Raw genomic sequence first — 72,089 nt, 5'->3', positions numbered from 1 at the left:
TTATCCGATTTTTGATGAAATTTCTGGCATTTTGCTCAGTGAATTCTACTCTATTTATTGAGCTATAAATACTTTCAGCCCGGACCATCCCTTTAAGGAAAAATGTGCAGCGTGAAAAGCGACTCTAGACATGCCAGACGAAGGATAAGATGAAGACAAGGATCTCAGTGTGTTCAAGAATCTACCCAGTGATCGGATGACCGTAGATATGAAGTAACCATGAGTGTATTTTATCCCTCAAATTGCCAGTGAATTTCAGTCACTATTTGATATAAACCATCGTATCTGATTGGCTCAGAACAAAAAAAAAATCATTGCAAGTCACTTACAAGATGCTTCTTGAAATGCTACCCCAGTTATCTGATCACAAAGAACATCAACTCCCGAGGATCATATTGCACAAGATTGTTGAACAGCGACAGAAATGCTGCCCATTTCTTCTTATTCAGATTTGGGGTGGTGCTTGGGCCTCTTGGCCTTTTTTAATGATATGAATTCAATCTTGAACTTATATAAGTTCCTAGTTTGCTTAACTAACTAACAACAATAAATCTGCATTTGCTCTATAGCAGCATGGACCTACTCCATGCTAGCAGTAACAGTAACCATTCCATCATTCTGGGGTAAAATTGACACTACTGTATCTACGACAGACACGGAACAGAAGTTACAGAACAGACCCCCCCCCCTCCTCCCTCCATTACCAACGAATAGATAAGCCTTACTGTCTACTAGTCCTCCTTGATGAACACATGAAGGAAATAATGAATGATTAATCCCATTTCCGATTGATATAAACAAACAAGTCTTGTCTCCATCATGCCTGACCAGGTTCTAGATTTCTGGTATTCTTCAAGAAGCAGCATGACCTTGGTAACACATTCACGTTATATCGTCTCTTCCTTCCCAATACAACCAATCAGAAATAGGGACAAACATAATAAAATTTCATCATTGTCCTTTTTGGGATCAAATTTTCAAAACTTACTTATCAGGTTCACTGTAATAGTAATTCCGATTATTTCAAGTGCAATATTTTCCACTTGAAGCAATTCTGGTTTTGTCGATTTTTTATTGGTTCTTTGGTCTGTTCATTTCAATGTTCCTTTCTATTTTTCAATTCATAATTGTTTGATTAACTACAACAATCAGTACATCAGGCTCCAATTTAAGATTTTCATTTAGACTTACTGATTGTATAGGGACCTAAATTGTAATGTTGTATGTCAAGTTGTCAACTGATTACAGTTGCAGCACTACTACATTCTTTACAGGTATACACGGATAACAGATTTAGGAGATACAATATGCCCCATATCATAAAAATAACAGCTCAATACAAAATCTGACAATTCTAAACACTCACGAGCCGTATTAAAGAAGAAAGAGTTGAGAAAGAGTTAATAAGGCATGCAAACAAATTAATTATCGCATTTATATACCAATAGGGACCATGCATATATGCATTATCGGCATGGTTGTATAATTTTTAGTCGTATTTTCGGTTAAAATCAACATTAAAAAGCAGAGAGCCATTTCTATTGCACTACAACAATGGAAAAGCAAGCATAGCGTAGACCACAAACGTACGCTCCTATTATTGCTTCGTCAGGTGTAATAATACGTGGGGAAGAACTTTCATTTCGACCAGAATTGACGTTTGTCTTCCAATAGACTCGGAACTGAGTCGGAAACATTTTTTCAGAGACCATCCAATTCCAATATTTCTCTCTCTCTAGCCTTTGGCTTGTAATAAAACAGACCATGTAGACGTAGACATCGACCCGGAGAGAAAATTCATTTGGTAAAATCATGGAATTCGTATATTTATTATATGAACATTTGCTGTGATCATTTCGTTGCGTGGCGCAGTAAACAATGACAAACATGATGAATAAGGAGACATTATGAAGGTACTCAGGGTACTCAGATCTGCAAATACGAAACATTACGCATGTCTGAATCTAATGTCAATGATCAATATTGAATATCATCATCATACTTTCTTACTAACCTGTTAACATGAGGGACCGATGTATCAGCTACAGACGATGACAGCTCGTTGTCATTGCTACTCGGACTCGAAACGGACGTCGAAAGCATTGACCTAAGATGATGTCGAACGTGGAGGAAGATCTTGATGTAGCAGACGATGATGATGACGAGAGGGATGGGATAGATTCCGAGTGCCTGGAGGATATCATAGTAGTTTGAATATCGATGTTTAGATTGTTGACTGCAGGTACTGTATTTCTCGTTATAACCGAGTTGACCGAGACCAACGAACCCGGGGATGACACAGAGAGCAAAGGGTATGATCCATGTTAGAGTGATCCAGATAGCAAGGTTACGAAGTTTGAAGATGGCTTGGTAGCTTTGAAGGCGTTTTGTGATGAGGATGTATCGATTCAATGCAATAGAGGCTAAGGTATATGTGCTGCACCCTACACAGGTGAATAGAATCCCTGCAGCGGCACTACAAACCCATTCAGCCAGTGGCCATCCTTCTGTGCTAAGCAGCGCAACGGCATTCCATGGAAGGATTAACGATGTTAGGAGGTCGGCGACTGCAAGATTCACAACGAAAACGTTCGTAATCGTCCGGAGTTTTCTTGAGAACACAACAGCGAGAATGACGAGTGAATTACCGGCGGTGCCCAGGATAGAAGCGAGGATGAACATCGTAGCTACGATAGCACGTTGGGTGTAATCCGTGAATCGAAACCATTCACCTTCACCAGAACCCACCGTACTGACCGGCGAGGTGGCCATTGCCATTCCGCTCGATGTTAGCAAATCAGGGGGATAGGCCGTTGAATTTTCCATGGTTATCCTCTTTTAGCTCAAAGCGAAATACTGAAGAAGATTTCGACCTGCTATTCAAAGTCTATATTCTCGGCTTTTCTCGCAACATAATCCAAGAAGGGAATAAAATAAATATCAGTATATCTTCATCAATAATCACTTAAGATCACGTTCAGACAAAAATGAAAAAAAAAAAAAGAAAACCCAGTGAACATAGTCAGCAATTCAGTTGTTAGAGTAAGAATCGAATCTCTGATGAATGCTCAGCTTCGGTAGCATCAAACAAACTCAGCCAGACAGATGACAAACGACAGTAAATGTGCAGACCATTAGGCTTCTCTAATGTTTCACCTCTATCCTTGACCCCCTCAGTTTCGGGGCAAAAGCACCCCTCCCTCTCGTTAACGAGATTGCAGACGACACACTAAATGATGGAAATGCCTCAGGGTTGGAGGTTTAAGACTGATAATCCTTTCTTTAACCGTGTTACGTCATATCTGACAGTCAAAGCTCCTTGGCTGGTGAGTGAGTGGATAAAAACTCTTTTCACACACTGAATACCAACTTCCGAACTAAATTATCTTGTGAAATGATGAAGTGAAAGTTGAAATCAAGAGCACTCGGTATCTAACCCAATGTAGAGAACAGATTGGGCCTGGCCACATCCACAGTTTTATCAAAAGTTACAGCAAAAATTCCACTTGACAGAATGGAGTCTGGTTACGATATTGATGATGATGACACCATTATGAAACTATTCCACATGTGTCCGGTTACAAGCCAGGGATTTCAGTTCCTTTCGCTTACAAACAAAATCCGTTTCTAGCTCGAGAAACTGGAAGAAATGAAGAGCGTATCAAGGGAAATAAAACCCGGAGAGACAAACTGGAGTTACATTTCTCGGTTCAGAAGAGGGCCTAGCTCGCTACCATCGATCACTCGGCATGGAAGCATATGAAGGCCGTCTGGTATGATACTAAACTCACAGTCTCACACTATCCACACTCCACCCCAACCAACAAAGAGAGCGCGATCACCACTTGCGTGACGTCACATTCACCAGGAGCGAATCGCATGCTGGCATGCGAGGGGCTTACCCTCAATTTACACAAGTGCTCCGTCGATAGGAAATGCAAATAAATCTCATCATTTAATGCCACGTTAACCAGACTGTGGTCGTTACAATTGTGCGGTCTGTACTTAGTTGTTTAATACATGCAGAATACTATTAAATTCATAATGGACTTACCGAATCAAATTAACCTCCGCCAATCCCGATTGCTTTCGAAGGATTAGGAAGCTCATAATAGTACAAAAAATGACAATTCTAACATCATGACCTATCATATTACATTCCTTCTTAATTTTACACAGGGCTTAAGTTATGCAAACATCGACAATTGATTACCTTCAGAAGGGGTGCGAATTTGCACCTATGCGACAGATGCATTTGGTATTTTACACCTTCGACCCAAAGGTGACTCCTTAAACTTTGCGCCTGAATCCCACATGTACTGCTTAACTTTTGTCGTGATAATGGATAATACCATGGACCCTGCTATATTGAAATGAAAGTGATTTCTACTCTGACAATCTAAATTCCAAGTCCATGAGTGTTTGCATTATTATTTTATTCAATAAAGATACCAGACCGGCAGATGTTTAAGGTCGCATTTTCACTGGATAAAATAATGCAAACAGTGTATTGAGTGGGCGATTGTGGGAATTCAAACAGTCCTCTACACACTTGCTTTACACTCGCCTCATTTCTCCTGTGAGAAAAGCCAAAAAACCACAAACGTATACAACCTGTCAAACCTTTTGTAAACTATTCATGCAAAAATACTAAATTGAATATCTGTCTCCCTTTCTCCCGTACTGAGCAAATAGAAAATGAAATGCAGGTAAGATTTATTGCATATCGGTCAGGGTTGATAGATAATACATAGTTTGTGAATTTAACCTCTGAAAAGAGCCAAATTCTTTTACTTTATGGTCATTTTTATTCACAACAAAAGAAAACATCCTCGCCCCATTTCATGCATCAACTTAATCTATCATTATTACAGTCTATATCATCGGCGTAATGATAATTCATATCGTTTTGAGTGACTTTTCACATTTTACTTTTTACTACAAAATATGCCTGACGTTTATTTGTCACGGAACATGTCCCGATAATTATTGACCATTCCATTATTATGGAAATTATTTCCACAAAGCGAATATCTGATATTGGTCATCAGATCAGACGAACATAGGTAACCTGTATGCACTCAGTCTCATTCGATCACATGTACTATAGGTGTAGGTATGTTAGGCCAAGAACTTATGATAATAAAAGGCTTTAAATTTATTTTGTGATATACGATATGATTGTTACAATATATTGTATCAGTCATGAATATGATTCATGTTTCATGTATATTCATTACGGAAATAAAATAGTATTCGACACAAAGCAAAAAAAACATTCACAGACTTCTCTGTCGCATATCGTGTAAGCAGATAGCAGCATATAATTATAATGATCTATATTTAAGAGTAATGATACAGAAAAGAAATAACTAGCATTAAATGTTGGCTACTTTTAGCAATCTGCTTGTGAATAAATTTCCTAGATAACGGGTATCTTTCTTCCTGTTTGTAATGAAGTGTATACATAAACAAACTTTTGGCTTCCTCTCTTTCCCTATCGCCACTTGCATGTGGATTTCTGTCGATTATGTCAACCATTTCATCTCTTTCAAAATGTTCAAGAATCACAGTAACCATTCCTTTTCTGTCTCTTCATAACTACAAATGTCTTTTATTCCTACAAATGAAATGAGACGCAGACAGATATAGGTTGCTAATAATCAGTGTATACAAAACACGATTGAACATGTTGAATAAGCTGACCTATAATACAGGATTGGAATGTTTGTGGAACCTGCCTCTAGTTGTATCACAAATGGAATTGAATACGCAATAACAATATTATATTATGATAAAGTTAATAGAATTACAATCTGTGTGTTTCGGCCTATAATTATTCGCCGAGGTCTGTGTTTTCTTGAACCAATTTTATTTTCCAAAAGATGCCGCGTACCATTTGGGCTTGTTTGTCTCGGGTACTCTCAATAGTACATGTAATCTAATAATCATTAGGATGATACAATACTGTTATATTCACATTTGGTCTCTTCCAGCAGGTCTGATATTTAAAAAAACTCTTATTTTCAAATAAAACAGCCTCACACCTGTGACCTGATATATTTCAGGTCTGAAATTGGGATCTTATTTTGAACCCACATCCGTAAAGCAGGGGGGTGGAGAGGGCTTGCCATGCAATTGTTAACTTAAAACCTAACTTATGTTTAAAAAATCAGTAACTGAACGTGCGTCAGAAGATTCGTTTGCTTATATATTTTTATGATCCTTATGATAGTGCACTAGTATAAGCTCCAAACGGCAATCTTTATAAGGGGGTGTACTTTATTTAGAACAATTATGCTGGTGGGTAAATCAATGTAACTTTGCAGTTTGCTTCTACGTGCACTTTTAAAGGTTTTGAAGTGTTCCGTTATAGTAGCTCCATGCCATGGTTATATCATATAGCTCTATGGTTATATCAACTTTGTACAGATTGTCTAAAAACATAGCTCTCTGAATATAATGCATGCGAACATGTCAAAGATGTAGTTTGGCACTGCCACATGCATACAAGAAAGAGGTTCATTTTGGTGTGAGAAACGGTGCCGTGGACTATTCATGCGCCTGACCATACAGTGGAACTTAGGGGTTCGATTCTCGGCATGGCCCGGAGCTTCAAACTCCGTGCCCGGAGCAAAGTATTTTATCCACATCCATTATTGATACCAAAGTATGCACGTTTTAAATCAAATGAAAGGCTGAAAACACATTCATTGACATCTACCCTTTTAAACGATATTCGAATGTAATCACATTACTGATCATTTACCAAAGCTTTAGATTCTTGCGATGCCTCGCTTGCTTGTTACAATGGCTACCGTGTATCTAAAACACCGGAACACACCCCGGGATAAAATAAATAATTTTTACATCACCCGATTACAATAGACTTCTTTGATGATAATCTTTATAACTTTGTCACAGATTATCCCCGTACTGAACAAGTTATCAAATAAAGATATACCTAGAACAGATCTTCAGTAAGATCAAGTTTGACCAATTCCTATAAATCGATTTATACGTCTGTCTAAGGTAACCATGTGATAATATTTATATGAAACCATGCACCCTTTATAATTCTTATCAAAAAAACAATTCATCGTTGAAAACTAGCTGATGTATTTCTCAACAAAAAAGAAAATTACAAGAAGATAGTTGCATGTATCACATGAAGATAAGGTGTGAGCGGGTTTCGAGTCAGATAAACTTATGATGTTATTCATGAGAACTGCAGAAAAAAAAACGTTTATCTGTATATGACATAAACAATCTTAACCAAACCACTCATCCCTTTATTTTTACGGATTATTCACCCACACACAGAATGTGAATTGCTTTACAAACCGACCGTCTTCGCCGTGTCATGCATGAATCACCATATATCTACATTTCATTGAATTTTTCCTCCAAGATGTTATTCATTAAATATTTGATCCAATAATAGATAACAGCCTGTCTAGACCAACATGTGATTTTACACTGAATGCAATCCTCTTATTTGTTGCTGCATTGCACATATGGAAATTCAAATTTGTATCATTTTTTTTCTGAGCCGCATTGGCCTGAATATTGATGACAAACAATCTCCTTTCCTCAGAGTTCTACACATTACAACAAAAACTTCAGTAAAGAAAATTCCTTCTTTAATAATTTTTTACACTAACACTTCTTTCCAGCTGATGTAGGCCTGCTGTCAACTATCATGACTATAATGGCTTTGTGCCACTGTATAGTTTCCTGAGTACAATAGCTCTACGGTACAATCATGGACAGAGTCCAGAATACAATTATCATATGCAATTCAAATGCATACATGTTTTGTGAGAATATGGTAATTAATTCCGATAGATTGCATTGCTTTGTATATGAATTATTAGGTTTATGATACCCCCTCCAAATCTGTATAACATTTTTCGAGCCTGCACGTACCCACCAACTAACTCTGAGAGCAGAGCCCCATGGGATCAACTGAAACTCTTCTCAAAACACAGATATGAATGCAAAGCATTTGAGAAAACAAGACGAAAACTGACAACAACATGACGGTGAGACCGTGGGAGCCGACCAACGTTGCCTTGGAAACGCTTCAACTTGAGCATCGTCTGCACTTTCTTCTCTTTCTCTTTTTTTTCTATCTTCAAGTGGGGTAGCCACCTTGAGACCTGGTGAAAGAATGTGGTTTTCAACACAGGTGAGAAGTTGATGAAAATACTTTGAAGGTATGATAATCTGGATTTAGTGAAGGGTCTTTATGGTCTTTGGTGAGACGTCCTTGAAGGACTTACATTTTGTTAAAGAAAAAGAAAAACCTTAAGAGTTACGTCGACAATCCGTATTAACACCGGATTAAACAGGCAGCGTATAGAGATTTAGATTAGGACCGCTTTCAATCTAAAGCCTTTCGTTTCTTTATTATCATTAAGACAGTTATATTCAATGTATAACGGTCGATTTGTTTGCCTTGCTCAGATTCAGCGACAGGTTTAAAGAAAGCTGAGGTGACTTTTCAACGTGATTCTGTCGTAAGATTGTTTTCAGCATCATAAAAATTTAACCGTCTGAATAGTGAATACGTCAGGAAAATGAAACCCTCGGAGTAACCTGTGGAAAAGCAGAAAATCAAAGAATCAAGATGAACGAAAATTTTAGTGAAATTGGACAAGTAATAAGAAATTTATGAGCGATTGAATGTCAAGATCAGTAACCAAATAACGACTAATGCTGTCCTCCCATTGGTAATCAATGTTGTAGTGCCTTGATGCTCGGCCTTGGCCTTATGGCGCCTTAAGGCCTGCTTTTTCAAAGCCTTGGCCTTGAGTGGGCCTTGGCATTGAGGATTTTGAGCCTTGAAATTTCAAGGCATTTTCGAGCCTTTTTCAAGGCATTTTGTATTTTCACTTTCATTGGTTTTTATATGAGTAATTATAAATGTTTCAATTGTTCTGTGTATTTAATGACACTACTGGTCAATACTATACCAGTCAGCAGTAGCAGGAGCAGCAGCAGTAATAAGTGTACTAGCAGTGCCATCAATTGCTATTACCACCATTATCAAGAATTATCATCACATATGTAACAAAGAAAACAGCAGTGATGAAAAATAACATTTATTGGTAATGTGTTGTCATGATTAATGATGATAGCGACAATATTGATAATAATGGTAATAATGATAGTAATAATAATTATGATAAAGATTATAGTGATTTGATCACAGGAATAATTCTGACAGATCTGACTTCAATTTTTACAATTTTCATACTTTAAAACTTGCTAACTCTAAAGAATAATAACAAGGTTGATTTCTATTTCTTTAGGATTTTCCTTGTATTGTTATTTTTTTTTTTTTGGGGGGGGGCCAACAAGAATGTTGTAAGTCTTAATGATATTCTGAAAAGATTTGGTAAACTTGAACACAATCTTCAATTTTGTCATATCCATATGGGCTATGTCAATGGCATGATGAGCCAACAATTTTGAGGGGCCAAGCATGGCATATAGAACAAAATTTCTGCCAAAAAAGTTGAAAGCGATTGAAGTGAGCAAAAACATTCACCCCTTCACTATAAGAAAAGCTAATTTGGTGATAGATTGTGACAATATGTTTAGAAAACAATATCACAATTACTCCTTTTCCTTTCTTTTTTTTTTGGTTATCCTTTTCTAAGTTTATTCTTGGTGGTGGAACTTCTTCTCTCTTTTTTGTTTTATTTGGGGGTGAGAAAGAGAAATGGGAAGAGAGAGAGAGAAGAAGGGGGAGAAACATGTGAGAAAGATGGGGGTGACACATTTGGCTAGTTAGGCAGAATATACTGCAAAATCAGATAATATGTTGATAGACAGTGCATCTTTTCTAGATTGTATATAATTTTGTTTTGTGTCTAGTGTCTCAGATTGACAAAACAAAGTAAAAAAAAACGTTTACTTCTTTTTAATCTTCTGGTTCGACAGTGAATTTCATTTCACTCCAGTTTCAAGGAAATAAACAGCGCATTTGTTAATGTGTCAATATGATTTAATAAAGAACTCTATTTTACTGTTTCGAGAAATAATTGGCATTTACCCTCCCCCAACTAATATTCTTTATCCCGGTTTTTGAAGTAAAATAAGTGTAGAAGATACAAAAAATGAGAATTGAAATTTATAAGTGGTTGTAAGCAGAAAAAAAACATGAGTCCTAAAAATGAGTCATTTTCAGATCAGCATTCGAAAATTTCAACTTGCGCTTTGTGCTCTCTCCCCCCCCCCACCCCCGAAAAATTTCCTGTAGGAAAAAATGCCCCTTTTCCAAAATCGAAAATGCCCTCTTTCCAAATGGAATATGCCCTTTTTTCAAACAGAAATACCTTTTTATATATAGTAAAACAAATACATTTTAGGTTCGAAAATCATGGATCGCGCTCGCATCAATTATTGTTTAGTACGGTACTTATCCTATTCATGGTTACAAAAAAGTCCAGTTTTCAAAGCTGGAATATCACAAATTTTTGGCTCGCGTTCTGCACCCGCATCTTAAGTAAAGTACTCATTCTGTTCCCGTTTACAAAAAAAAATGCGTAAAATGTCAAGTTTTCAGGTTGGAATATCACAATTTTTTGAGCTCGCGCTTTGCGCTCGCATTGTTGATTGGTGAGTTATGTATCCTATTTATGAGTCACTAAATGCAGTCCTTAAAGGTCAAGTCCAGCCCAGAAAAATGTTGATTTGAATATAGAGAGCAAAATCAAACTAGCATAACACTGAACATTTCATCTAAATCGGATGTAAAATAAGAAAGTTATGACAACTTATAGTTTCGCTTATTTTTCACAAAACAGTGATATGCACAACTCAGTGAAATGCAGATGAGACAGTCGATGATGTCCCTCACTCACTATTTCTTTTGTTTTTTTATTGTTTGAATAATAGAATATTTCACTCTTTACAGATTTGACGATAAGGACTAACTTGACTGAACCATATAGTATTAAACAATGCCAATTCAACATGTTCAGGAGGAATTAATCGTTGTTTCACTTGACAATGAGGAAAAACTTAGAATATTTCATATTTTATATAACAAAATCCAAAAGAAATAGTGAGTGGATGACATCATCAGTCTCATCATTTACATACCGACCAGGCTGCATTATAACTGTTTTGTGAAATTAAGCAAAACTTTAAAAGGTCATAACTTTCTTAGTTTACATCCGATTTAGATGAAATTTTCAGTGTTACGCTTGTTGGATTCAAATCAACTTTTTGTTGGGGTGGACTTGTCCTCTTTCTCTTTTATTCCTTTCTACTCATATTTCAACAAAATGGAGCAACCAAAATCCCCCCTCCCCTCTCTCTCGCTCACATCTTGTCCCATCTTCTCGTCTCCCGTTTCTCTGATTTCAGATTTGTTCGTTTTGTAGTTGTTTGTTTATAGTGAGAACGAAATCACATTTGATTTAAATATATTTTTATGGTAACTTGGTAAATCTGATTGTCTACACCAGCATGAATCACCCATCACATAATATAAACATACTATCACCCCTTCCATTAATCAGGTCATGTTTAGGATTGCCTGTCATCATCTGTCCCGTCCCGTATTAAAAGGGGGTCTGTTACCCCGTTGACTGATATACCATCTTCTCCCTATAGCCCAGTTTCTTAAGGGGGGGGGTCGATCTTCTAATCTTTGCATCAACTTGGTTCGGTTGTGGGAAAAACAATGAAAATATTTAACACAAAAGATGTGAACTTTTCTCAAATCATGGATGTATGATGTTAGAAGCACTATATTTAGGTCATTGTCGTAGGCAGTGGTGGGAGGGATAATGAGCAGGTGTGTCATAAAATGCATAGTGTGACCTAAACTTCCCTCTCCAAGCTTTAACTGTAAAAATTAAACCTGCTTGTTACATGTTCGGTTGCTTCGCTTTCTTGCTTTGATTTTTTGTTTACTTATTTACGTCCACAAAGAGCAGAAGGGCTCCGCTCCAGGTCCCCATGGTCATGATGGTATGAATTACGAAACCCTTCGCTCTTGGTAAAAGAGTGCAGTTTGCCTACAAGTCATGTTTAACACATGGCTCAGTCTTGGAACAGTTCCTTCTTTAAAAAAAGTGTTTTCTAATTCTTGTCACCCTATATATAGGGGAAAGATCTCCATGAAGAATTGCTATGACCCATCCTGAGCTTTTACTTTATTAGATATGCGACGAAACGTATTTTCCCAAAGTCTCTTCCTTTAGAGGGGGACCACTTATCGCCCTCTTGATGAGTGAGAACCGAGAGGACGTGGGGGAGGAGGATGTTTTCACACTGATTAGTCACGCTTTGACCATCACGTGACATGGATCATTGATAATATAGAGGCGCCGCCTTTCCTAGTTGTCATGGAAACATATTATTGGGTACATATAGTCTTGACATCTTGTTTGCTTTGATTCATGTGTTTTGGAAGATGGGAGGGTAATGATGACATCGGAAGAGTCTGATGCTCACTCTCACTTTAACTCCTCTGTTCTCTGACATGAAGTTTTCGAGATCAACCTAAAAATTGATTTACTCAGAGAAGCATTTCATCAAATCACTTTTTGTAAAATTATAATATCATATACTAAAAAAAAATATTTTCTAAAGTGTAGGATAATGTATATTCAGCTTCATAAAGATAGATTTAAATAGTCATTTAGAGCTCAATTTAAAAAAAAAAACGAGTTGAAGGCTTTTACATGAACACTGATAATGCCTCTTTTGTCTTTCGTTTCTTATGATATGAAATATAATGGATTTGATCTTATTTATTATTTTCTTCTGCATTTATATCATTCGTAATCTAATTCGTATACAATTATACATTTTTATAAAATAACGAATATAATAATAATAATAATAATAATAATAGCCAATTTTTATAAAGCGCTTTTCCCAGAATGGCTCAAAGCGCGTTACAGCATATTATTACCCCGGTCATTGGATTCATTTCAATCCCGCACGAAAAGTGCACAATTTCCACTCCCTGGGGAGCATTCCTTGCATTCATCGCAGCCTCATTGTGGCGCTGGCAAAATCAAACATACAATATCTTTCGCATCCTACCGGGTACCCATTTAGCACCTGGGTCGAGAGTGGCAAAGTGTGAATATGATGCATGTATGTTTGTTACTGTTTTTGGCTTGAATCATTGAAAAGATGTACTAAAAATATCACTCTAAAGAAAATGATCTACTATATCATGTATATTATGACATCATAAGCAGACTGCTTGGAAAAGAAAAATGGCAACCACAGATTCAAGCTCATTAAATGCAGTTATAAGAAAAACATCAATTCGTAATGAAGATGGAGGTTATAAGGATGATAGTGGCAATGATGGCGACGATTAATCAAAGGAAGAGTGATTTCATGATAAACTTAAAGGACAAGTCCACCCCAACAAAAAGTTGATTTGAAAAAAGAGAGAAAAATCCAACAAGCAAAACACTGAAAATTTCATCAAAATCGGATGTAAAATAAGAAAGTTACGACATTTTAAAGTTTCGCTTAATTTCATAAAACAGTTATATGCACATCCTGGTCGGTATGCAAGTGAGGGGACTGATGACGTCACCCACTCACGATTTATTTTGTATTTTATTATATGAAATATAAAATATTCTAATTTTCTCCTCCTTGTCAAGTGAAACAAAGTTTTATTTCTCCCTGAACATATAGAATTACCATTATTTTAACAGTTTATGGTTAAGTTAAGTTGGTCATTATTGTCAAATCGGTAAAAATTGAAATATTGTATTATTCAAACAATAAAAAACAAAAGAAATAGTGAGTGATGGACATCATCGACTCTCTCATTTGCATATCGCTGAGTTGTGCATTTAACTGTTTTGTGAAAAATAAGCGAAACTTTAAAATGTCATATCTTTCTTATTTTACATCCGATTTTGATGAAATTTGCAGCATTATGCTAGTTTGATTTTTCTCTATTTATTCAAATCAACATTTTTCTGGGGTGGACTTGACCTTTAAACATTGACACAGAAATCTTACTTATCACATATTCTGGTGATTACATGGATTTACGTTTGCAAATTAGTAAAAAGGCGATAAATCTTTATTTTATTTATTTATTTTTATTCATAAACTCTGGAAGACAGTTTCACATTGGGTTGACATATATAATGCAACCATCTTACCGGTCAAACGTCATGAGTCTGCTCACGGTGTAATATCTATCATCACACAAATACTTTATGATTGTATTCTGAAAATATATTTCAAGGAGCGGAAAAGGCATATTTGCGGGTATTGACCCTTTATTCCGCCTTCTCTCTCTAATTAAGAAGTTACCTTCGATTTCTAAGGTCGGTTGTTTTAAATCCAGCTGAAACCTTTCACCTCCTGATCTCAACCGATATGATTTTTAGGGGTAGACTAAAGACACTACCAGGAAGCGTATTATAATCCTATACCAGCGACTGTCTGGAAAACAGACTTGACCATAAATTATTGTATCCTTGTTTGAAACAAAAAAAAGTATTAGCGCTGTTGGGTGACATGAAAATAAACTCGTTCACAGAATGGGAAGAATAAAGAAAAATATGACTGCGGCATTACTATTCTTCTTCATACTCTTAAAAATGTTGGACAACATACTGTCCACACAACAATTGGTTAAAAATTTATCAAATTCTGGGTAGTTTTTAACCAATAATGTGTGCTTTGGGTGAAAACTACCCAGATTTTGGTAATTTTCTTAAAGTATACACACAAAGAAAATTCACGAAAGTGATGATTATAGACAAATTATATATGAATGGAAAGGTCTTGTCTTTTTATACACAAATATGTCACTAAAAAGTCTTATCGATGTCGTGGAAATGCAAGAAATGAAATTATTAGAGACCATTCTAAGCCCCCCAGCCGCCCCCCAGACCGACAGTTCACGCAGTGAAAACAGTCGAGAATAATGACGTCACACAATAATCGAGCTCATCATCCCTCTGTGCATAATACACTGAATCACCTTACTGACCTCTTCAATATCTTCCGAATTTACCGTTTTCTTCATGTAATGTGACATCCGAATTCTGTTTTCGACAACTTCAGACTATAAGGGAACCAGAACTGTGTTATTTTGCCCGTTTTTTTATTGAATTGTGAACTGGAAAGATCGATTTTGTCCACTCGACAGTCTTCGTTGTGTTGCTCTACTACTATTGAAAAACTCCAAGCTGCACGGTCCCATTCACTTGCTCCCGATGCATGTTGCAGGCTACGCTGTTTGATCCAGTCAAAAGTCAAGGTAAGCATGTTTGGAAACTGTACTTGTTCTGACGATGCATTCAGGTCAGATGACAGATACAGATCTGATATAAGTTTAGAATCATGCATTTTGGCATAACTACTATTAAAATTAAAAAGTTTTTATTTTAGAAATAATGTTTTTGTACAATTCCACCCAAGGCAAGGGTTCATTACATGCCGCCACGCACAGAAAAATCAAGCCATAGAAGTCGTGTGTTGTGGACCCAAGAAGTGAGATCCCAGACGCCTCCAGGCTAAGCACGCGCGACCCACTAGTTAGAAATCCACTGCCAAACGCGGTTCGTGGTGCGGGGTTAGTATACTAAAAATCTGCTGGAATTGTGCCACTCACACGTATTAATAATACGTGTGAGTGGCACAATTCCAGCAGATTTTTTCTTCAGATTTCTAAAACTGGTCAGGACTCAGGCAGGCAATTAAATTATTTAGGAGCACTGAGTGGTATGGACCATGGCTGAAAATCTGCTGTTTCAGAGGAATGTTTAAGTTTTTATTATACACAGAATTATATCACCATGATGCCGATGTCATGAAGCCAGACAAATTTTCAGCAGTGATTACCCTGATTCCTGGCCAAAATCACTCACACGTATTGCGAGGTTAGTATTAGTATACTACTAGTACGTATTGCGAGGTTAGTATTAGTATACTAACCACGAACCGCGTTTGGCAGTGGATTTCTAACTAGTGGGTCGCGCGTGCTGGGATCTCACTTCTTGGGTCCACGACTTCTATTGCTTGAATTTTCTGTGCGCGGCGGCATGTAATGAACCCTTGGGTGGGCCAAAATTAGAGTCTGGTGTTTCTTTCTGATTAGAGTGTTGCTGCATATATGTATGCGTAATGCCTTCAACAATGAAGATATATGCAATCTTTGTAATGACACAGAGACTCAGAGAGCACCGTACCTCAAGTGATGTTCGTGTAGTCTCCACTTCACTACTGGAGTACTGCTACAGCCTACACTACGCTACACACTTACCCGGGTAGGTGTGGCGTACATGTACGGTAGTGTAGCGGTAGTGAAGTGGAGTGGGGCCTACACAAACATCACTTGAGGTAGAGCACCAGTGTTCTGAGTGGAACTTTTCAGGTATCATACTACCATTTGTTGTTGACCAGGAATTACATGCCACCGCACGTCATCAATCATCACGATAATTAAATTCATACTTTGATTTGATTATTTAAACTATTTCTTTTTTTCTCTCTTCTACACACAGATCTGCACAATTGCTAACTCTGGTGACTTCTGGTCTCTGCTTGCTACCTCAATCTGGGAGATTCCATCATGTCCTTTTACTATGATTTGGATATAGCCATTTTTTTCTTCACTCTTTCCAGGACCTACGGTTTGCAAGTTGTGGAATGATAATGATACAAAAGAAAAAATTTCTTTATCAATCTTGGAAACAATTTTGAGCACAGTTTTGGAGAGAACTAAGAAATTTTACTCGGACAGGAATACAGCTTGTCAAAAATAATAACACACAATTTAAAACGAAAGAACAATTTTAATGTTACTAGGGCATTTTGCGAGAAATGTTATACTCAATCACACGTCCCAAATCAAGGGAAAGTCCTTTGATTAAACATGTAGTTGAATTGCGATTGCAACTCGACCTTATTACGCTTGAATTTGAATTTAAGACTTACGCTTGATTTGCAATTGAACATAAGTTTCTTGCAGTGCCCCATAATTATGTTTTGTTATCAGATATTTAACGTGCTGATTTTTCTCGAAAGGTATAATATATTTGTCCTTTTAAACGGTATTTGAATATGGGTACGCCTTTTATTTGTTTTCCACAATATTTATTGCATGTATGAACAGAAGTGAAATATTTATTGTGAAGCACTGTGAATGTTGTGTGATGGTTCATCATCAGACTGAAAGCCTGGTGGATGTGAGGAAGTGGCCTGGATGAAAGAAAAGTGAACATGTGTCCAATTACTGATTTGCATATTCTAAGACAATTTTGTTTCTGGATAAATTTTGCTATGCATTCCCTACATTAAGAGTAAAGGAGAAGTCCACGCAATCAAAAATTCATTTGAATTTAAAGAAAAATAACAAGATATTGCAGGAAATTTCATAAAAACTTTGATTCAAATTTATATAATTACTATTTTAACAGTTCCGTAAATATAACCTATTGTGATCAGATGAAGAGTTTCCTATCGTCAAATCTGCAAAGAATAAAAAACAAAATGCCACAAAAAATAGAAACGAATGTGATGTGAGTGACAACTCTAATTTGCATATCATTGTTTTGTGTATATGACTGTTTTGAGTAAAAACAACAAGGGAAATCACTCTATTCAAATAATTTTTAGTTGATGTGGACTTGACTTTTAACTCTACCCCTCCCATCCCAAATAAGAGTAGAAATAATCTAATCAAGAACTTGAAAATCAAAAGCAGCAATTAAGAAGCAAGATTTGATAAATACAGGTCTGAATAGAATTTCACAAGAAAATAAAAAGAGAAAAAAAAGATGGGTAGGGACGGGGAAGGAATAAAAAAAAAAATACCCAGAAAAAAAAATCCGAGTTTCGAACCAGGGTCCTCGCACATGATAAAACAATGGCCAACGCATTTGGCCACAGACCATCGCCCTAACAGGAAGGCATTTTTAAGATATATGAAAGAAAGTCCGCTCGCCGCTGTTTCCTAATAGTGCTTCGCCGGCAATTCAACTGCAATTTCAGTCATTTCGCGATGGATATTGCCGTGTTTTTTTTGTGATTCCTGACTTTGCTACTTAATGAAATTTCATAATTTTTGTTCAGTCATAAAGAAGAATGTCTATGCTTTATATTGACTATAACATTAATGTGACGCAAGTGTGATTTCTACGTGAAAATATGCTTTGTTTATTCACCTATATTTCTTGAAAAAAAAAAAAAATTCTAAGCTAAATATCGGTCACCAAAATACGTTAAATGTGCACTTTTTTTCACTGTTCAGTAAATTCAAACTTTTATCTATATAACAAGACCAATCTTAAGAGGAATAAACAATTCTAAGAGCAAAAAACGCTGATTGGAAAGATCGTCTCCAATGGGCTGCTGTCAGCTCAGCTGCTCACTGCTCATTGTGTGACGTCACTCAGCTGGAGCTCGCAAGAGGACCGGTGGAAGGCAGAAATATGGCATGAAAATAAATCATTTTTGAGAGCTGATTTCTGCAATCTCTGATCACTATTTTGAAAAGTGAAGTTATATATCTGATTAGTAATACTTCCCCTTTACAATGATGACCACATAAAGTCATTATAAAATACTTTTGATTCTTTGGATGTATACTTTAAACCAAATGTTGTGTGGACAGTATGTTCCTCAAAATTTTAAGAGTGCATGATATGGAAATAATTTCATTTTATTCTCAAGCTGAATCTTACCACATTGAAATCGATCAAAAGTTTTTTTTTCTTGAGCATGTTGTAAATGTGAACACAACATTATTTACAATGATATTAGACGAATCTAAATAAGACACAACCTAATACTCTACATGACACGAAGAGAAATTGATTAGACAGAATCGATCGTCTAATCATAAGTTACTATCATGACTATATGTTGTTTATGAAAGTGTTTTCATAATTTGATTTCTGCACTTAAAGTTCTTGTGTAGGTTTATTCCCAATTCGTCTAATGCCAATTCGTCCAATTGCCAACTCGTCTACTATCATCTGGTCTACTATCAGTTCGTCCACTCACTACATGGTCTACTTTAATTTCTAATAACCAGTTGGTCCAATAGCCATTTAGTCCATACACCATTTGGTCTATTATTGGACTAAGTGTTAGATTGTGCAAAATGAATGAAAATGAAATGGATATTAGATCAACTGGTTATGAGTCGAAATGGTCATAGACGAAATGGTGATTAGACGAAATGGTGATTAAATGAAGTAATGATTGGACAAAATGGTTGTTAGGCGAAATGTTGATGGACGGAATGGTATTAGACTAAATGAAGGTAGACCATGTGGTGAGTGGACGAGTTGGCAGTAGACGAAATGGCAATTTACTCTTAGAATGTACAATACACACATTCCATTCCCTGGCCTGATCCACATATTCTTCGTTCTAAGTTGGAAATCTTCACATCAGGTTTGAGAAGAAAAGGGTATTCATTCATTCATTTAATGGTTTATTCAGTAGACATGTATGGCAGTAAAAAACTGAATTACACATGCTTTACAGGGTATTGAAACATACATGGTAAAATAAAAAATACAGATACAATTAAAATTATTCATTTATACGTAAAATTTGCACCGTAAATTATTGATAAAGATGAATAAAAACAAAATAATGCATATAATTAATTGATAAAATTATTCCTAATAAAACTCTTAAAATATGATAAAATGGTAATCAAAATGAATTCACAATTGCTAAGCATGTAGATACAACGTTTAAGAATTTTCAATTTATTTCAGTTAAGATTTTTTAATATTCATTAAGCACACGTACAAGATTCGGGAGGGCACTGTTTTTTTTAAATATGTTTGTTATTGTTGTTGTTTTTTGTTATCCAAACCCTTGCCGCCGTTTAACGTGTTAAATTCTCGAAATTAAGCGAGACATTTCAATACTATTTTCAATATTTATATTTTAAATTTTTAGATCGATTTAATAGCGTCCCATAATCTATATTACCCTCTCCTCTTTAACACACCTAACCCAACCTTTCTCTACCCCTCTCCCTCCCCACACTTCTCTACCCCTCTCCCTCTCCACACTTATCTACCCCTCTCCCTCTCCACACTTATCTACCCCTCTCCCTCCCCCACACTTCTCTACCCCTCTCCCTCCCCACACTTCTCTTCCCCTCTCCCTCCCCACACTTCTCTACCCCTCTCCCTCCCCCACACTTCTCTACCCCTCCCCTCCCCACCCTTGTATACTCTACTTTCTTAATTTGTAAATCCTCCTATCGTCCTTGAGAAGGAAGCTGGCCATCGTAATACAGTTCAAGTTCAACACACACCAAATGAAATGGAAACAATACTAATTACATTTCCTACCAATACAGAGGATAGGGCACTAAGGTGAGATAAGGAAGATGGGTTATTTCTTTCGTTCGTCTTGCTGCAGTCACACGACACCAATCAATGACATGCCATTTGAATATCATTGAATGTTTCGATCGGTCTTCGGTTGGTTCCTTGTGACCGTGGTATAATGTGCTATAATAGTGTTTGACATGGTTGGTGGCTCTGACGCCTGTTTGTTAGATTTCTTTTGTCATCTGACGGATTGTGTTTCACCTTTCAAGACGGTGAAGAGTTCATTCGAGATTTTGAAAGTTCTTTGTTTAAAAAAAACCCCTTCAAATTATTATTTTCGGTGTCCCTGTTTAGAGGTGTCTCCCATGTTTTAATCGCAGAGTTGTCTCATCCAATGTAATGAATCAAATAAAATCAGGAGACATAACATGGGAAAAATTCGCAAGAGAGCGGAGCGAGATAGCAAAAATATCATTAATTTTAATGATTTTCTTGCCTACACCCCACCCCCCCTCTCTCTCTCTCTCTCGCTGTGACCAGTGACCCCCATTCCCCTCTTCTCTTGTCTCACCTGATGTAATGTTGCTAGTTGATTGTTTTACCATACATCGGGCAAGAAACCTTTAGTAGATCCTTGGCGGTGTCCAGGGATAGCAGTTGTGGTAACCAGGGACGTGTCTCCCTCTCACGTCCATGTGGTAACCATCCAGAACCCAATAAAATTACCACCTGAAGTGATTGTTTGTATGAATATGAAGTATTACAAGTATTACATTTGGCATACCAAATGGCTCCGGAAAAAAAATGCGTAATTGCTGAGAAATTAGCAAAATCAGCACGGAATTCCATCAATTGTCGAGTATTTTTCCAAGCAAAATTAATATACTGTCTCACAGATGCTTTTCTGTGTTTAGTCATCAAAATGATAGTTTTTGAGCTAAGATTTCACGATGTACCGGATCTAGATATATATGGTGACAATAACCTTTCTCATGAAATATATTATTATGTGCTGCAATTACTGTCTTTACCTGTAACCGACAATTTCCTGGTTTGTCAGAGCATGGTCAGAGAACAATTCTGGTGCTGAAAACAATATAGCTAAATAAATACTATAGTAGAGTAAAATTTACTGAGCAAAAATGCTGAAAATGTCATCAAAATCTGATAACAAATAAAGAAGTTATTGAATTTTAAAGTTTAGCCAATATATTGGGAAAACAGTTATAATCATCGTCATTCATTAGGTGGGCTGATGATGTCATGTACCCACTTTGTAATAAATATGTCATATTTTCTTACAATTTGTGTATGTTATTTCTCCCTAATAATAAAATTAGTTGCTGCAATGAACATCTAATGCATTTTCAATTTAATTCAATTTATTTATTTCCACAAAAAAAAAAAAAAATCATACATGTTAAAACAATCAATATAATATTACATGAAGCTGACATGCTTGTCAAGAGAGATTCCTGTTAAAACAAAACAATGTTCCTTGTAATATGAATGGTACACATCAAAATCGTACAAAATAATGTATAACAAAACAAACAAAAAAGAAGAAAATGTGGTAACAGTTCATCAGAATGTCTACTGTATGTGTTTTATTTATTATTATTCTTTATTTATTTATTTTTAAACAAGTGCACACGTAGTTACCAATAATGCATATAGCATTTTCATTTATTTGAAAGCAGGATAAAAGAGCATTGTAGATTAAATGCCTCGCTCACGGGCATAGGGTGCCGCGGCCGGGAATCGAACCCCGGACTTTCATGTATAGCCAGGCGCCTTGGACCACTCGGCCACGGCTCCCCGAAATGCTTTCGGGCCGGGGAGCCTTCCCTCTGGTAGATTTGCGAGCCGTCTGCTTTGTGCGTGCCATGGTTGTTTTACTTGTCATTATGAGTACCGAATAATATACATACACACACACACCCACACTCACACACACACACACACTGATTGATTATACATTTGCACGTTTGCCGGACCATGGACCTACTCGACTTGTCAATTTGAGCGTTCCATATTCCACATGGTTTGTTTGTTTGTTTGAATGGTTTTTTTTCTCTCTTTACTTGTTTTTGACATGTATGTAGGTCCATGCTTTGGCACAAGGTACGTACTTCGAATCAATTACGTCATCCTCGGATCTTCTTCATTATGAAAAAAAACAACCTACAAATTTAAACAAATGTGACGAGCGTTCCCTCGGTAGCCGGTGGTAGAAGTCTTGAGGTCAAAGGTCAAAGATCTTTGACCTGGAAGCAGTGAGAAGCGTGATGGGTGAACAAGACGAACTGTTGTTCTAATCAGAGGCACTGATCGCTCCCAGGGGATACGGCAAGACGTCTTCCGAACATCTGCTACTTACTGCTCTTCCTCATCAGTCGATGAAAACTATGAGGATGAAAACGAGTCACCAATATTCCCATCTAGCTCAACCTAATTTAGTTCTGATTTCAGTTCAAATAATCATTTTGAGCAAATTACAAAGACATCTATTTCATTTTGCCAGTTTGTTGTTTCCTAACTCATTTTGATTTCCTCGCTCTAAAGTTAATTATTCCAAGATTAATCATGGCGCCTTCTTTGAGGCTGCCTTTCTTGTTTTATCTTGCGTCCTATCATTATGATCATTAGTACCGAATAATATACATACCGACAGTCATAAGCTGAATAAAAAAAGAGAAGGAGGAAATGAGAGCAAGAAGAAGAAGAATACAAAGCAAGATTAAAAAGGGTTCTTCCAAGCTTGATAGTTTTCTTTTCTTTTTCACAATTACTTTTTATTCCTAAAAAAGAAAAATTTTCTTCTTACATACATTAATTTAATATATACAGTGCGTCCCACAAAAAACGAAACCGAGATTTATCGATGATTTATCATAACTTAATCACAAATACAATAGACAAAATAATGACCTACCATGGTAAAGCTTAGAATCTCTTCTTACATCTGAAATTACTTAGATTATTTATAATTCACGCATGAGTGAGCAAAAACAATTTGAAGAGGGGATACCAAAAAGTCCATTGGCGGGCTGTATCTGGGTTTCAAAAAGAAACTCACATTAAAAAAAAGTTCAATATCTGTTCTTTAATTTGATACTTCAATTACAGATAATCATGATAATGGTCAAGAAATAACAAAGTTCTGATTATTTGAAATAAGGCTTGAATTTCAACAATTTCATAAAATAAAGAGGTTTTACAGGATAGCTTTCAGACTCACACTCTATTTACTCCGTTTTGTTGACGATCAGCCATGCATCAAGTCTTTTGTTAACCGTGCAATATAGCTTCTGTGGGAAACCGGTGAAAACACGTTTATTTAATGAAATTATGGAAATACAAGCATTGTTTCGAGGGAACAGAACTTTTTAAAACTTCTTGTACACCATTTTCCGTGATTAAGATATCAAATGAAAGAGCAGATATTGAACTTTTTAGGCGTGTGATTTTCTTTTTGATACCCCCGCCAAATGAGTTGTTGGTATCCTAACTTCAATATATATAGATATATATAAAGTTTTCTCGAACCTAAGAGACCATGGTGCTACCAGTAGACCAGGTAATTGTGGGTGAGATCCCTGAATAGACTACTCTAAACCAAAGGATGTAGTTTCCCTGTCCATATTCTTTTCAGTATGGTTTAATTTCATTCTATCAACTTTTATTGAAAGTGATATTTAAATAGACCGTAATGACCGAACAGGGCTGGCATATGCCCAAGGGTTCTCAATTCAACGAGTAACAAATTAAAGGTATCATCGTAGAAACTCGAATGAAGATGAATCGTTTGGAGCATAACGTAAGATATTAAGTAAGTTTATTTTGAACATGGCTATAGGAAATTTGCATAATCTATGACGTAAGATTTTAAGTAAGCTTATTTTGAACATGGCTTTAGGAAATTTGCCTAATTTATGATACAATGTAGTCAGTATAAGTGTTACACATTTTCACGTGTTTCTAATCACGAATTCATTCACTCTCATGACTTCTTCATACCTGATCGATGTTTGCAGCTAATCCTGCATGCTTGTCAGTAAAAAACGCGATTAGCCAATGCCACCCTATAGGATATACGTACAGCATGACATACTACTAATAGTATATATTTGTACAACGATTTGTATAGTACCTGTAATGGGATGATGGCATGCCAGCAAGCAATCCATGTACCTTCTTTATTAGTATTCCAACAAGAGTATTCAAGACTCAGTTGCTAGGTATACTACCGGGTACAAGGTCAAGTCCATGCCTCAAAAAAATATTGGTTCGAACAAATAGCGGAAAATCATACAAGCATAATGCTACAAATTTCATCAAAATAGGATGTAATATAAGAAAGTTATGACATTTTTAAATTTCGCTTATTTTTCACAAAATAGTTATAATTATTCACAATTTAGTTACATGCAAAGGAGAGAATCGATGATGTCCCCAATTCACTATTTTTTTTTTAAATTATACAATATTTCAATTTTTACAGATTTGACAATAAAGACCAACTTGACTGAACCATAAAATGTTAAACAATGGTAATTCCATATGTTCAGGGTGAAATAAAACTTTGTTTCACATGACAATGAGGAGAAAATTAGAATATTTAATATTTAACATAATAACACAAAAGAAATAGCGAGTGAGTGATGTCATCAGTTCCCTTATTTGCATACGGACCGGGATGTTACATCCGGTTTTGATGAAATTTTCAGTGTTGTGCTTGTTGGATTTTTCTCTTGTTATTTAAATCCAGACTTTGTTGGGGGTGGACTTCTTCTTTAACACCTGGGTGGAGAGTGGCAAAATGTGGATTGACGTCTTGCTAATAAAAGGATCCGAGGTCACGGTGGGATTCGAACACACGATTTCTTTGATAACAAGGCCTAGTGTCAGAACCGCTATTATTATAACGCTAGGTCGTTTAAAAACAAAGACTATTGCCAATAGTAAAAGGTAAAGAAATTCAGTTCAATTTTGCTATAAATGCGGCTTGAAACCAAGGATAATTCTCCATACTCGACATGCTCGAAAGATGTGACTATACTCTAACATCTTGAAGAGCGTGTTAGAATATAGAACATAGGAGTTCATTGTTCGGCTCAATTCAGGAACCTAACAACATTCATGTATTGAAGGTTACCACTGACTAAAGAAAATAAACCAATAGCTTAAGAAAGGAGGGGGAAACGAGGTTAAGGAGGTGGATTCGAGAATATCAAAGCAAACAAATCGGAAGTAAATGTTGTCTTTGTAGCAGGTAAATATCATGTGATTGTGATTTTATAAAAGGTATGTTTTCATAAGCTTTCAGGGCGTGGCCTGTATAAGGAGAAGGGCTAGTTCCCAAAGGGATATTGCCCCGAATATCGTAAAATATTATTTCTACATCCCCTCGTCACAATGCTTATGAGTAAATTGCACCTGTAGATAAAAAAATCTCTCAAAACTACTGTGTTGGTAAATGCTATCAAGTGTCCTCTAAGACACCAATTATTATAATCTGAAAATCAACCCAGGTGAGGTGAATGGGTACCTGGAAGGAATTTATTCCTTGAAATGCGTGTGCGCTGTAATCTGAGTAATTACGGCAGCCAAGCTACAGCTGGGGAAATAATATCCAAGTCCTTTGGAAGCGCATAGAGACATTATTCATAATTGTGATATGCGCTATACAAGAACTGTTTATAATAATAATAATAATAAGCGTAGTACATGTTTGAGCAAACAAATGATTGTCCAGATTGACAGAGATGGTCACAATGAAAGATTGAATACGCTACTCGCAATCAAATAATTTGCTCTTTCATTCATTTAGGATTTTATTACTTTATTATTTTGTATCAGATGATTTTCGTATCATGGGCTTACATGGAAGTGTTAACCAATTTTTGATATTGGGCCTTTTTATTTTATTTTATTTTTATTTTTTAGTTTGTAAAGGTGTGTCATTTTAAGTAGAACAGTTGGAAGAAACAGCAAAAATTTTCATAAATAAGACCATAGGTCATTAGGTTAAAGGTAAAATACAATGCAGTCTTATTTTCAAGATTCAAGCGTTGGGTCCTATGTGTTTCAAAGAGAATAATTTAAATTGCAGTTAACATGTATATTAACTACCTTTTAATGACAGATATAATGTCACACAAGTAAATAAACATTGTATATTTTTTTGCTGATGAGATAACCTTGTACGTAATGAGAATGTTTTTCCGAAGTGGATGTCCGGTGGATTTGATGACAGAGGAAGAAGGGAAGAGGTTATAATGTGGTAAAGAGTTCGTCAGAATGTCTATTGTTAAAGGTAAGTATATACCAATAATTCTCAGACATAATGTGTGATAAACAGAAACAAAATATCTTTACCATGCCTGGCCACCCAGACTATATAACACCCGATGAACAACACCAATTGCCATTTTCACTTAAAACTTACACAGGTATAGCCATTTACAGCATCAAGATTCAATCCACTATGAAAGTAATGAAAGATGACATCATAATCAGTGAAAGATTGTTGTCTGTATATGTACGCGAATAATTTAGCATACTCCCCAATTTAAAATTTGATAATGTGATCGAAAGAGGGCGCTAAATTGAAATAAGGAAAAGACATGTTATCCTGTTCAAGAAAACTATACGTATTTTACTGTTACTGTATTCATGTGTGTGTTTTGGTGACTTGGAAAATGAAATCAATCAAACAATATTAATCAATACATAACGAATCGTTTTTTTTTCACAGATAATCGAGCATCACCGGTGCTAAAAAATGATCGCTACAATAAGATTTTAATCTTTTGTAAACGTGAAATGAAGAGTTTAGTTGCAAAAGGGGTTAGGTCCACTTTGGACCATTCCGAGAAAAAACATGTTTTTTATTCTCACTTATTGCAATATTCTTATGAGAAACTAAATTGTCATGATGTGAACATAAAATTGGGTATAAAAGAAATTTACCTGTCTTCAATTTTTTTCAATATATTTTTTGAAAAATTATCATTGTGGACCTAACCCCTTTTGCAACTAAACTGAAATGAATCCAATCTCTTTTGATTAAAAAATAAATTTTTCTTTGTCCTTTTCATTCACGTTTTCATTTGAATCTCAAATTGTCTTTCGTATCATCAGAGTGACTAAAAATTGAGAGGTTTAGAAACAAAAAACAATAAAAATTTATGAAAAATGGACCTAACCCCTTTTGACAAATGAGTTCTTCAAAAGAGTTTAGTTGCAAAAGGGGTTAGGTCCACTCCAAGAAAATCCTTTTTTTTTCCATATTGCAATATTCGTATGCGAAACTAAATTTTCATGATACTCTACCATGTGAACATAAAATTCGGTAGTCTTCATATTTTTTAAGATATTCTTTTCCAAAAAAATTATGTGTGGACCTTTTGCAACTAAACTGAAATGGACCTAACCCCTTTTGAAAAAAAAAAATTCTTTGCCATCTTAGTTCACGTTTTGATAGGAATTTTAACTTTTCTATGGTATCATCTTATAGAGCTACTAAAAATCTATACATTAAGACATAAAAATCAAATTTGATGAAAAATGGACCTTACCCCTTTTGCAAGTGAGCTCTTCAAATATATTTGACTAAAAATATATATTTCACATTTTCGAATCTTTACCAAATCTTTAGACCTGATTGATTTATTGAAAATAATTATTATTGTGAAGTAATAGATGAAAGATAAAAAAGAATTGACTTAAATTTAACAAGCACGCGCACTCGCGTACGATCAATATTTGAAAGGGCAGGATCAGAACCCGCCGGACCCTTAGACGACTGCTTTATTCCCTCGGCTTTAATATCTCCACCCCCTCTCCATCCATATTTTGATTTAACTGAATAATAATAATAAACCTTCTCATCAGATCATGGTAATGTTTTATACTTATAATTCTTACAGTAATTAGCGATTAAATATCATTATTTTTTCAGGCATATTCAAATAGGTATGTCCAGCTTTGCCTCATTTTTTTAAATTTCATACTAAGAAAGAAAGAAAGAATAAAATAATGAGCAAAATAATATTATTTCTATAAATCTAGAGAAAATAATATTTGTTTAATCACAATTAATCAATTTTCTTTCAAAGCATGAAACTGTTCTCCCTTTCTCTGTCACTGCCTTGCTGTGTGTCTATCTATGGAGCGTTGTGGCCCAGTGGATTAGTCTCCGGACTTTGAAACAGAGGGTCATGGGTTCGAATCCCAGCCATGGCGCAGTTTCCTTCGGCAAAAAATTAATCCACATTGTGCTGCACTCAACCCAGGTGAGGTGAATGGGTACCTGGCAGGAATTTATTCCTTGAAATGCGCGTGCGCTGTAATCTTAGTAATTACGGCTGCCAAGCTACAGCTGGGGTAATAGTATCAAAGTCCTTTGAAAGCGCATAGAGACATTATTCATAATTGTGATATGCGCTATACAAGAACTGTGTATTATTAATATTATTATCTACCTCTCCCCTCTCTCTCCCTTTCTATCTTTAATAGAGTAAGCTTATCATGATCATTCTAAAAAAAAGATATAAACTTCATTACTATTATCATGATCATAATATACATTTATACAATAGCAAAACTCTTAGGTACTTGATGTTTATGAAATGCGAAACTATTTTGTTAAGCATAATTGTGATTTGACCAATTTGGTTTTTGAGACGGATACGAGAAGGAAGTCTTCCTACATATCCTAAAGTGGTTTGAGGAGACGAGGTCAAAGCCCTTTATTATGTTCATGTTGCCACCAAAGATAACAAACTTTAAAAATCTTCATGATCTTGTATGCTGCATCTGAAAAACAATTTTGTTTCTTCCTGTTGTTCTTGATGTTCTTGTACTTCTCATTATTCTTATTCTTTCTTTATTTGTTTGTTTTGTTTTTTCCTTCTTTCTTTCTTTCTTTCTTTCTTTCTCTCTCTCTTTCTTTCTTTCTTTCTTTCTCTCTTTCTTTTTCTTCTTCTTTTCAGGAAAATATATTCAGTCTAAAGAATTTGTGAAATATTTGGAGGTCTTTATTGATCCAGAGTTAAAATGGAATTGCCACATTGATAAACTTTGTGCTAAAACCAGTAAATTTCCTTGGTCGGCATCGTTTATTTTAAAATGAGGATAGTCTGAAATTAATCCACCGTTCAGTAATTTTGCAATTGTTTGATTATGCTGATGTAGTCTTTGATTCATCAAATTTGAAATGTACCCAACAAATGCAAAAAAATACAAAATAGAGCTTGTAGAATAATACTCAAAATTAATCTGTATAAATATATATCTAACCATACTGTTCATCAACTCTTAAACTGGGAGTCATTAAAATCAAGGCGTATAAAGCATACTCTTTCAATGGTTTATAAGAGTCTGAATGGCCTCAGTGCGCCTTACTTGAATACTATATTTCAGTTTCCGACTCATAAATATTCTCTCCGTTCTGATAAAAATCTTTCTCTCCCGAAACCACGGACTGAATACTTTCAGAATGTTTTCATACAGGGGTACGACATATTTTAATGAATTAAATTTGGTCTGACTGTACATTATTCTCTGTTGCTCAATTCCTATGCATTGAAATGTAGGGTTTGTTAACGTAGGGGGAGGGTGGGGGCTAGATGTTATGACCGATTAGTTTTATTTATTATTATTATTTTTTTGTTTAAATAACCATTGCTGGCCTTCTTTATTCATCAAACAAAATATATTCACAGTGCTAACATTTGCCTCCATTTCTGGAGGGAAATACATGGTTTTCTGGATTTCACATTTTCTTCCATCTGTAAACGATATCTTAATAGGTAAAACAAAATATTAAACAGCCTTTGAATCGTTATTTTCCTTTTAGATTCTTTTCCAGCGAAACATTTATAAATGGTATATAAAGCATAATTCAAAATTACATCTACATCATTTTTTTCTTTTGATCTAAATGAAATTCCTGATAATATATATGACATGGCTGGAAATGAAAATTTGGCAAAATATATTTCTGTACATTTTTTTCAACTTTTTTCCAAAATATTATTATTATGTTAAAAGAGAAAAACATATGACTGCAATCACCTTTTTGATCACAGTAAAAACATTGGTCATTTTCTTTTAATTTCCATCTAAAAAGGTTAACTGGTGTTGCCAAAATATTATACATGAACTTAAAATTAAAATTTACCAGTACATTGTCTTAGTTTTATTTCTTTTTGTTTTGGTATGTTATTTTTATATTGTGTATAATTTATATTTGTGCAATTTCCTTTTATGCTACATGAGGACCCCTCGGTAGACCAGCAGCACCATGATTGATGCTGCTGAGTAGGGCCATCCTCCCGTTTTTTTTCATTTATCAAGTCACATGTATCATTTTATATGTATTGTTATTCGTGTTTTAACGGAAATAAATTCAATTCAATTAAAAAATTCTGTTATTTTTATATTGTGTATAATTTATATTTGTGCAATTTCCTTTTATGCTACATGAGGACCCCTCGGTAGACCAGCAGCACCATGATTGATGCTGCTGAGTAGGGCCATCCTCCCGTTTTTTTTCATTTATCAAGTCACATGTATCATTTTATATGTATTGTTATTCGTGTTTTAACGGAAATAAATTCAATTCAATTAAAAAATTCTTCTTTTTCTTCTTCTTCTTTTCCTCCTCTAGTCCTTCTTCTTCTTGGACAGACGAAAGTAAGGACAGTAAAATGAAGAAAAGAAGAATAAAAGGCACAAGGGAGAAACAAAAGGAAAACGGCACCAAACGGTCTTTGGTATTGTCAAAGGAACTTTCCCCACTTACAATACATTTTTGATTCATAACTCCAGGCTGAGCATTATCTTTTGAACAGATGAAAAAAATCAGACCAATATAACACTGAAAATTTGATAAAAATCGGATAAGGAATAACAAAGTTATGACATTTTAAAGTTTTGCATTATTCCGGTGAAACAGTTCTAGGCTTGTCTTCATTAATATTCAATGAGCAAATTGATGATGCCAAATCCCCTCTTGTTCTTGTGTATTTTATTATATGAAATTAGGTTTATTCAATTTTTTCTTTCAAAAACTTTTTAAAAAAAAGTTGTCAAAATTGAGAAACTGATTTAGTGCATTAGATATTCATTGCAACTTATTTCATTATAAGGGAGACATATCATTCACACATGTATGGAATAATGAAACAATTATGATTTCAAGTATGTAAATAAAAAGAAAATGGGGATGTGACATCATCAGCCCAGCTAATGAATATTCATGACGATGTGCATAATGTTTTCACAAAACATTGATAAACTTTAAAGTTCAATAACTTCGTTCTTTGTTATCAGATTTTGATGATATTTTCAGCAGTTTGCTCTGTGAGTTTTACTCTATTTATTTCGATATATTAATATCATAAGCCAGGAGGACCCTTTAAAAGTCAAGCCCACTCCAGAAAAATATTGAAATGAATTAACATATACTGCATTAAACATTAGCATAACGCTGAAAATTTCATCAAAATCGGAAGTAAAATAACCTTATATGTACATGCATGTTTCCATAGCAAATGTCGATTCTTCTACCAAATCTATTTCATGTGGAGTCACCCATTAATCTAATTCCTTTGGAATAACATGAAGATCGATTGTAGACTTTCTTCCAAACACGGTTATTTCAAGAATAAAAAGCAATCAAACCCAACCCCCCAAAACGAATCTAAGAACCAATCTTCAAAACTAAGACAATGTAGAAAAGCACATGTTTAGAGCGTTGTCTTTATTCCAGACCCAGTCATTAATAATTAAGCAATCTTAATAACTTAAGACCCTATCATATTCTTATTGCTGTGGAATAACACGAGTATTAAGTATTAAGTCTTTCGTCTAGACTCGGTTATTTAAAAAATAAACAAAAATTTAAGAAAAAAACTTCAAAGCTATTACCAATCTTTAGAAATTAAACCCATTTAAAATGCTTGAGGTTTAGAGCGTTGTCTTTACCCCACACCCAGTTCTTTTAAAAATACAAATTAAGCGGAACATTTCAGGGATGGCCCGGGCTGAAAATATTTATATCTAAATAAATAGAGTAAAATTCACAGAGCAAAATGCTGAAAATTTGATCAAAATCAGATAACAAATAACGAGGTTATTGAATTTTAAAGTTTATCAATATTTTGTGAAAACAGTTACATGTATAATATGCACAGCACATCGTCATGAATATTCATTAAGTGGACTGATGATGTCACATACCCACTTTCCTTTTTCTTATGTTATTACATGAAATCATAAATGTTTCGTTTTTTCATACATGCGGAAATGATGTGTCTCCATTATGATAAAATAAGTTGCAGTAATAAATAACTAATGCACTAAATCAGTTGTCAATCCAATTGTTTTAGTTCTTGGTAAAAAAAAAATGAATAAACCTAATTTCATATGATAAAATACAAAAGAACAAGTGGGGATATGACATCATCAGCCCACCTAATGAATATTCATAAAGACATGCCTAGAACTGTTTCACCGGAATAATGCAAATCTTTAAAATTCAATAACTTCGTTTATTTGTTACCCGATTTTGATTAAATTTTCAGTATTTTGCTCTGTGAATTTCACTCTATTTATTGAGATATAAATATCTCCAGCCTGAACCATCCCTTTAATCTTAAAACTTAGACCCCAGCATCTTCCAAACTATATAACCCCGTGATAACGCATACTTTTACCAGACCAGTTTATTAAAAAAATCAGAACAACAAAACAAACATTTAATATTAAAACCCTCTTCCAGCCTAAGATCCTGTAATAAAGAATGCATTTAAAACATACTTTTTCTTCCAGGCAAAGAAATTTCCAATTAAAAAAAAATCTTCAAAACTAAGAGCCCGGGGAGCATTTCATGAAAAGAGTTGTCAGACGTTTTATCCGACAAGTCCTAACTTACCATGTTAGCACTGCTTCTAACCAATCAACATCAAGGAAAGTTGTCAGATCTGACAACTTGTCGGACAGAAATGTTGATGAAATGCTCCCCCGATCGTCTTATTCATGTTGAACAGAGTCTTAGTTATGAAGATTTCATTTATCTTGATTTTGAAAATTACAAGGTCTGGAGTAAAGAAAACTCTCTAAACCTTTGATTTATTGCAGGTTCTTAGTTTGAAGGATTGTTGGGTCTTAGATTCTGTTGTTCTGGTTTTTTTTAATGATTTTTGTTCCCTTGAAAGAATTGTGTCTGGAGGAAAAACTACGCCATATCTCCATGATAGTGGGGCCTTTGTTACTTGTTTTACTGTTTAAAAATGATTTGTAATTTTGAAATAAGTGGGTGTGGAGAAAAGACTACGCTATATTTTCAAGTTATCTCATACTGTCATAGATCTTCGATCAACGACCTTATAAAATAAAAATAAAAAATGATAATACTAAAGAAAATTGTTACCCTACTTTTCATACAGTGTGTGGCAAAAATAGTCAATCATGACTTATTGCTAAATAAAAACAAGGAATGGAATGGAATGGTTATTCAACATCAATGAGCTTGTTGGGTCTTTGTTCATATTGTTTGTTTGTTTTTATTGTTTTTTATAATTTGCTATTTTGAAATAACTGGGTCTGGAGCAAAGACTACACCATATTTCCATGCAGAAAATAACAAGAAAAGAAAAGAAAACAGAAAAAAAGAAAAATAACAAGAAAAGAAAAGAAAAGGAAAAAAAACCAATAATAATAAGCTACTGAAAATGAACAAAAGCTGTGGCAAAAATAGTCAATCCTGACTGGTTGCCTACCAAGGAAAGAAGAAGAAGAAGAAGAAGCTATTTGATGTTGATAAGATTGCGGGGTCTTTTTGTCGTTGTTTTGTTTGCTAATGATTTTTTTATAACTGGGTCTGGAGGAAAGACTAAGCTATATTCCCATGTTATTCATTATTAATAGTGGGGTCTTTGTAACTTAAACAAAATTGAAATAAGTGGGTCTGGAGCGAAGACTACACTATATTTTCATGTTATTCAACATCTATAAGATTGTGGGGTCTTTGTTGTATTATTATCTGTCTTTTTTATGATTTGTTATTTTGAAATAACTGGGGAAAAACTACGCTATATTATCAAGTTATTTATTTATATTTTTTTAGTTATTTTTTCTTTCATAGAAAAAAAGGAATGAATATAAAAGAAATAAAATTTTGTTTTTTTCAGACGGATACGATAAGGAACTCTTCTTAAACAGTTAAAGTGGTTTGAGGAGACGAGGCCAAAGCCCTTTATTTTGTTCATGTTGCCACCAAAGATCAACGGACTTTAAACATCTTGTATGCTGCAATTTTGTTTCTTCCTGTTCTTGAAGTTCTTGTTCTTCTCATTATTCTTATTCTTTGTTTGTCTGTTTCTTTTTTTGCTTTTTCTTCTTTCTTTATTTCTTTCCTCCTCTTTTTCTTTCATTCATTCTTTCTTTCTTTCTCTTTCTCTTTCTTTCTTTCTTTCTTACTCTTTTTCTCTTTCTTTCATTCTTTCTTTCTTTCTTTCTCTCTTTCTTTCTTTCTTTCTTTCTTTCTCTTTATCTCTTTCTTTCTTTCATTCATTCATTCTTTCTTTCTTTCTTTCTTTCTTTCTCTCTTTCTTTCTTTCTTTCTCTTTTTCTCTTTCTTTCTTTCATTCATTCATTCTTTCTTTCTTCCTTCCTTTCTTTTTTTCTTTCTTTTTTTCTTGTTTTCTTTCTTTCTTTCTTTCTCTTTTTCTCTTTCTTTCATTCATTCTGTCTTTCTTTCTTTCTTTTCTTCTTTTTTTTTTACTTCTCCTCCTCTAGTCCTTCTTCTTGGACAGACGAAAGTAAAGACAGCAAAATGAAGAAAAGAAGAATAAAAGGCACTAGGGAGAAACAAAAGGAAAAACGGCACCAAACGGTCTTTGGTATTGTCAATGGAACTTTCCCCACTTACAATAAATTTTGATTCATAACTCCAGGCTGGGCATTATGATTTGAACAGATAAAAAAAATCAGACCAATCTAACACTGAAAATTTGATAAAAATCGGATAAGGAATAACAAAGTAATGACAGTTCTAGGCTTGTTTTCATTAATATTCAATGAGCAAATTGATGATGCCAAATCCCCACTTGTTCTTGTGTATTTTATTATATGAAATTAGGTTAATTCAATTTTTTCCTCAAGGCTTAATCTTGGGTCCCCTTCCTTTTTTTGGGGGTGGAGTTACATTAATGATCTTTAAAATAAATCTTTAAATATTTTATCATTTACTCTTTTCACTAATGATTCTAATGTATTTTCCCATGAGGACCCTATTCATATACTTGCCACATTCAACAAAGAATACAAGTCTCGGAATGGATCAAAGCCAATAAATTATCGCTTAAGGACTTTCCACAGTTAAAATTAATCCTTGCCATTTTCACCGAATTTGCACATAGTTACACTGAATATTTCAAATATGCAAAAGATAACATGGGTTCATGTGCTTAATTTGTTGCTATGCTTTGAAGTTCACCCAATTGGAAGTTCTCGAGAATTGCATTCTAAAGAAAGTTTTTTCCTTTTTTTTACCAATCGAGAACTGCGTTCAAAAGAAAGTGGCATTTTTTTAAAGACCCAACGAGATCACTACGTTGAGGTTAAATCTTTATAATATTCATGTAAACTTCATCAAAGTTTATAGTATAGTTCTGAATGTTTACTGATGATGGTGAATTCATTCATATTGCTAATCGACTGCCATTTTAATCCTAACCAGACCGGCTTTTTTGGTGTTATAGGACCGGGGTGGGGGATTGAATCAACCCCCCCCCCCTCCGAGATCTCGGCCGTCGATCGCGCGAATGCCGCGTGAAAATTGGCATGATAATAGTATGGACATGATGATGGAGCTATATAGCTCTTTGAATAGTCTGGGATGTAATCTACTCGTTTTGTTTTACCCGTTGTTCTATTTTTATGTTATGTCTTGTCCTGTTCTTGTGTAGTTTTTTTCATGCCTTGTTCTTGTACCGTTCTATTATGTCATGTTCTTGTAATGTTTTCTTACGTGTGGTCCTTTCACTTTTCTTATCATATCTTGTAATTATGCTTTTCGACCACGCGTCTCACTTTTTATTCTCTTCATGCTTTGTATGATTTATATTCTTGGTATTCTTTTACAAGGTTTAAACCAATTTTGCGTCAATTTTTCCCCGTCTGTTTTTCTTATTCTCTTCTTTCTGTTGGTCTTCTTTCCCATATTTTCCCTTCATCATCTTCCCCTCCTTTATCTTTTTTTCTTTCTGTCTCTTTCCTCCCACTCTCTTGCTTTTTGCCACTCTTTTGCTCATCCATCCTATCTCATCCTCTTCTCATTACTCTTTTTTATATTCTGTTTCCCGTTATCTTGGTTTCCTCTCCCCTCCCTCCCCCCTCTCTCTCTCCCTTCTTGCCTTTTTTTCTGTGCCAGTATTCCATGGTTATACATTTAATGAGCACTTGATGCCCTAGTTACGTTCTGTTCGATTTACAGCATCACATATCTTGACGTTCGGACATGCTTCATCGATCAATATTCTATTTTTTAAAAGTCTTTTTATATATTTTTTTAAATCATGGTACATCTCTTATGTGTAATTTGATATTACGATTGGACGTGGTTTTGCTTATAATTTATCATTATGAATATTATACTTTGCCTTAGTTTTTACTGTGCACTGGATTTTTCACTCTTTGGACTGTTTTGCCAGTTTTCTTGATTGAATAAATACCATACTACTACTACTACTACTACTACTACTACTACTACTACTAATACTACTACTACTACTACTACTACTACTACTACTACTACTACTACTTCTACTACTACTACTTCTACTACTACTACTACTACTACTACTACTACTACTACTACTACTACTACTATTACTTATACTACTACTACTACTCCTACTACTACTACTACTACTACTCCTACTACTACTACTACTACTACTACTACTACTACTACTATACTACTACTACTACTACTACTACTACTACCACTACTACTACTACTACTACTACTCCTACTACTACTACTACTACCACTACTACTACTACCACTACTACTACTTCTACTACTACTACTACTACTGCTGCTGCTGCTGCTACTACTATTACTACTACTACTACTACTACTACTACTACTATACTACTACTACTACTACTACTACTACTACTACCACTACTACTACTACTACTACTACTACTACTACTACTACCACTACTACTACTTCTACTACTACTACTACTACTACTACTACTACTACTACTGCTGCTACTACTATTACTACTACTACTACTACTTCTACTTCTACTACTACTCCTACTACTACTACTACTCCTACTACTACTACTACTACTGCTGCTACTACTACTACTACTACTACTACTACTACTACTACCTGATTTGTATTATCATATATATTTTGAATTTTGTGTTAATCTATTTCGCACTTATTTATTGAAGGGAATCTTCATTAACAAACTTTGCTTTCCAGTAAGTTCTCATTTCATTTTATTATGTTATACTATAATTCGCTTTACTTTGTAGTTTTGTTGATAATTTTGAAAATAAGCAAATTCGCAATCAATCAATCAATCAATCAATCAATCAATCAATCAATCAATCAATCAATCAATCAATCAATCAATCAATCAATCAATCAATCAATCAATCAATCAATCAATCAATCAATCAATCAACGATCTTAAGATCTTAATAATTGTTCAGTTGCATGATTGTGTCTTTGCTTTTCTCAAGATGTGAACGATATTTCTTTCCTCATCTTAATATGCTATAGGGGCATGATTCCTAAAAGTGGTTTTTATCAATGTTAATATATGAACACTTTATTTCAATCCATTTTTTTTCTTTAACTAATATTTTCAATATCTACTATGTTATTTACGGGATTCTGCGCTTGAAACATCTTTTTATGCTTAGTTCCTGCTATATCTTCTTATCTGTAAATATAGCACTATAATTGATGTCAATGTGCATATTATCTTACATAGCGAAATAAATAAAACATTGGTCTTGGTTTTACTTTACCAATCAATGTTTGCTGTAACTGCATTCCTATATCTTTAAAAACAAAATATTAAAGTAAATTAAACAAATATGATTTCTAATAGACATCAACCGGTGTTACACCCACAGATGTAATAACTCCCACAAATGTAATAACGCCCACAAATGTAATAATGACTTTACCCACAAATGTAATAAATTCACCCACAAATGTAATAATGACTTTACCCACAAATGTAATAAATTTGAAGGGATATTTTTGATGAATTTGTTCTAAACTAAAACCCTGTAGTAATGCATTCATACAGCACAAAGGCGCAAAGACTTTTCTCAGGACCGGGTTATTTAAAACATTCAGTTAATCTTCTAGAACAAAAAGGCCACACAATCTTATTAAAGGTCAAGTCCACTTCAGAAAAATTTTGATTTAAATCAATAGTGAAAAATCAGACAAGCATAATGCTGAAAATTTCATCAAAATCAGATGTAAAATAAGAGAGTTATGACATCTTAAAGGTTTGCTTATTTTTCACAGAATAGTTATTTGCACAATTTAGTCACATGCAAATGATGTCCCTCACTCACTAATTCTTCTGTTTTTTATTGTTTGAATTATACAATATTTCATTTTTTTTTACAGATTTGACAGAAAGGACCAACTTGACTGAACCATGAAATTTTAAAACAATTGTAATTTCACATGTTGGGGGAGAAATAAAAATTTGTTTCATAGGACAATGAGGAGAAAATTAGAATATTTCATATTTCATATAATAAAATACAAAAATAGTGAGTGAGTGATGTCAACAGTTCCCTCATTTGCATAATGACCCGGATGTGCATATAACTATTTTGTGAAATTAAGCGAAACTTTAAAATGTCATAACTTTCTTGTTTTACATCCGATTTTGATAAAATTTTCAGTGTTATGCTTGTTGGATTTTTTAAATTTTTATTCAAAACAACTTTTTGTTGGGGTGGACTTGTCCTTTAATGTTGAATATTAACATGAAAATAACGTGTAGTCTTTCACCCAGGGATGGTCTGGGCTGAAAATATTTATATCTAAATAAATAGGTAAAATTCACAGAGCAAAATGCTGAAAATTTCATCAAAATCAGATAACAAATAACGAGGTTATTGAATTTTAAAGTTTATCAATATTTTGTGAAAACTATGTGCACATAAATGCACATCGTCATGAATATTCATTAAGTGGGCTGATGATGTCACATACCCACTTTCCTTTTTCTTATGTTATTACATGAAATCATAAATGTTTCATTTTTTCATACATGTGGAAATTATGGTCTCCATTATGATAAAAGAAGTTGCAGTAATAAATAACTATAATGCACTTAATCAGTTGTCAATCCAATAGTTTTAGTTCTTGGTAAAAAAAAAATTGAATAAACCTAACTTCATATGATACAATACAAAAGAACAAGTGGGGATATGACATCATCAGCCCACCTAATGAATATTCTTAAAGACATGCCTAGAACTGTCTCACCGAAATAATGCAAATTTTTATAATTCAATAACTTCGTTTATTTGTTACCCGATTTTGATTAAATTTTCAGCATTTTGCTCTGTGAATTTCACTCTATTTATTGAGATATAAATATCTCCAGCCTGAACCATCTCTTTAATCTTAAAACTTAGACCCCAGCATATTCCAAACTATAAAACCCCGTGATAACGCATACTTTTACCAGACCAGTTTATTGAAGAAAAAAAACAGAACAACAAAACAAACATTTAAAATTAAAACCCTCTTCCAGCCTAAGATCCTGTAAAAAAGAATGCATTTAAAAAATACTTTTTCTTCCAGGCAAAGAAATTTCCAATTAAAAAAAAATCTTCAAAACTAAGAGCCCGGGGAGCATTTCATGAAAAGAGTTGTCAGACGTTTTATCCGACAAGTCCTAACTTACCATGTTAGCACTGCTTCTAACCAATCAACATCAAGGAAAGTTGTCAGATCTGACAACTTGTCGGACATAAATGTTGATGAAATGCTCCCCCGATCGTCTTATTCATGTTGAACAGAGTCTTAGTTATGAAGATTTCATTAATCTTGATTTCGAAAATTACAAGGCCTGGAATAAAGAAAACTCTCTAAACCTTTGATTTATTGCAGGTTCTTAGTTTGAAGGATTGTTGGGTCTTAGATTCTTTTGTTCTGGTTTTTTTTAAATGATTTTTGTTACCTTGAAAGAATTGTGTCTGGAGGAAAAACTACGCCATATCTCCATGATAGTGGGGTCTTTGTTATTTTTTTTTACTGTTTAAAAATGATTTGTAATTTTGACATAAGTGGGTGTGGAGGAAAGACTACGCTATATTTTCAAGTTATCTCATACTGTCATAGATCTTTGATCAACGACCTTATAAAAATAAAGATAAAAAATGATAATACTAAAGAAAATTGTTACCCTACTTTTCATACAGTGGGTGGCAAAAATAGTCAATCATGACTTATTGCTAAATAAAAACAAGGAATGGAATGGAATGGTTATTCAGCATCAATGAGCTTGTTGGGTCTTTGTTCATATTGTTTGTTTGTTTTTATTGTTTTTTATGATTTGCTTTTTTAAAATAAATGGGTCTGGAGCAAAGACTGCACCATATTTCCATGCTTTTCAATGTTGATAAGATTGCGAGGTCCTTTTTTTAATGATTTTTTATAACTGGGTCTGGAGGAAAGACTACGCTATGTTTCCATCTTTCGGATGGTGACGTTAAAGGTCGGTCCCAGACGTAAATAATCATATCTGATTGATACACGTCTGACAAAACTCAAATACACACACACACACACACACACAGTTATTCAACATTAATAAGATCGTGGGTCATTGTTTATTATTATTATTATTTTTCGTTATTTAAAATATCTTGGTCTGGAGGAAAGACTACGCTATACTTCTATGTTATTCAACATTAAGAAGAATTCATTTTGGGATCTTTGTTTGGAAGATTGTTTAAATGTTTTATATAACCGGGTCTGGAGAAAAAAAAACTGTGACTTTGCGCTATATGAACGCGTTACTATTGGGCTTAAGTTTAGAAGAGATTCGCCAAAAATCCCTTCAAATTTATTACATTTGTGGGTAAAGTGCATTTTTACATTTGTGGATGAAATTATTACATTTGTGGGTGTTATTACATTTGTGGGCGTTTATTACATTTGTGGGTGTAACACCCCCCCCCCCCCCCCATATTGAGATAATAGCTCGTGGATTCAATATAACTTGAGAAAGTAAATATAGCAGACATCATACCGATTATTAGCCTCACAATCGTTCCAAAGTCCACTGAGGGGAGCTGGTTAATATTTAACAAAAAGCTTTTCAATACACGTCTAATACAGTCGAGGTGAGGTACCGTTTACATGCTTTGGCGTCTGGTAAGACCGGTAAATACACGGACAAGTTGAAGGTGCACAGTCATGACTGCTACGTATTTGAGATTCTTTTCCAATAGAAGTTAGTTAGCTGCATTCAACAAGGGAGGTCCGTATGAATGATTTAATTTGAATATTAATCGTAGTACCTAAACATGTCGCATGCTGAATATGATAAACATTGTTATAGACTGGATAACATGTCATGGCTACTATACAAGTATAAACGATTTCGATTTCGAATAAGAACACCAAACCTCTCGCAACTGAGATCGCAAGGCGTGGTGTGTAGTACGGGACATTTTGGTAATTTACCAAAATGTGCAATGTTGCAACATAATTTAATAATTACCAAGGGCGGAAATCTCTCCCCAAAGGTAGGGGACCAGGGGCCGGAAAATTCTTCCAAAACCTTGAAAATTAGATGCTGCAGATTGGAACTTGATATAACCATGATTTACCATCGATGCAGCTATGATAGTATGATAGCGTGGGGAAATTGTTCGAAAAGTAATATAACCCGATTACAGATACTTGCATTATCTGTTATCCGACCAATATTATTGTTTATAATACTAGACATTCCGCCCAAAATCGCCTCCAAATACCATACCCTAAATCTGAATACAAAAAAGATCATTCTCATTTACTGCAAATTTTATATTCAATAAACCATTGTCCGTACAAAACTCTAAGTCCCTAAATAGCTTCAAAAATCTTTGCAAAAAAATGCTTTCACTTGACAACCTGGCCCGGTTTGGGAGGGAGGTGGAAGGGGGGGGGGATGGTAGTATACCACGTGCAGCCGCACTTAATGATGATTTATGTTAATATTGGTGTTTATGTTTAAGTTTTCAGTTTTGATTTATGTTATGTTATCTATTTCATCATATTTATTTTCTGCTATTTATTCATTTACCATGTATATGTTCTGCTGTTTGTTTTATCATGTGTATGTTCTTGTTCTATGTATTGGACACACACGCACCCAGTAGCGTAACTACGGGGGGGGGGGGGGGGCATGGGAGGCACGTCTGGTCCCCCCCCAAAAAAAAAAAAAACGGGGGAAATTAGAAAAAGAGGGAGAAAGGAAGAAAAATGAAGTGGGAAAGAAGAAATTATTGTTCATTATAATGTTATATCATAAGTATGTTATATGTTGTATTACATAAGAAACATTTTTCATAACTTTATGAAACATAATTTGCTCAGGGCCCATGCCTTTATTGTTCCTGGTGCTCGCATTTTCTGTTTAACAAGATGTATAATCACAAAATATATTTCCTCGGACTTCGTCGAGCTATTGTTTTAGGTAGTGACATAATTATGCTTCTTTTTTCATATACTTAAAGTGATTGCCCCACATTCATAAAACATATAAACACATCCTGTCCGTGCGTACGTTCGCATTAGTAGATTGGTGAGATATGTCTGCTCTTCATAAATTCCTAAAAGCAGTCCTTAAAATGTCCCTTTTTCTGATCTGAATATAACACAATTTCAGCTCGCGCTTCGCGCTCGCATCATTTGGTAAGTGAAATATGTATGGTCTTAGTGAATTCCTAAAAAACAAGCCTTAGAATGTCCCTCTTCAGGTCTGAATTTCCTAAATTTTCAGCCCGCGCTTTGCGCTCGCAATATTTGATTAGTGAGATGCGTATGTTAATCATGATTACAAAGTGTTTCATGTGTTTACATGTAATTGTAACAAAATCAGCAAGCGCTTGGCACTCGCATTAGATGACTATGGTGAGATATGTATACTCTTAATGGATTCCTAAATATACGATCCCTAAAATGTCCCTGTTTGGGGCCAATATATACAAAAATTTCAGATCGCGCTTCGCGCTCGCATTTTTTAAATCAGTGAGATACATATCCGTTTAATGGCACTGTCCTTAAAATGTCTCTATTAGATCTGTATACCTGGCAACTGAGCGCGCTTCGCGCACTCACTGTGACTCAATTTTTTTTGCTGGTGCCCCCCCCCCCCCAGTGCCGTGACCCACGGTACGTCAGTGTACGCATCACCCGCACACTGCACCTAGCACACTGTATATAATGCACCAAGAATACCACCACAGGATCACCACATCACCTGAAGCACTGGCAGCAACTGACACAGCACAAACCTCTCCAGGACAGCGTGTACGCTTTTTTGGAGAGTACTTCTTTTATTAGGCAATTAGGTTCAAGGTTTAATATAAGGTCTTTTTTTTTCGTGGAGGGTTCCGTTGTGAAACATTTTTTTTTCAACTGAACTGGACTACCCTCTCCTGTTTTTATCGATTATTTTAAATAAAACTTAAATATATGAATAAATAATAATTATACTATTATTTATTCATTGATACACCATTGATAATTAGTTTTGTGTAAGTCATCACCATAGTTCTTACAATTATCTCTCCCAGTTTGAGGGTCTGCACACCGATCTTGAACATCTACAGAAATCTTTCACTACCAAAATGGAGGTCCAATGGCAGTGGGTCGTGATAACATTGGCTTTAATATTCGTTTTCTGGATCGTTTTCTCGTTTCTTGAAAGTCTTCTCCGTTCTTCGTTAATACCAAACGTTACTGACAAGTAAGTGATTATACTTTTTAATACATTACCGAGAGAGAGAGAGAGAGAGAGAGAGAGAGAGAGAGGGGGGGCGCTAGATCGCTGGTATTCATAAGATATCAGATGGAAAGTAAAAAAGTTTGACATTTTTAAGTTATGCATTTAGTTTCATACTTTCATTAAAAATTATGTGCATGATATGCTATATTATATAATATACTATATATAATATATTGTACATTATACATGAGTATATACATATATACGTCACCTAATTACTTTTGCCTTTTTGTCTCGCCTGTATAGCAGAGCGAAACTATAGGCGCCGCTTTTTCGACGGCGACGGAAACGGCGGCGGCGTCGTCAACATCAAATCTTAACCAGAGGTTAACAGTTTTTGAAATGCCATCATGACTTAGAAAGCATATGGTTCATGAAACTTGGACATAAGGATTATCAAGTATTACTGAACATCCTGCCAGAGTTTGAGGTCACATGACCAAGGTCAAAGGCAATTTAGGGTCAATGAACTGAGACCATGTTGGGGGAGTCTACAACAAAATCTTACCTTAAGTTAAGATTAAGTTTTAGAAATGTAATCATAACTTAGAAAGTACAAAACTTGGACATACATGTAAGGGTAATCAAGTATTACTTAAAGGTCAAGTTTACCCCAGAAAATGTTGATTTGAATCAGTAGAGAAAAATCATTTTAAGCATAATGCTGAAAATTTCATTAAAATCGGATGTAAAATAAGAAAGTTATGACATTTTAAATTTTCGCTTATTTTTCACAAAACAGTGATATGCACAACTCAGTGACATGAAAATGAGACAGTCAATGATGTCCCTCATTCACTATTTCTTTTGCTATTTATTGTCTGAATTATACAATATTTCATTTTTTACGGATTTGACAATAAGGACCAACTTTGCTGAACCGTATAGTATTTAATAATGCTAATTCCACATGTTGAGGGAGGAAGTAATTGTTGTTTCACTTGACAATGAGGAGAAAATTAGAATATTTCATATAATAAAATACAAAAGTAATAGTGAGTGGATGATGTCATCAGTCTTCTCATTTGGATACCGACCAGGATGTGCATATATAACTGTTTTGTGAAATTAAGCGAAACTTTAAAATGTCATAACTTTTTTATTTTACATCCGATTTTGATGAACTTTTCAGTGTTATGCTTGTTGGATTTTTCTCTTTTCATTCAAATCAACTTTTTGTTGGGGGTGAACTTGTCCTTTAACATCCTGCCTGAGTTTCAGGTCACATGACCAAGGTCAAAGTTCATTTAGGGTCAATGAACTTTTGCCATGATGGGGGTATTCTTTATTTCCATCAAAACTTTGAAAGTTTATGGATATGGTTCATGAAACTTGGACATAGACGTAATTAAGAATCACTGAACATCCTTTGTGAGTATCAGGTCACATGGCCAAGGTCAAAGGTTATTTAGGGTCAATGAACTTAGATTATGTTGGGGAATCGAAACGAAATCTTAACCTAGTTTAATTTTTTTTAATGTCATAACTCTGAAAGTATATGGATTTAGTTCATGAAACTTGAACATAAGAGTACTCAAGCATCGGTGAACATCCTGCGTGAGTTTCGGGTCACATGACCAAGGTCAATGAACTTTGGCCGTGTTGGGAGTATTTGTTGAATTGCCATCATAAATTTGAAAGTTAATGGATCTAGTTCATGAATGTGGACATGAGGGTAATCATGTATCACTGATCGTCTTGCACGAGTCTTCGGTCACATGATCAAAGTCACATGCCATTTAGGGTCAATTAACTTTATTTCATTACCATTTGGTGTTTTCTGTGGCTAATTATTCTGTAGTCGTTTTCAAAGTAAGCACTGCTGCAATATTGAATCGCGTACTAGGCGCTCCACTTACTTGTATTTCATTTCATGTTTTTTTTTTTATTAGTTCAATAATAAATATGGCTGAGCTCTTTTTTTTTACTGCCACTATTGTTATCATGATTCATGTACGAACATAACTATTATCAAATCTTTAGAAATTGACATATTTGATATTGCATGAAATTGAGTACAAATGAATGAAAATGTGACATAATTTACACATCTTTCTTGTCTGGCGTAATTAGGTTCAGCTATTCTGTGATATCAAGCAAAACCTGCATTACATCCGCCTTAATTGCCAGTGTTATTATCCTGATTTGATTTTCTCAGTCTGTTTCAATAGTTTGATGTTGAGCTTGTATTTGCCTTCATCAAAAAAATAATTCTAGATTTCGAGATCTCTGAAATATCAAGCAATGTATATCTAATCCGTGCCATCTAATCCGTGCCTGGATAAACAATGGTCACTCGGAATATTATTAGAATAATAATTGTCAAAAGAAGGAAGAAGGGAAAATTAGGACTATCATGGTGAAAGTTGAACAAAATCAGAGAACGAGCCTGATCATGAAGAAAAGGTTATCCTGTTTTTTGTGTAAATGAAATGTTAAAGTAAGAAAGGGTCGTGCGGTCCCATGTTCGTGTGGTCCAGTGGTTAGAGCATTGGACTCATAATCGCAAGGTTGTGAGTTCGAATCCCCACTTTGCCATTGTCTCCACTTTGATAAAGAGGCCCGAGAGTAATATCTGTCGGATAAGGTCAGCCACTATGACTGATTAACCTAGACGTAAAATTGGTTATACCAGCTTGGCGTTAACCAGCAAAAAGCTGTCGTGCCAAGCTTCTACGGGAGTAACCATAAATAGAAACAGATTTACCTCGCAAATTGGCAATTCCACAACGCAAAGGGTTAGAATCTAATTTTGAAACTTATCTGGAAAATCCTTTGAAAAATAACAAAAAAACAGGCATCACAGATATTCGATATATAATCATGATATTTATTTTAATTTTTTTATTTAGATACGTATTAGTGACTGGATGTGATAGTGGATTTGGTAGCATTGTGACACGCCAGCTTGATAAACGAGGAGTTCATGTATTCGCTGCATGTTTGACGTTAAAGGGTCAAAAAGAGGTAGAATCGAAAACATCGGATAGGGTTATTACATTCAGACTCGACGTCACTGACCATGACAGTGTCCTAGCCGCTTACGACTTCATCAAAAGTAAATTACCCAAAGATAAAGGTAATTATGGTAATTTAATTATTCATTTTGAAAATAAAATGTCATTTTTTAACTCCAGGCTTACTAGATCAACAGCTAATATAGTGATTTTGACATATCAAATTCGAACACGATCTATAATTAAGGAATGGCATATTGACACCCCAGCCTCCCATAACAAAACAAATCAAATAACAAGTAAATGCACAGTGCAATGGGAAGGGGTGCCCCCATATCAAGCTCTATGCTAATGCTTACTTGGTTTACGAGACATTACCTTTCCTGATTTCATGGATCTGGGTAACCTGTAATCTAGGCGGAGGCTGCAGTTTTTGTCTTTGCTGTTAAGCTGAACGCAAGCGATACGTCTGATCTGGCAAAGACTACGCATTGCGCAGCAACAATGCGTAGTCTTCGCCAGATCAGACGTATCGCTTACGTTCAGAATAACAGCAAAGACAATAACTGCAGCCTCCGCCTAAATTATAGGCTAGGATTTGGGAGGCCTAATCGAATTTAAGAAACATTATGTAGAAAAAAGAACATTGACAGATCGCTATGGGAAGGGGGCAAAAGATCACTTTCCCCGAGCACAAAGTCCCGGGGGGGCTAAACAACTGAAAAAGGAGGAAGACTCTTTTGACAAGTATCTTTGAAAGGATCTAAATTACTTGTGTAGTTTTAGAAGCTATTTATTTTTATGAAATGTTTGAACATTTTAGGTCTCTGGGGTCTTGTAAACAACGCTGGTATTGCTAATTCACCCGGGCTCATTGATTGGTGCACTAAAGACGACTATAAACGCGTCATCGACGTCAATCTCCTCGGCGTTATCGACGTCACATTGATTTTCTTGCCTCTTCTCAAGAAAGCTCGAGGTCGTGTAGTAAACATTGCTAGCGCCCTCTCTCGGGTGGCTTTAGGAGCAGGAGGATACGCGGAGTCCAAGTATGGCGTACAGGCTTTCTCGGATACACTCAGGTAACTCTACAATGTAGAGTGAGTAACGATGTCCAAATATTTGTTGAAAGTCGGGAATGCATGTTTGTCGGTTGAAGCATCACAGAAAATAGCATTTTTATTGGGTGAAAATATGTATCTAAAAAATTTGTAGTTACAATATTTCCATGGACCTATCCACGGAGGATTATCTATCGTTACTGGGGGTGCTGTGACAATGCTCAGCACCCCCAGTAACAATAGATTAATCCTCCGTGGATAGGTCCATGAATATTTCCCAGACAAACATACATGTACCTTATTTAATTTTCAAACCAATGTTGGATGATTGTTTATACTCAAGATTTTTAACAGTATACTGAAATTATCTGCTTCGTACAAGTATCTTGATGATATTCCAGGCAGACATTATATGATTCAGAACAATTCGTTTAATATTCAAGCAACTTCAGATTGATAATCATTGGTCTTCCAAAGTCTAGATGAGCTTCATAAAAGAAAGTTGAGTTTGAGATGGGTTTTTTGCCCATTTTTGTGGACGAAAATGATACAGATAAAAAAATAAAACCTACTGGCGATGTTACAATTGTTAAAACATCATTTTCACATAGAACTTAGTTTATATATCTCTGTACAATACGTAAAAGTATATCCATTATTAAATCAAACCAAGTAACCATTTATTTTCTTCCGATTGACATTACACATGTTACATCCGATTTCATAAAAATAAAATTAATAAATCAATAATATAGTAGTATAACAATGAATTTAAATCCAAAATTTACATGGAAGAATGCGTTAAAAGCCAGAAAGCAGCAGGTGCTTGTCGAGAGATACGCCTGAAACTAAACGACAAATATATGATTTTACACTTTAATTATCTGCAGTCCAATCTAAGTTATTACATCAAACTATATCATCTTAATATGATCTGAAACATCTTTATTCGTTTTCCAACTGTTAGGAGAGAGAGTCAGAAGTTTAACTATGGGATCAAAGTTAGTATTCTCGAGCCTGGATTTTTCCGAACACAGCTGACCAATCCTGACAAGACTCGATCCGAGATCAAGAAGAGTTGGGATCGATTATCAAAGGAAAAACAAACCGAATATGAACCTGACACACCTGAGAAGCGTAAGTATTATAAAGATCGATAGGGACACAGTCACACTGACCCAATGACGTATCGGTTTAGAGTTGGGTTCGCTAATGTGACTTAGTAGTGTTATCATGATTATGATGAAATATAGTCCGAGGGTCCCGTTACACAAAGGTTAGCGATTGATCGTACGATTGATTTTCACAGTATTGTATATAGCCAATGCAATCAATCGTAAATATTCTACGACGGTTACTTAGCTTTGTGGTACGGGCCCCATATTGGAGAAAGGGAAGCAACTGCTGCTGAACTAGAGGGATTGAATGCCAACTAACCTGCTGAGTGATCATCTCACTTCGATTCAGGGTGCTCTATTGATTGTCATGATTGTCACAGCAGAGATGATAATTTATGGTGGTGTCGAAAATAATGGCAATGATGATGATGGTGGTGGTTAGATTATGATGTTGATGATGGTGGTGATGAAGATGGTGATGATGATGATGGTGGTGATGAAGTGGTGATGATGATGGTGGTGGTGATGAAGATGGTGATGATGGTGGTAATGATTATGGTGATGATGATGATGATGGTGGTGATGGTGGTGATGGTGGTGGTGGTGGTGATAGTGATAGTGATGATGATGATGATGATGATGATGATGATGGTGGTGGTGGTGGTGGTGATAGTGATGATGATGATGATGATGGTGATGATGATGGAATAATAACTGGATTAGATGGCGACATAAATGATGACTGAATGATAACGATTATAATGACAATGATTCTCAACAACTGCGATAATTGATAGATATTATCATTGCTGTGGTGCTGGTGGTGATCCTTCACCCTAAATAATGATTCATCTTTATCCTCCTTTCAGTATCGAATGCCTACATTAACTTCATGAACTTCGTCTCTTCACCGAACCTGACCATCGTAACTAACGCCATGATGCATGGGTTACTGGCCCGCTGGCCAAGAACAAGGTACTCATGTGGACTTGATATGAAGGTTATTTTTATCCCTCTCTCCTACGCTCCGACCTGGTTCACTGATTTCATCATACTAAGGCTTGGTAGAAATGATGAGCCACCTCAAGAGAAAGAGGAGACTTCCTAACATTGAAATAAAGAACGATATCGATATGATCTTTAGACATAAGAGGTGCGAGGTTTTCATCCTATAAGAGTGTTTTGTTAACATAGTCATCTGATACAGGGACCATGCAAGAAACACAATCAGGGGGGTGTTTCACAAAGATTTAAGTATGACTTAAGTCGCACTTAAATGCCGACGCGTACATGATATGCAACGTGCGATCTTTTTGACGATACGCAGTTCAGTGCGCGTCCTCTTGATACGATCTGACTAATGGGTTCAAGCCTTCCATACCATACGCAACTCGGTATTAAAGTGCAACTCTAAGTCATACTTAAATCTTTGTGAAACACCCCCATATGGCATTTTTTACATTTTTTTACGAGGTTTTAGAAAAAGTGTGGGGGGCAGAAGCCCACCAAGCCCCCCCCCCCCCCGTTTCCGCGGCCCCGTGACAAGTTAACAACTTTGCTTGATTATGATTAGCTAAGATGGGTAAGTTACTTTGGTTACTGTCTAATATGATGTCATATGAAACATCTGACATCTGACATTTCATGGAATATTCCCCCAAAATAGGAGTTGACACATTTATCTAATGGACGCATAACATACGTTTTTCCATTAACATGCTCAAAGCGCTTTACAAAAAAGAAGGAAATTCTGCTCTCCAAGTGCTCACAAAAACATATAAAGGGGATATTATTGAGAAAACAAATATATGTTTTTAGCTTATTTTTGAATATTTGTAATGAAGAATAAAAACCGATATTGTCAGCGAGACTATTCCAGATACTGCATGGGACCAGTGAAGCTAATACATTGCTGACATTTCTTGGAGTTCATTTTACTAGGAACATGTACACAAACAAAGCAATTTAAAAGTAATTCTTTTTCTTGCATTGCTACCATAAATATATAAATAAATATTGATTCATGTAACAATGTTCCAAGAACAGCAAATCGCTCAAACATGCAGAAGATTCCAGGGTGCATTAACAATAAGGATAATAATTATTTCTTACTGGAAATACTGTAGATTAAATTAGTTATAAAATAAATTTATTCACAGCCTGAAATAGATGAAATTCCCTTTTCTAAGCATGGTCCCATACTTCTCATTTTTATTGCTCTCCTTTCCCACCGAGGACACCGTACGTGATATTGATTTTAATTGCACAGCCAAATCGCCGCTTTCTTCATATATTATATTTTGTTTCCTCTTCTACTGTCCCCATTTCCTGATTTTCACATAAAAAATCAAGGTGAATGAGGCGTTCATCAAACCATGGACCTACTAGTAGGTCCATGATCAAACCAACTCAAAGTTTGGGTGTTCACTTCAAATATGCTGTTCAATACTTTAACCTAACATAATTCATGCATTACCATTGTCACATTTGTCGTATATATCATATGATAGTTGTATACGATAATTATTTTTATGATTTAAAAAAAATATTGGATAGTGTTATGTGTTTGCATTCGAAGGATTTGAAATGAATATGTGCAGAACGATACAACCACACCGCTGTCCTTTACTCGTCTGTTATAAATGTTTGTTATTTAAAGGACAAGTCCACCCCCCAAAAAATGATTTGAATAAAAAGAGAAAAATCCAACAAACATAGCACTGAAAATTTCATCAAATCGGATGTAAAATAAAAAAGTTATGACATTTTAAAATTTTGCTTAATTTCTGGCTGGTACTGGCTGGCACATACTGGCTGGTATGCAAATGAGGAGACTGATGACGTCATCCACTCACTAGTTCTTTTGTATTTTATTGTATGAAATATTCTAATTTTCTCCTGATTGTCAAGTGAAACAACGATTTCTTCCCCCCTGAACATTTGAAATAAGCATTGTTCAATACTATATGGTTCAGTCAAGTCAGTCCTTATTGTCAAATCTGTAAAAAATGAAATATTGTATTATTCAAACAATAAAAAACCAAAGAAATAGTGAGTGAGAGACATCATCGACTGTCTCATTTGCTTGTCACCGAGTTGTGCATACCAATTTTGTGAAAAATAAGCGAAACTTTAAGATGTCATAACTTTCTAATTTTACATCCGATTTTGATGAAATTTTCAGTGTTATGCTAGTTTGATTTTTCTCTATTTATTCAAATCAACATTTTTATGGGGTGGACTTGACCTTTAAGGGTTAGATTTTCTATAAAAAAAACTTATTCAAGAATGAATATCATGAATATGGTGCAACTGTGACAACACTCATGTGGAATTAATATCATATTTGGTTTTTCTTTCAATTTAAGCGGGAAGTACCCGTTTAATTTAGTAACGGGTAAACATTTCCTATTGCGTAAAAGCAGTATTTGTTTTATGATGTATTATATTTGATAATGAAATAAATGTATAGAATTACGATTTCAATCTGTTAAAATCAGGAGCATCCACGGGTGGTCATTTCGAAACTTGATTTATCATTGTTTTCGTCTTGATATTGAATTGCATTATATAGATTTCTCTCTCAAAAATAGTTCATTCTCGTCACTAGCGTACCTACGGGGGGGGGGGGGCAGGGGGGCACTCTGCCCCCCCCCTGACGAGCCACAACCCATACAAAATACATATCCCTGCCCCCTGCCGAGCTTGAAAGACATTTTATGCCCCCCTGATGAGCTTGAAGACCTTTATCCCCCCCCCCCCCTGACGAGCTTGAAGACCTTTTTTTTTTTTTTTTTTTTTTTTGCTTGTCAATTTTTCTCTGGTACAATAACCTTTATTTTTTATTGAAGACCTTTTTTTTTTTTTTTTTTTTTTGCTTGTCAAATTTTTTGGCGGCCGATTTTGTCCCCCCCTGTGGAAAATCCTAGCTACGCCACTGATTCTCGTGGAAGAACTGAAAACCGACCGTCCCCATATTGTTCAACATTATCCTGAAATCTTTGTAGAAGTTCGAAGTCCATATCGGGAGAGAAGATATTGTGAAAGAAAAAAAAAGAAACTCTGCGGAGATTGATGATCCTTTCTCTCCAAACAGAAGTGAGTTTTACTCTCACTTGTCGTGTTGATATGTCGACGTAAGGATGATTGGAAAACAAATACAAAACAAATAATGCAATATTTTGGGTAAGAGGCAGAGCCTTACAACAACAAATTATGTCTCTACAATTACTGTCTCTCTATTTTCCTCTTGCATTTCAAGCCTGTATTACACAATTTATTGGCGATACCCTTCTTTCTTCCACCCCTCGCCAAGTTTCTGATTTTCCTTTATTTTTATTCTTATTCACTTCTTGAAAATATCATAAGAGGCGGTGACCTCTCATACCCCACCCCCTTTAGTAGTATTCATTATTATTCATTTAGATAAACTCACGTGGGCATGAGAGGATGATGATCCACAGCATTTATATTGCGCCATATTTCTGTTAAAAACAAGGAAGCAACATTTCCTTTGATCAACACACTGTTGTCAGGATTTCAACACGGATGGGGGGGGGGGGTGGGGTGGTAGGGAGTAGCTGTCCAGGATTTAACACCAAACGGGCATTTTTCCACATTGATATTGTAGCTAGTAGAAAAGTCAAACTGGCGTCCTGGACATGGCCCTTTTTAAACGGGGGTGCTGCGTGCACCGTATAGGCAGCACCCTGGAAATCTGGATGGTATGCTGAATAAGAGAAATGTAAGCGAAATCATATTCATTTTGTAGTAAAGCCTCTCCCATTTTTATTTGTCAGGTTCTCGTGACCCATGTGACCTTCTTCATTTTACATTAAAAAACTTGATTTTTTGCTTGTCAATTTAAACCAGCACCCCCTGTGTTCTCAGGGCTTGTCAAATCAGGAAAATGATGGGGGGGGGGGCGTTTAGTAAAAATGATATTCCATGGTGTCATTAGAACAAAAAGTTGTCTGAAACTACGTCTTGAAAAATTATGTCCACTAACCCCCCCCCCCCCGGCGCGGATCCAGGGGATTAGTGGACATAATAATATTTTTCAAGACGTAGTTTTAGACAATTTTTTGTTCTTATGACACCATGGAATATCATTTTTACTAAACGCCCCCCCCCCCCCATCATTTTCCCGATTTGACAATATATAGATTAAAGATGAAATTGGTGAAAATTAAATTGCTAAACATCACGATATAGTTGACCAATTACCATAGACCCATAGTCATAACGTGTATTAACGTTCATATACCAAAATATCCATTAGTCACGGGTTCCTATTCACAAATCAATATACGGACCATTATTCATAAGGTCTGCTGTTAATAATGTCGGACGAGGGCCGCGCTATTCACTAGCCGGGTTACACAAAGTCATGATTCTTTGAATGGGCCCATCATTGTGTCTGCCATCATAATATGGGCCATTTTGGTTCATAATGAACAGCGACCCTTAGTGAGCATTATGCAATATTAATAGCGGCCCTAAATGAATAGTGATCGCAAGGAACCCGTAATACATGCATTAACTTCTTGCAGAAAGGAAGGCCAGGATGGCAGTTTTGTTTTGTCTCCTTCGAAAATGTCCAAAATGATGAAAATAAAGAATAGAGGGAGAGAGAGAGAGAGAGGGGGGAGAGGGGGGGGGGGGAAGGGGGTGGAGATGAATATTATTGTGCTCCACTTCCCATTGAAAAAACATTGTTATCATCATCGTTATGAAGTTAAACTGGATTTGTGGGACCATTGAATGCACTACGAGTCACATGTTTTGATATAACCATTGTCAGAATTGAATGATGTTATCACCATCGTGCTTGGGTTTTATTTAGGCTAAAACCATTCGAATCAAAATATAAAATAACACTTGGGTATTATTACAACCATTGTTATTTGTCTTTTTTGTGACGTCACATAGGAAATATCATATGTTTTACTATCATCCTTATCTGTTTTTCAGGAAGAGTCGTTATTATTATTTAAACTAACGTTGTACTTTGTCATGTTTAAAGGACAAAACCCACCCCTAACACAAAGCTGATTTGAATAAAAAGAGAAATATCCTACAAGCATAACACTCAAGATTTAATCAAAATCGGATGTAAAATAAGAAAGTTATAATATTTTAAAGTTTCTCTTGATTTGACAAAACAGTTATATTCACAGCCTGGTAGGTATGCAAATGAGGAGACTGATGATGTCATCCACTCACTATTTCTTTTCTATGTTATTTTGATTTATGAAACATGAAATATTCTATTTTTCTCCTCATTGTTATGTGGGACAAAGTTTTATTCCTCCGTGAACATGTGGATTTATCATTGTTTTTAACATTTCATGGTTCAGTCAAGTTGGTACTTATCGGAAAAACTGTAAATATTGAAATATTGTAGTCAAACAAATAAAAACAAAATAAATAGCGAGGGAGGGATATCATCGACTGTCTCTTTCAGGGGCCGCGGAAGCGGGGGGGGGGGGGCTTCAGCCCCCCCCCCCCCACTTTTTTCCAAAGCCATGTACAAAAACGTAAAAATTACCATACGATTGTGATTTTTTGCATGGTCAGCCCCCCACTTTGAAAACCGTTCCGCGGCCCCTGTCTTTGCATTTCAATGAGTTGTGCTATAAATGTTTGTGAAAAATGAAAAAGTCACATACCTGTATGCTGTATTGCTTCTTTTCAGAATGAATTCACACACAGACGTGATTCAACTATCATCAGTGAATACATTATTTATGTATTCACTATGACATGAATGATGATTTAAATCAATAATCATAAACAATCATTGTAGGGGAAAAGAGTGAACAAAAAACTTCTGAAGGGAGATAAAACATGTTTTTGGCAATAATATGCTTAAAATCTGTCTTTCCCACGGGTTTGGCTTGTCAAGCATGATAATAAATTGAAGTTTTCAATACATCCATGCTTACTCCTATACAATGGTATGTTCCTTTCCTTTATTTTATTTTTTAAGAGGACGTAACGAATACAAGTTTTTAAATCATTTGACTGACGAAAATGCCGCCTCTTTAGAAGAATGTGTTAAAGAGCAGGAATGTCATCATTTAACATTAGTTTGTTGTTCTTTTCAAATCTAAATAAAACTCATTTCTGAAATGCTATATATCAACACGGTTAATTTGAAATAACGATTTATTTTTTCATCTCGTAAATTATCATCATTTCTGTTGTTGTTCATTTTGAAGATAAATTATTATTGAGTCCGCTGGGAAAAAAGGGCAATTGCTTGCGACTTGGTTCAACATTTCAGCTATCTACCTAGCAATTAGGTTTTAATTCTGCTCATGTGCACAAAGCATGATGGCGATTTCAGTGAGTTATGCAAATGGCATGATTACCAAATTAGAATTCAATTACCCGTATATAATGAAGGTAAAGATGTTTTGTCGTTACGCATATTTGTTGCTTTCCCGGTAATTTGCTAGTGGAATATACATTACATTTGGATGAATGAATGCAATATACGGCTTTGGGTATATCTCATATTCGTTTTCTTTCACATGTAAAGGATTTTAGATTTGACTATCAACGTGACTATACATCTTACCATCATTTTTTTTTTCAGAGGATCCACTTTCCAGAGAAATTATGTTACTGTTGAAAAATTGATTTAGATAGGCCCACTCTGGAAATTGGAAAATAAATGAATATGGAAAAAAAATCGAAAACTATAGACAAACAAACAGACAAATACACGACTGAACTGTAAAAAGAAATGTATATTAACACTAATGCACTCGCCTGCACCTAAGAGTGAGCATGCGCATATACTCAATGTTACGTGAACCAACACTCCTCTTCACCATCTGTTCTTGAGAACTTCTACATTGACTCGGGGAAATGTAAAACACTGATGTACAAGCTCGGGGCATATGCACCCCCACAGTTCAACGACAAATAAAAAAAAAATAAAACACACGCAAACTGAAGAAAGTTATGTAAAAAAAAAAAAAAGTGAAATAATATATTAGTTTCTGGATACAAAAAAAGGTGTTCACTACAAAAAGGGTAAAAATATTGGCCCCCTCATGACTTTTCTAAAATTAGCACCGAACTCGAATTTTGTTGTCGTCTGTATATCGGATGTGATTGTTAAGTTCAACGAGAGGTAAACAAATTGAAATATGACTTTGTATATCAAACCAAATTACCAAAATTATTTAGGTCCTTTTAATGTTGGTGTGTCAACCAAAGAATTAGGTCATTTTATCGTCTGCTGATGGGTGTGATATTAATGGCACGCCCACTCGTTGAGTTTTGTGTAGTCCTCTGCCTATTGGCGCGCACAATGACGGTAAAAGGATCAACTCAGCTGGCCACGCAAGGTGTGTTATTGTTATGATATGCAGGATGACAATAGTTCTTTTCAACTCACTCAGTTGGCAAACACAATTATGATTCTCTTGGAAGTAGGGTGGCTGTGATTCAGCAGTGATTTATAAACACTGCAGAAGGTCTCGTAAGTTGTATATAAGCGTCAGTGTATTTCTTCCTCAAAAATTTCTTTTTCTTATTGACGTTATGGACTTCAACGCACATAAGAACTTACGCTTTTCGTTCGATTGACATTCTCGTCTAGAAAACTTAAGTTGTAGAAGTTCATTTCTGCTATGAAATGAAGTTGACTTTACGACGTCCAAATATCTCTTTCGGAGTCTCAGAATGTCTGATTAGCTGTTTGATTTTAGAGGATTCATTGTTTGCCATTCGTCTATAACTTTGCCAGTGGTAGTTTTATCATTTTGAACGCCCATTAACCATGAACTAGGTCTGTCCTAATTAGTTTGGATCATAATTGATATGACAATTGATATCATCCTGATGTTCCTTTTGGACTGCTAGACTAAAAATATAAATACTAATCTCCAAGTACAAGCAAAGGTAAATATACATGTAGATATCAATTATTTTCGCATGATCCGAATTAAACACACTTATATAACCCCCTTTTATAATTTCATGATGTCATGCAAAGTATACCTGTAATTGGTATTGTATTTTCTACATTTTTGGTATGTATTTGAAAGTCATCGGAAGCTGAATTTCTTGTTATACCTGGATCAATAAAAATAATCGTGAACTACTGCAGATCCACCAATCCAATCCCCTGATATATTTTCATGATATCATGCATACCTGACTTTCTGTCGTAGCACTGACTTAACAGTGATTCAGGTCTTTTTTTTTTCAGATATGATTATGTCAGTTCTCCTCTATCTATCTGTTTTACATCAACAGTAGAATATAACGTTGTAACTACCATGGACCTATAGTAGGTTCATGATGGTAACTAGTCGTATGGGGCCGATAATGTATCCGGATGCCCTGATATATCTGCCGAGGTATGTTATCGACCATAGCCATATAAATTAGCCAGAAGATGATAGCTATACACCAGGCGTCAATAAAGTGCCTTGATAATCGGGAGCACAATCTTTTTTTTAAAGTACTTCGGACAGGGCGGATGGTGTGTGGAGTAGCCTGAACGGAAACTCTGTGACAAACTACTTCCGGTGCTAAAAAGTCAAAGGAGTATTATCAGGGTCAACTATTAAACATCAGTATGATGTACATGTATTACTGGATTGATCTACCTGTTAATTCAACACTGCATTTTTTAATTATGTGTTTAATTGGTTTTGCAATGACTAACATAATCAACATATTTACATATCATTGGTATAATTAATGGAAAACAAAACCAAAAAAGAGGTAATAACAGCAGTAATAACAAGCATTAAAAATAAAGAAAGTGACAATAAGAACATACATTTCAAAGCAAAGAAGATAAAAGATCAGCCAGCCAACACGTACTTTTAGTACCCGCGGTTAACCTGCAATCAATCAGGACCCTAAACCAGCGACGGACTCAATACACTTGTGTTGTTTAATTGAACAAGTCAATTTTCACAAGAGCTTAATTCTAGAAGCAACCTGATATTTTTTTTTCAATATAAATCGTTAGCCCGGATGTAATTGAAGGTTTTTTAACCAATAAAAGCGAATCCGGTTAAGGAATAATAGGCTGTTATTCCTTAGCGCGATCGCTCCGCTCCCGTGCTCAAGATTTTGGCCATGACAAATCCCTACGTTTAGCATAATTACAAATATTATATCTCCTCATGAGAGTATATGGTTTTGCTATGAATTGTATGATACCAATGACTTTAAATATGATTACAACTTTGATTACAAACCAAAACATCCTTTGAATACACTGGCGTGAATGGGGGGGGGGGTGGTCATACTATCCGAGCGTCTAAGTATGTGGAGGCGGGGGATACTTTGCCCCATAATTACACACCCCTTTAAAAATGATTCTGGTCCACCCCGGGGGGGGGGGGGGGGCAGTCAAATATATTGCTGTACACAAAAAAAAAACGCGTTTAAAGGGGTGTTTTTTTTTTCAGTTTTGGACGCGGGCCGCGCGTGCACTCGTTAAGGGTATAAAAAATACCGATTTTCAAAAAAGGGGTAGTTTTGAAAGACTGGTCAATGGTCAATCGCATTGTCAAACGGATTTAGGGTATGTTTTGTCCAAAGCTTTTTTTTAAGACTAGCCAAACGTTTTTAGGGTATTTTTTCCCCCAAGTTTTTTCCCCGGGGTCATAATCTGGCGACAACTTGTTTAGGGGCCAAAGTGTGTAAATAAAGCCCGCGAAAAACTTGTATAGGGGGTTATTTTGCACACAGAGAAAAACTCGTTGAAGGGGTGTTTGAAAATAATTTTGCCACGCGTACAGCAATACATTTGACTCCCCCCGGGTTCTGGTCATCTTTCTGTCTTCCTACTTTTAAAAATGTTCTCGCTCGCATATTGATATTTACTGTTATTCATTTCTTCATATCCTAAAAAATCCATTACGATATAGCCATCGAACAAATTCATGAAAGGCTGTGATGGTAGTATATAATGTACACATTAACTATACATACATACATTGCCCGTTATGTGATAATTACGCACCACTTGAAAGAGGATTTGGACATCATTTCGTCTTTCGACTATTGAAAATTTGCTCCCTCGCTTCGCTCGCTCGCATATTGATACTAACTGTAAACCATTACTTTATAACAATCCAAAAAAATTGTTATAGACCTTCACTGAAATATGGTAGTAATATGTACATCGTCAATTGTACCCCTTATACATAGCCCTTGATGCGGGGGTTTCCAACAAAGTTTGAATTTTCAGATCAATATATTGCTACCATCCCCCTACTGCTCGGACCGGATTTTAGCCAGTGTTTAGAACTTAGACTTTCTAATTATCGCGAGCAACAATGAGGTAGCTATTAGAAGGGTAATTAAACTGGTAATACCGATCAATAACAGTCTATTATTCCTAAACCGGATTCGCTTTTATTGGTTAAAAAGCCTTCATCAATTACATCCGGGCAAACGATTTATATTGAACTATCTTAGCCTATTGGTTATGAAAGAAATTAATGTGGTGAGATGCGAAATTAACTAAGCAAACTGGAGTAACTAATATTAATAAATAACAGAATCTTTAGTATTAATTTTCTTCTACCATGTCTACTGTTTCTGTTAGGTGATGCTTCGTTACTAGCAACATCCAGGAAACTTAATCTGTAGTAGTATAGTTGTTATTGTTGCTTGTGGTGTGTGTGGGGGGGGGGGGGTCGGTGTGGTGGTGGTATGAGGTAGAAGAGGTATAAGGGCATGCAGAACATGATTTACGAAAATGGAGCAAGTAAACGGTAAATTCATGGTCATGATAACACGGCTTAATAATTACGAATGATAACGCTATAAATTACAAATTTCTTATCATAAAGTATTCATCGCCATGATCGCTGTTGCTTTTTGCGTGTGTGTTTGGGGGGGGGGGCTATAGGAGTTAGAATGTTGCTATTTTGTTTAGTCATGCACAACTCCAGCGATCATACTACCAGTGAGAGAAATATCTAAATATAGAAAATATTCAGCACTTTGACAGAGTCACCGGAAAAAATACTGAAATAGAATTACGGAAAATGTAACGCGTGCTAAATGTTGACTCAGATCATAGGGTTACAGTTGGTAATAGGTCTCTAATGGATATCCGAGCTTTTTGAACAGTCCTTTTGGTTCCAGATTGTCATAAGAGTTTCTAATATTTCAGAGGTTGGAAGGACCGTAAAAGAAGGTAAAATTATCATCCTGTAAACGGTTTAATGTTTTATTGATATTCAATGTGCACATATATTTAGACAATTGATGAGTTTTAATTCAAATTATATAATTCCCGAAACAACAGATAATGATCAAATGAACTGAAGCTAAGTGATGTAGTTTACTGCGTATTAATTCATTATATTCCAACGAATTTGTTCCACTAACATTAATCACCTTGAATGTTATTTAATAATTGATAACAACTATGGATAATGAAGTGGTGGAAATTCGGGATGATCCAGATTATCATCAATGGAATCATTAACGGATGGGACGAAGTCTATAGTTTCGTAATTAATTATACAACTCCCAAGAATGTTCTGTAATCTGATTGGTCAAAATCGGATCACATGATATTCAGCGAATTGCACTATTGCATCCAAACTGCACTATCCTGCACTCTGACGTCATACCAAATGCACCATCCTGACGTCAGAGTGCAGGATAGTGCGAGTTCTGAAATTATCTAGAATTTAGATCAAATATAGCATTCGGGGCAACTCAGTAACATAGGTGAGGGGGGAGGGTTGTATAAAACAAACAATACACGCATTCTTGCGCATAGAGGACCTAAATAATGAACTCTGTGCATGTGCTCGACTCGCCAAATGGATATACTGCACTCGGCCTTACTACCTCCATGGTCCTACGGACCTCGGTGCGGTATATCCATTGGCTCTTCTCGCACATCGTTCATTATTTGGCCCTGCATGCACGCGCTTACGTGCATCATTTTGTATAATATTGTGTGGAAGAAAAAGTTAAAAGTAAAACTCTATTTCGTCGAACTTTGTTAACAGTAATTCAAAGGTTGGATTTCCCCTTTTTCAAGTTCCTGGTTAAAATTGGAAAACGCATTTTCTACTGAACTGTTTCACTTTTATTTTATTTTTCCGAAACTGAGAACAACACTTCCCTGTGTTTTTCCAATTGATTTATTTCATTCTTCGGTTAACTATATAAAAATGTTTAGGCATAAGCTTAAGATAATTGACATTAAGTTTAGATATAGTATTACTGGAGGGAAGGGAGTCAGTTGCTTTCTATAACAAAATCTAAACTCAAATATATGCACATTACGAACAACCAGACACTACAGCCGAGGCAGGCATGGGGCAGGAGAGGATGCCTATTTCATTTGCCAAACTTTCAGACGAAAGAGAAGATAAGTAAGAGTCGAAGGGAAAGAAGAAGAATGAAAGAAATAAGGAAGATGAAAATTAACAAGAAAAAGGAGGAAAGACAAAATATTTAGGATGGGAAAATGGATTCGAAAACTGATATCCCTATCTCTTATCAACGCCCTCCATAACACCTCGCACGTTAAAAAGGGTATTCTTTGCATGATATTGTGGGTGTGACATCGTATTTTGATTAGTGTGATCGAGGTGGGACAAGATGATTTGAAGTGAAGACAGGGGAGAGTTTCATGAAAGGATCAAGGAAAGTTGTCCACGGAAGCTTAAAAGTGCCCCCAGAAGACGAGAAAAAAAAAAGAGTCAAGATGACAAGAAGACGAGGAAAGAAGACAAGAAGACGAGATCCTCGATCTTGTCAAGTCAATTTATTTAATATGAGAAGACGAGAAGACAAGATCCTCAATCTCGTCAAGTCGACGTCGTCAGGACGATAAAAAATAAGAAGACAATATCCCCAATCTCATCAAGTCTACTTTGTCAGGAAGAGAAGATAAGCAAGATCCTCAATCTCGCCAAGTCGACTAAACTAGGCTGCTAGGACGAGAAGATAATAAAACAAGATACAGAATATTGTCAAGTCAACTTCGTCAGGACGAGAAGAGAAGAAGACGAGAACCATGATCTCGTCAAGTCGATTTATTTAGGACGAGAAGAGAAAAAGACAAGATCCTCAATCTCGTCAAATCGTCTTCGTCAGGACGGGAAGTCAAGAAGACGAGATCCATGATCTCGTCAGGTCGACTTACTTAGGACGAGAAGACAAGAAGAAAAGATCATCAATCTCGTCAAGACGGCTTTGTCAGGACGAGAAGACAAGCTGACGAGTTGTTGAAACTCGACAAGTCAACTTGTTGGTGCCAAGAATACAAGATGGCTATTCGCGATAGACTATAATTCAGTAGTTTCGTTTAATTTTGTGGTTGTCCATATTTCTGAAGTTGTCTCTTTATATTTCCAACACTTTTGCTTTTTCTGCGTGAACCTGGTCAAAAACCAGGGGAAATGAGAGAAAGAGTGAGAAAGAAAGAGAAACGCAGTAGGGGGAGAAGAAATCATTGTATGTGATATTTAATAATAATAATAATAATAATATACAGTTCTTGTATAGCGCATATCACATTATGAATAATGTCTCTATGTGCTTCCAAAGGACTTGGATATTATTACCCCAGCTGTAGCTTGGCAGCCGTAATTACTAAGATTACAGCGCACACGCATTTCGAGGAATAAATTCCTGCCAGGTACCCATTCACCTCACCTGGGTTGAGTGCAGCACAGTTTGTCTGTGTGAGATGTCATATAGATTAAATATATACTCTAATGCATTATCATCTATGTAAAGGACATAAAGATTATGAAGATAAAAGAATGATGGTGAAAAGTTTCGATACCAATGTGGATTAATTTCTTGCTGAAGGATGGGATTCGAACCCACGACCCTCTGTTTCAAAGTCAGAAGACTAATGTCTTTTCGTCCTGACAATGTCGACTTGACGAGATTGAGGATCTTGTGTTCTTGTCCTAAGTAAGTCGACTTGACGATATCCTGGATCACGTCTTCTTGACTTCCCGTCCTGACGAAGACGATTTGACGAGATTGAGGATCTTGCCTCTTTCTCTTCTCGTCCTAAATAAATCGACTTGACGAGATCATGGATCCCGTCTTCTTCTCTTCTCGTCCTGACGAAGTTGACTAGACAAGATTATGTGTCTTGTTTTCTTATTTTTTCGTCCTAGTTTAGTCGACTTGACGAGATTGAGGATCTTGTCTTCTCGTCTTCTCATTATAAATAAATTGACTTGACATGATCGATGATCTCGTCTTCTTTCCTTGTCTTTTTGTCATCTTGACTCCTTTTCTCGCCTTCTCATCTCGTCTTCTGGGGGCTCTTTTAAGCTTCCGTAGTACGTACGTTGTCAGATCGGACAAAAGTGTTGATGAAATGCTTCCCAGACATCTCTGTTTAATCTTCCTTCCCTCTCTCCTTTATTATCTCCTTAAAATCTCACTGGTTCTTTAAAAGGCCCTACCCAGAGATAATACATTTAGTATTAAAACTATGTGCAAGTGTAATATTCTTTTTCTTTATCTCGTTCAAATCATATGATTTTGTATTACAAACTTCAAAGTAAACAAAACAAGACAAGACATAAAAACCGCATAGAGATTGTTTGATTATCCAGTGTTTAATTTCTCAAGATACTGTGATCGCTAATTGAAGACAAGAAAATTGTATTCTGGTTGATGAGATATACTTAACACAAGATCCCATTTAATCAGCAACACGCTAAGAGATAAGAGCATGTGAATCATTTTAAATGTACATAGTGCAACCCCTTAGTTATGTTATAATGTAAATTTACAAACATAACGATTAATCCCTAAATAGACTGGGCTATATATTTCGACTGATTCAGCCCCCCCCCCCCCCCTTATGATCTCGGCCGTCGATCGCGCCATTGCGACGAAGGCAGAAAAGGGAAGAATATTGAACGGGCCAAGTTCTAGGCTGTTCATTGATAGTATGAAGTCCATATCATCAAAACACACACGTACCCCCCCCCCCCCCGGCTTTGGGATTGGGGAACTTTTTCAGGGAATTTATTCTTTTATGCATATAACGTAATTTAGCTATCTATTGACGCTAAAATGTCATACAAAAATACCAGGGGTCGTTTCTTAAAGCTGTTCGTAAGTTAAGAGAAACTTTAAGAACGAATGGTGATCCTTTCTTGTTGTAAATGGTAACACACCAAAATGCTCATTGGCGATGGTTTAGCGCGTTAGAAAGGATCGCCGGTCGTTCTTAAATTCTCTCTTAATTTGCGAACATACTCCCTATGTAATAAGTGCAAACATTGACTGGCTTTCTGTATCATCACAATACACTCCATAAACACTCCTCGGTTGTTCATTGGCCTACTATGTGTGTTTCACTCTGTTTTTATACTGTGTACACTATGACAATGTGATTGTTGTAACGACATCAGTCAAACTGCCACGCCCACCCAAAACGACGTCACAATTATGTTTTCATTTTGATCATAACGATGATTTTGCTTTTCCAATTTCCTGTATGGGTACTAGTCTAGTCACTTTCTAAATAGGTTTGCTTTTCTATAATGACGATGCGTCTAAGAAATAATCATTGGTATTATTTGTATGTATATAATATATAGTCATGAAGGCAGTAGGTATTTTGTCAGAATATAGATAGAATAAGTGAATGAGCAGGTCTATTTTGGAGGTCCTTGTTTCGGCGACAGGTGTGTGTGTGTGTTCTCTTCCAGATAAATGTGATTGTAAATTGTGTATTTGAGTTGGACATGGGTGTTTGAAGAATACATCTTGGTGGGTTGTTTCTTCATGCTCCAAATTCTAGCCATGTTTTTTTTTGTTCTTAAGAATTCATTTAATCATTTAGCTTCCATGGCAATTCTTTTACACCATCAAAGCGAGAACTCCGATTAGAATTTAACTTACATTATACTTAATCAGTTCTGTTTAATGAATCATTTTCTAAAGATGATAAAATAAAAGATAAATGAGAAAATCGTGACTCCAGACGTAGTACTCTTTCACATCAGTATATTTACATCATTATATGCCATTATTTGATTTGATTCTCTTGAAGGTGTAATTTACAGTAACTATCTCTACATATATATCTTTTCGTTGCCAGACAATGGAGACCGGTACGATGCCTTTGATTGTGATCAACCAGACATGGACTTCGACGTCGGCGACCACGGCAATTGGGAACGACGGTCGAAATTTCGTGTTCAATGACCCAGTCCAGCGAATCATCCTGGCGGTCATTTTCATCATCGCCTTCTTCGTTGGTTTTACCGGTAATGGATTGACGATGTTAGCCGTGGGACTCAGTAGGAAACTGAGGACGATCACCAACGTCTTCGTGGTCAACCTGGCCATCGCTGATCTCCTTACATGTTGTGTCCTGCCGTGGAATACCGTTGCGTTATTAAGTTTCAGTGGATGGCCGCTGCCTGACTGGGTATGTGCAGGTGCTGCTCTGGTACTGTATACGTGTGGTGGATGTAGTCTTTATAGTCTAGCTACCATAGCAATTAACCGATATATCATTATCACCAGACCACTTAGAACATATCGTGCCATCTATACCAAGAGGAATATTGCTATCATCTTGACAATATGTTGGTTGGTGCCCTTCTCTGTATCATTGATCCCTCCTTTGTGTGGACTAGGTGAGCTTGGTTATGCTGTAAAATACAAGACATGCTCTCACAAGACAACCCACCCGTTATCAGATTACTATAGTATGCTCCAGGCAGCCGTCTTGTATCCAGTACCCCTCATCATCATCGTCGTATGCTACGTTAAAATCTTCAATCACACCCGACGTCATATGAAGACGATGACGATGTCCGAATCATCCGACACATCGGTTTCGAACACAAAGCGTTCATCACCTAACGGCACTCCGCATAACGAAAGTAAGTCTGTTAGGAAGAGGCTTAATAAGCGCCAAGTCGAAATCACTAAAAATATGTTATTTGTGGTGTGCGCGTTTGGTCTATGCGCATCACCATACTGTGTTTCACTCATGATTCCACCAAGTGATCCAGCTATCCCTTGGACAGCCGCCATCTTGCTTTTTAATAGTTGTGTGAATCCGTTCATCTATGCTACTAAACATCCCTATTTCAAGCAAGTATTCGGGTTCATGTTGAAATGCCAATGTACGAAGATCCCTGAGCAAGCTAGTATAATCAGAACAATATCATCAATGCATTCTTCTTATCGATCGACGAGGAGGAAAAATAGAAAGTCTGCTACTCAAAGTTGCACAAGTAACTCGGCGACAGAAGTTGCCGTCTAACATGTCTTTTATGAAATAGTATTTCATCGGTATGCAATCATTATTAAGTGACAAGCTTACTGAATATAGCCCTGAGAATGAATATTATAATCATGATAATGGAGCGTTGAACACGCTGTCTCACAACTTTTCATATTAATGATGGGTTAATTAATGTAGCCTACTCATCTTGCTTATTACAGTGAGAAACACGAGACCTGAGATTTTTTTTACAGCATGCATTTAACTTGTTTTCCACTGCCTTAATTGTAATAATCATTTTTTAATTCCAAAAGGAGCTTAATCCACATGTTTACCGTTTTTCTGTAAATTAAGTATTTTTTATTCACAACTCTCCCTTATCTACCGCTGTTGTGATATGTTTTATCATCATCTTATATTAATCAAGACATGTTTTTACAGGTCAAGTCCACCCCCTAAAAAGGATGATTCGAATCAAAAGAGAAAAATCAAACAAGCATAATGCTGAAAAATTAATCAACATCGGATTTAAAATAAGAAAGTTATGATATTTTGGAATTTGAAAGACTCGATGATGTCCCTAACACATCATTTCTTTTGTTCGAATTATACAACTTTTCATTTTTTTACAGATTTGACAATAAAGACAAACTTGACTGAACCACAAAATGTTCAAACAATGGTAATACCACATGTTCAGGGGGGGATAAAAAATGTTTGTATGACAATGAGCAAAATTGAAATATTTTATGTAATAAAATACAAAGGAAATGGTGAGTGGGTGACCGGTGACGTCATCAGTTTCCTCATTTATATTTGGATGTGCATATCTGTTTTGTGAAATTAAGAGAAATTTTGAAATGCAATAACTTTCTTATTTTACACCCGATTTTGATGAAATTTTCAATGTTATGCTTGTTGGATTTTTTTCTTTTTATTCAAATCAACCTTTTGTTGGAATGGACTTGTCCTTTAAAGATCTAGCACTCAATATCCATGGATTTGGCTCCTTTTGGAAAAAATTCTTAGTGAGATGTCCAATTTTGCAAATTCAAACATGTTTAAGAATGGAATTGGACAAGAAACACATTAATATTTCTAGCACAGTACATTTTTATATCTTTTTCTGATGTTTATCTATTGAGAATAAAGCATGATATTTTCTCCAGAAGGTGCGAAATCCAAAAACATTAATGAAAATAGTAAAATTCCGTTATTAAATCTGCACTGTTTGTGTGAACCTGTACCCACAACATGTACTTACAAATCTGAATGCATAACTTTAGGTAAAGTGGTAAAATATTAAACTTCCATGTAGTGGATTTTGTTCCTTTTGGAATAAAACTCAAATTTGCCAACCTTTCCCAAAATATTTTCAAATATGATGGTGCATTTGATTTCCACTTCTAAGATAAACATTTATTAAAAAAAAAAACATTTTGGTCAGAAGTGGATTTAGCTCCCTTTGGAATCAAGCTTTTCGACATAAATTAGCAATGTATTTTTATACGTGCACATATAATCATTTCTGTCAGAAGCGAGAAAAATAAGAGATAAATATATAGACCTCTTGCTCTTAGGTTGTAAGCAGGTCTTACAACACATTCCAAACGATATCTTGGCAGCCAACTGTGACTTGGACAAAATGTCAGACTCGAGTCAAATAATTTTATATTCTTGTAATTATTTTCACATTGTTTGACCCTTTGTTGGAATATATTGCATTAAAGAACTTTAATCACATTCAGATGGGGGGGGGGGGCGCGAAGCGGCCGCAACACCTCCATCCCCATGGCTGCGCAAAAGAGAAAAAAAAAGAGGAAAAGAAGAAGAAAAAGGGAAAGAGAACATAAGTAATTAGAAGAGGAATCAGCGTTAAAAGGGTTCCTTCACGTAAGTATATTAGAATGTGTAAGAATAAATCTATAGTCAAAACTTTGATTTTTATTTCTCTTAAAGGAATACCCCTAAAAAAACAACGAAAAATCATGTTTTGAGCGGCCGATGTGAAAATGTGGATGGAAATATTTTTCCGCCCCCCACCTATTCGCGAAAGCTGGATCCGCCCCTGTTTAATTAATGTTTATTTCAATTGTTAATATAATTTGCCACTGTGCGCGCGCACACACACACACACACAAATCCTACATCTTGTTTTACTGCGCCGAAAAACAAGCCATGCAAGCGTGGACATCTTGTCATGAACGTATTCTTTATGTAAAACTGTAAGGCTGAAAACATTTGTTTTTATTTTGTATCATAATTATCAATAATATATCTGTCATTGATCTACAAAGTTGTATGCATGTAATAATGTATATATTACTAAGTTGGGTATCAACTTAATCAACCCATGTGGGCTGATTCAGATTGTCAATACGGATAAAGAAGCTCGAGAGCATATGGGCAGCGTTTCATCAACATTTCTTATTTGACAAGTTGTCATATTTGACAATTTTTCTTGATTTTGAATGGATAAGATACACTGTTCTTTTGGTTACTGTCTGATAAACAATGTTTAACGGATAAGCATCTCACAAATACTTTCATTGAAACGCTCACCCTAGAATAAACTTTGGAAATGAAATCTTGATCTGATCCAGAAGCAACTTTGCTTGTTGGATTATTTCAGGGATGGTCATGTCATAAATGAGCTTCTCTCAACATCAATATTGTGGTCAAAAACTTTTATCTACTTCTTGACTATATAGAGCGCTCCACAATAATTGATGAAAGTTTGCCCACAATGACAGAAGCTACGAACTATCTCTGAGAGAGGAATGTGTTTTTTAGTTGCGATTATTACGTTGTTCGGCAGAGGTGGATATCCTTTTTAATTTTATTTTGAATTATGTATAATCATGGCAATGGCTAGAGGGCTATATCAACTATTTTTGTTACTGCCGATTATGTAGTTAACGCAGAACGCTTTAGGGAACATAGCGAATGTATTGTCAACTGCCCTTAACGACAATAGAGTCTTTGCGATGGTCAGTGGATCGTAGGAGCAGTTTTGTCCGTGACTCTGGACAAACGACATATTTGCAATTTTTCGTCAGTTTGGAAACGTAGGATGAAACTGCTGTTCCGGTTCCGACCAAGACCTCTCAGTTTTTCATTGTGGTTTGACTTGTATTTTCAATGCATTTGCTATATATTCATATTCTAGGCTTCGTTCTGCGGGTTTACCCTGATAGCTATCGGTGACAAAACTTTTCAGAATAAAGTTTATTTTAAAGCATTCAAAATGGTTGTTTCGCTTTACTTTTTTTTTAAGGCTAACCTGTAAGCAATATAAATCTGTTCAATCTTAAAGGTAAAGTCCACCCCATGAAAATGTTGATTTGAATAAAGAGGGAAATATCTAACAAGCATATCAACGCTGAAAATTTCATCAAAATTGGATGTAAAATAAGAAAGTCATGACATTTTTAAGTTTCGCTTATTTTTCTCAAAAAAGTTATGCACAACTCAGTGATATGCGAGAGAAATGAGAGAGTTGATGATGTCCACCACTCACTATTTCTTTTGTTCTTTGCTGTTTGAATTATACAATATTTCAATTTTTACAGAATTGACAATAATGTAAAACTTGACTGAACCACATTGAATGTTAAACAATGTTAATTCCACACGTTCAGTGAGGAATTAAACTCGATTTCACATGACAAGGGAAGAAAATAAGAATATTTCATAATAGAATACAAAAAAAAATGGTGTGTAACATAATCAGTTCCCTCATTTGCATATACCGACCAGGATGTGCATATAACTGTTGTGTGAAATTTTGCAAAATTTTGAAATGTCATAGCTTTCTTATTTTACATCGGATTTTGATGAAATTTTCAGTATTATGCTTAAATTTGGATTTTCTCTTTTTATTCAAATTAACTTTTTGTTGGGGTGGACTTGTCCTTTAAAACGACATTTTGTCAATTCATTGTAACATGTATTGGGCACTGTATAATATATGCACAATAAATGAGTACAATGTTTTTGAATTGGTCAAATAATTTAAGTCCTATACCGTCCGACGGAGATGAAAACTCTTGCGAGTCGAGTAAACCAAATATAGGGCCTATTAAGGCCACCGCACACCTTACGACTGTTTGCGATCCGATTTTGGAACAAATCGCATTTTGCTCATTTTCTGAATAAGTGAATGGAACATGTCATAACCATTTTGTAAGATTGTAAGCCTTTATTTTGGAGTAAAGGCCAAATTAGTTTCAAATCGTAGCCAATCGTCCGACTGCTAAGACGTCATTACGACTAGATATTAAATTTACTTTTATTCT

General features: G+C 35.5%; 3 protein-coding genes and 1 long non-coding RNA gene across 7 annotated transcripts; 3 read left to right on the top strand and 1 right to left on the bottom strand.

Annotated features, from left to right (window-relative positions):
- Positions 1-1,977: 1,977 nt before the first annotated feature.
- LOC129274789 (melatonin receptor type 1C-like) lies at positions 1,978-3,885 on the bottom strand. The gene has a single exon (XM_054911539.2). It carries the CDS (start codon positions 2,824-2,826, stop codon positions 1,978-1,980), a length of 849 nt encoding a protein of 282 aa, XP_054767514.2. The 5' UTR covers positions 2,827-3,885.
- Positions 3,886-14,939: 11,054 nt separating this feature from the next.
- Positions 14,940-17,075, top strand: LOC135156374 (uncharacterized). Its single transcript, XR_010295498.1, has 2 exons — positions 14,940-15,277; positions 16,524-17,075. It is a non-coding gene; the product is annotated as an uncharacterized LOC135156374 (long non-coding RNA).
- Positions 17,076-41,677: 24,602 nt separating this feature from the next.
- LOC129274370 (retinol dehydrogenase 7-like) lies at positions 41,678-53,082 on the top strand. 2 transcript variants are annotated; one of them, XR_010295571.1, is made up of 7 exons: positions 41,678-41,897; positions 44,203-44,375; positions 47,267-47,493; positions 48,195-48,453; positions 49,400-49,569; positions 50,420-50,785; positions 50,966-53,082. XR_010295571.1 is itself a non-coding variant. In XM_064108978.1 (6 exons), the coding sequence occupies exons 2-6, from the start codon at positions 44,257-44,259 to the stop codon at positions 50,656-50,658; spliced, it is 1,014 nt and encodes a 337-aa protein (XP_063965048.1). In that variant the 5' UTR covers positions 41,679-41,897; positions 44,203-44,256; the 3' UTR covers positions 50,659-53,082. The 2 variants fall into 2 exon arrangements, 1 of the variants encoding a protein (XP_063965048.1); XM_064108978.1 differs by having other exon boundaries at positions 41,679-41,897; positions 50,420-53,082.
- Positions 53,083-57,861: 4,779 nt separating this feature from the next.
- Positions 57,862-71,035, top strand: LOC129274895 (alpha-1D adrenergic receptor-like). Of its 3 annotated transcripts, none has more exons than XM_064108975.1 (2): positions 57,862-58,469; positions 66,652-71,035. In XM_064108975.1, exon 2 carries the CDS (start codon positions 66,655-66,657, stop codon positions 67,828-67,830), a length of 1,176 nt encoding a protein of 391 aa, XP_063965045.1. In that variant the 5' UTR covers positions 57,862-58,469; positions 66,652-66,654; the 3' UTR covers positions 67,831-71,035. The 3 variants fall into 3 exon arrangements, with proteins under 3 accessions (XP_063965045.1, XP_063965046.1, XP_054767611.1); XM_064108976.1 differs by having other exon boundaries at positions 57,970-58,047; positions 66,652-71,029; XM_054911636.2 differs by lacking the exon at positions 57,862-58,469 and adding an exon at positions 61,613-61,740.
- Positions 71,036-72,089: the final 1,054 nt, after the last annotated feature.

Source organism: Lytechinus pictus, chromosome 13 (genome assembly GCF_037042905.1).
Source record: "Lytechinus pictus isolate F3 Inbred chromosome 13, Lp3.0, whole genome shotgun sequence".
Classification (NCBI taxonomy): domain Eukaryota; kingdom Metazoa; phylum Echinodermata; class Echinoidea; order Temnopleuroida; family Toxopneustidae; genus Lytechinus; species Lytechinus pictus.
The sequence above is the reverse complement of the archived record's forward strand: the minus strand, read 5'-3'. Positions and strand labels throughout refer to the sequence as shown.

Excerpts from the sequence above, each read along its gene's own strand:
- LOC129274789 (XM_054911539.2), bottom strand. The coding sequence starts at position 2,826 with ATGGAAAATTCAACGGCCTATCCCCCTGATTTGCTAACATCGAGCGGA.
- LOC129274895 (XM_064108975.1), top strand. The coding sequence starts at position 66,655 with ATGGAGACCGGTACGATGCCTTTGATTGTGATCAACCAGACATGGACT.
- LOC129274370 (XM_064108978.1), top strand. The coding sequence starts at position 44,257 with ATGGAGGTCCAATGGCAGTGGGTCGTGATAACATTGGCTTTAATATTC. Across the intron at positions 47,494-48,194 it reads TAAATTACCCAAAGATAAAG|GTCTCTGGGGTCTTGTAAAC; the intron begins GTAATTATGGTA and ends TGAACATTTTAG. Across the intron at positions 48,454-49,399 it reads GCTTTCTCGGATACACTCAG|GAGAGAGAGTCAGAAGTTTA; the intron begins GTAACTCTACAA and ends TCCAACTGTTAG.